General features: G+C 44.8%; 3 protein-coding genes, 2 long non-coding RNA genes and 1 other non-coding gene across 21 annotated transcripts in view; 2 read left to right on the top strand and 4 right to left on the bottom strand.

Annotated features, from left to right (window-relative positions):
• Positions 1-12,045: 12,045 nt before the first annotated feature.
• Positions 12,046-28,914, bottom strand: LOC103678877 (zinc finger protein 140). Of its 3 annotated transcripts, XM_040620088.1 has the most exons (5): positions 28,779-28,914; positions 28,482-28,537; positions 25,888-26,014; positions 25,442-25,540; positions 12,046-14,283 (listed from the first exon to the last, which is right to left on the bottom strand). In XM_040620088.1, the coding sequence occupies exons 2-5, from the start codon at positions 28,488-28,490 to the stop codon at positions 13,124-13,126; spliced, it is 1,395 nt and encodes a 464-aa protein (XP_040476022.1). In that variant the 5' UTR covers positions 28,491-28,537; positions 28,779-28,914; the 3' UTR covers positions 12,046-13,123. The 3 variants fall into 3 exon arrangements, with proteins under 3 accessions (XP_040476022.1, XP_008706523.1, XP_008706524.1); XM_008708301.2 differs by lacking the exons at positions 28,482-28,537; positions 28,779-28,914 and having other exon boundaries at positions 25,888-27,356; XM_008708302.2 differs by lacking the exons at positions 28,482-28,537; positions 28,779-28,914 and having other exon boundaries at positions 25,442-25,537; positions 25,888-27,356.
• On the top strand, positions 23,200-23,334 carry LOC121100070. Its single transcript, XR_005831801.1, has one exon. It is a non-coding gene; the product is annotated as a small nucleolar RNA SNORA70 (small nucleolar RNA).
• A 2,202-nt stretch (positions 28,915-31,116) lies between the features above and the next one.
• On the bottom strand, positions 31,117-34,257 carry LOC121100046. Of its 2 annotated transcripts, none has more exons than XR_005831784.1 (3): positions 34,072-34,257; positions 32,680-32,880; positions 31,117-32,565 (listed from the first exon to the last, which is right to left on the bottom strand). It is a non-coding gene; the product is annotated as an uncharacterized LOC121100046 (long non-coding RNA). The 2 variants fall into 2 exon arrangements; XR_005831783.1 differs by having other exon boundaries at positions 32,746-32,880.
• A 2,084-nt stretch (positions 34,258-36,341) lies between these two features.
• On the bottom strand, positions 36,342-59,106 carry LOC103678880 (zinc finger protein 84). Of its 8 annotated transcripts, XM_040620069.1 has the most exons (7): positions 58,420-59,106; positions 57,710-58,258; positions 55,878-56,004; positions 54,016-54,216; positions 47,572-47,698; positions 46,845-46,940; positions 36,342-42,062 (listed from the first exon to the last, which is right to left on the bottom strand). In XM_040620069.1, exons 4-7 carry the CDS (start codon positions 54,028-54,030, stop codon positions 40,078-40,080), a joined length of 2,223 nt encoding a protein of 740 aa, XP_040476003.1. In that variant the 5' UTR covers positions 54,031-54,216; positions 55,878-56,004; positions 57,710-58,258; positions 58,420-59,106; the 3' UTR covers positions 36,342-40,077. The 8 variants fall into 8 exon arrangements, with proteins under 8 accessions (XP_040476003.1, XP_008706530.1, XP_008706528.1 ...); XM_008708308.2 differs by having other exon boundaries at positions 57,880-59,106; XM_008708306.2 differs by lacking the exon at positions 55,878-56,004 and having other exon boundaries at positions 57,710-59,106.
• A 1,149-nt stretch (positions 59,107-60,255) lies between these two features.
• LOC103678879 lies at positions 60,256-62,211 on the top strand. Its single transcript, XR_572770.2, has 2 exons — positions 60,256-60,943; positions 61,415-62,211. It is a non-coding gene; the product is annotated as an uncharacterized LOC103678879 (long non-coding RNA).
• Positions 62,212-70,460: 8,249 nt separating this feature from the next.
• Positions 70,461-70,546, bottom strand: part of LOC121099745 (zinc finger protein 26) — a 22,194-nt gene continuing 22,108 nt past the window's right edge. For all 6 annotated transcript variants that reach the window (XM_040620078.1, XM_040620079.1, XM_040620080.1 and 3 more), the window contains one exon: positions 70,461-70,546. This exon is cut by the window's right edge. The gene's annotated coding sequence lies outside the window, so the exon portion shown is untranslated.

Here is a 70,546-nt window from a genome sequence, read left to right as displayed (position 1 = left end):
CGGCAAAGAAGAAGTCAAACTGTCTCTGTTCGCAGATGACATGATACTCTCTATGGAAAACCCAAAAGAATCCACCCCCAAACTACTAGAAGTTATAGAGCAATTCAGTAATGTGGCGGGATACAAAATCAATGCTCAGAAATAAGTTGCATTTCTTTTTTTTTTTTTAAGATTTTATTTATTTGACAGTGAGAGAGCCAGTGAGAGAGGGAACACAAGCAGGGGGAGTGTGAGAAGAAGAAGCAGTCTCCTAGCAGAGAAGCCTGATGTGGGGCTCTATCCCATAACGCCAGGATCACGCCCTGAGCTTAACGACTGAGCCACCCAGGTGCCCCTAATCAGTTGCATTTCTATACACGAACAATGAGACTGAAGAAAGAGAAATTAGGGAATCCATCCCATTTACAATAGCACCAAAAATCATATGTTATCTTGGAATTAACTTAACCAGAGACGTAAAGGATTTGTATTCTAGAAACTACAAATCACTCTTGAAAGACTTTGAAGAAGACACAAAAAGATGGAAAAATATTCCATGCTCATGGATCGGAAGAATTAACATAGTTAAAATGTCCATGCTACCCAGAGCAATCTACACTTTCAATGCCATCCCGATCAAAATACCCATGACATTTTTCAAAGAACTGGAAGAAACAGCTCTTAAATTTGTGTGGAACCAGAAAAGGCTGCGAATCGCCAAGGAAGTGCTGAAAAGGAAAAACAAAGCTGGGGGCATCACAATGCCGGATTTCGAGCTGTACTACAAAGCTGTGATCACAAAGTCAGCATGGTACTGGCACAAAAACAGACACATAGACCAATGGAACAGAATAGAGAACCCAGAAATGGACCCTTAGCTCTTTGAGCAAGTAATCTTTGATAAAGCAGGAAAAAACATCCAGTGGAAAAAGGACAGTCTCTTCAATAAATGGTGCTGAGAAAATTGGACAGCTACATGAAAAAGAATGAAACTTGACCATTCTCTCACACCATACACAAAGATAAACTCCAAATGGATGAAAGACCTTGATGTGAGACAGGAATCCATCAAAATCCTAGAGGAGAACATAGGCAGCAACCTCTACGACATCGGCCACAGCAACCTTTTTCATGACACATCTCCAAAGGCAAGAGAAACAAAAGAAAAAATGAACTTGTGGGACTTCATCAAGATAAAAAGCTTCTGCACAGCCAAGGAAACAGTCAAAAAAACTAAGAGGCAGCCCACGGAATGGGAGAAGATATTTGCAAATGACACTACAGATAAAAGACTGGTATCCAAGATCTACAAAGAACTTCTCAAACTCAATACACGAGAAACAAATAAACAAATCAAAAAATGGGCAGAAGATATGAACAGACACTTCTCCAATGAAGACATACAAATGGCTAACAGACACATGAAAAAATGTTCAAAATCATTAGCCATCAGGGAAATTCAAATCAAAACCACACTAAGATACCACCTTACGCAAAAATGGGCAAGGCAGGAAACAACAATTGTTGGAGAGGATGTGGAGAAAGGGGATCCCTCCTGCATTGTTGGTGGGAATGCAAGTTGGTACAGCCACTCTGGAAAACAGTGTGGAGGTCCCTTAAAAGGTTAAAAATTGAGCTACCCTATGACCCAGCCATTGCACTACTGGGTATTTACCCCAAAGATACAGACGTAGTGAAGAGAAGGGCACCCCAATGTTCATAGCAGCATTGTCCACAATAGCTAAATCATGGAAGGAACCGAGATGCCCTTCAACAGATGACTGGATTAAGAAGATGTGGTCCATATATACAATGGAATATTACTCAGCCATCAGAAAGAACGATTTCTCAACATTTGCTGCAACACGGACGGCACTGGAGGAGATAATGCTAAGTGAAATAAGTTAAGCAGAGAAAGACAATTATCATATGGTTTTTCTCATCTATGGAACATAAGAACTAGGAAGATCGGTAGGAGAAGAAAGGGATAAAGAAAGGGGGGGTAATCAGAAGGGGGAATGAACCATGAGAGACTATGGACTCTGAGAAACAAACTGAGGGCCTCAGAGGGGAGAGGGTGGGGGAATGGGATAGTCTGGTGATGGGTAGTAAGGAGGGCACGTATTGCATGGTGCACTGGGTGTTATACACAACTAATGAATCATGGTACTTTACATAAAAAACCTGGGATGTACTGTATGCTAACATAATATTAAAAATATTATTATAAAAAATAAAAATAAATAAATGAGAACCTAGAACATGTGTAAATCCTAATATAATGTATCCACAATGGAGAGATTAAATATGTGGTGTAGGATGAGAGACAGTCAAGAACAAGAAGTTCCTGAGAGGGGTTGGAGGTGTGTGGGGCACCATATGAAAGTATTAATGTTAGCTGTAAGAAGATACTTCCACAAGCAAAGGGAAGGAGGAGTGGGTGGGCTGGTTTTAATTACCTGTTTCTTTACTTATAGCTGAGTTAATTCAGCTGTCCTCAGAGTATCTGAACTATAAAGTGCTGTTTGTTTTTTTTAAGAGGTAGTTTCTGAAGGAAGGAAAACTTCCAGATTCATTTTGTGAAGCCAGCATTACCCTAATGCCAAAACCAGTTAAAGACTCCAAAAAAGAACTTCAGTCCAATATGATGAACATGGATGTAAAAATTCTCAATAAAATTCTAGCAAGCTGAAACTGACAGTACATTTAAAAAAAAAAAATCTCACCACAATCAAGATGGGACTATTCCTGGGTTGCAAGGGTGGCTCAATATTCCCAAATCAACAAATATGATAATGTGATTTCACGTTAATGAAGGGATATGAACCATATGATCATATCAATAGATGCAGAAAAAGCATTTGACAAAGTTCAGCATCATTCACGGTAAAAACAACCGTAAACAGAGGGAGCATAACCTCAACATAATAAAGGCCGTATATTAAACACCCATAGCTAATACCATTCTCATTCTCATTGGGGAAAACAGAGCTTTCCCCCTACGGTCAGGAACAAGAGAGGGATGTCCACTCTCACTGCTGTTATTCAACAAAGCACTGGAAGTCCTAGCCACAGCAGACAACAAAAAGAAATAAGCATCCAGGGGCGTCTGGCTGGCTCATTCAATACAGCATACAACTCTATCTCTCAGTCATGAGTTCAAGCCCCATGTTGAGCCTACTTAAAAAAATGAAAGATAAAAAGCATCAAAATCAGCAAATAAGAAGAAGAACCTCAGTATTTGCAGATGACATGATACTCTACATAGAAAACCTTGAAAGACCATCAAAAAATGCTAGAAGTGGTAAGAGAATTCAGTAAAGTCACAGGATACAAAATCAATGTACAGAAACCTGCATTTCTATACACCAATAATGAAGCAGCAGAAAGATTAAGGAACCAATCCCATTTGGAACTGCACCAAAAACAATAAAATACTAGGAATAAACCTAACTGAAGAGGTGAAGTGAATGCAGAGAAGTGAAGGGGATGTTTAGGGAATTTATTAAGGACATAAAGGAGCTGCTTTACTAGTCACAGGAATCTAAGAGGGCACCATGTAAACAATTCCCAGAAGCGCAGGATTTGGGATTCGTGACCGGGATGTGAGGAATACCAAAGCGTGTTGTGATAGTATTGTTAGAGAAAATAAGGTCAGAGCTGGGGGTGGGCTGAGTTTGGGCTGTGACCAATGAAAACAAAATTTAAAGGGAGGGTAAATGAAATCTGAGCAGGTTCTAAAACGATGGGGGGTACATAGGTCTAAAAGGGGAGTGCAATTAGGATTAGGATAAGAGCTGGTAGGGTGGTTCACACTGTTTCTACTTCTTGCGCGTCTCACATATAGCTTGGAAAGGAGAGCCTGCAGACGCGCTGTGGAACCAAGTGCTCCTTTTGCTCAGTAGCTGTTTGCCGTCCTCGAGGGTACAGCAGCAGCAGACAGCAGACAGAGAATGGTCCCCAAAGCACGTGGTCCCTGCGTGAGGGGTCCTTGGGGCTGCGCTCTGCTGGGGCCTGGGCTCTGTGCACGGATGTGGGCTCGCCGAAGTCTCGGCACAGTCGAGCCTCGGTGCGTCGCCGACTTGTCCGGCTTTTAGACCTGGTTTCTCCGACTTCAGGCATACTTCGTTCCAGTACGTGTTCCGTGCGGCTGCCACAGCACCCTTCTATTGTGTTTGATTATGCTTAGTGGTTTTTAATTACAAAACGGATACATGCATATGAGAAAACAAGGTGAACGACTTCCGTCCTAGATAAGAGAAGGGAACCCTTTGCTCCTTCTTATTCTACTGCCCCAGAAACTTAACACCGCAGAGAAATACGCGTTCTGTCACACTGTATTCTGATACATGCAAATATACTGTTTTCTTATAAAAATTGTCATACCTTTGCCTCTTTTTCAAACCTGTCCTTCTCTGTATGTAGTTCTTTACGTCACTCTGTGCCCGGCCCTGGGCTGGACACATGACGTCATCAAGACTTGGCTGCTGTAAGCCAGCCCGCGCCCCAGTGTATACAGTCCGGTTTCCTTCGTAGTAGCTGCTTAGCGTCTGGTTGTATGGATGTGATGGAATTAATCCGCATTCCCCTCCAAAACAATGCTGCCGTGAGCAATACCGTTTGTCTGTCTCACTTCCGTCTGTCCTTCGTACCGCTCCCAGGGCGATCCATCCAGCGCGCTAATCACCTGTATTACAGTTCACGTTTCAATCCTCCACGGGCTTTTTCATTCCTTTAAGCTAAAATCTTTTTAAGTGACCTCCAGGCTCAACTCCTACCTGTCTTTCTGGGCCACATTCCTTAGTACGCCATGTCTTTACTCCCGCTCTGGACCCTAACCCGGCCTGTCCACCTGTGGCTCTGAACGCTCGGGCTGCTTCCATCACGCTGGTCGCACTTCCACGCCTGTTCCGTTGTGTGTCTTACCGACTGAACTGCACGCTTTGGTAAGCTGAGAACTTAGCCTCAGGTGTTCGCTGTTTTACTCCTGGAGCTCGGCCCGTAGTAGGTACTCATTTAAACATTTAAAACTTTTCAGTAAATTTTATGCCTTTTCTTCTTAGTATTTTAGTGGAGGCCTAAGTTGAAACAAGGGCTGGGTTTTAAGTGATTGTAGAAGGCAAAAATGGCATGAATCAAAGTTTCGTTTTTCTAAGCACTGGAGTCACACTCAGCAACCTATCCCACCATGAGGAGCCTATTCAGAGAACTGCAGTTTATTTTATTTTTTTAAAGATTTTAGTTATTTGAGACAGCACACCCACGAGCACTAGCAGGGAGGAGGGGCAGAGGGGGAAGCAGGCTCCCCACTGAGCAGGGACCCCGACACGACTCAATCCCAGGACCCTGAGATCATGACCTGAGCCAAAATCAAAGAGCTGGATGCCCAACTGAGCCACCCATGCGCCCCGAGGGAGAGAATCTTAAGCACACTCCATGCCCAGTGTAGAGCCCGACAGGCTCAATCTCAGAGCCCTGAGATCGTGACCTGGGCCAAAATCAAGAGTCAGAGGCTTAACTGAGTCACACAAGCTACCCTCTATTGTTAATTTTTTGGAGGAACCTCCAGACTGTACCACAGTGGTTACACCAATTTACATTACCACCAGCAAAGCATGGATGTTCTCTTTGCTCCACACCCTTGCCAACACTAGTCATTTCTCGTCTTTCTTATACTAGCTGTTTTAACGGGTGTGAGGCAGTGTCTCATTGTGGTTTTGACTTGCATTTCCCTGACGATGAGTGGTGCTCAGCACCCTTCCCTCCGTCTGTTGGCCGTCTGTAGATCTTTGGAAAAACATCTACTCAGGTCCTCTGCCCATTATTAAGTCAGATTATTCAGCTATTTGGGTACTGAGATGAATAAGTTCTTTATGTATCTTGTATATTAACCCCTTATTGGACACATTGAATGCAATTCTCTTCTCTCATTCATCAGGTCCCCTTTTCATTTTGTTGGTGGTTCACTTTGCTGTTCAAAAGCTTATTAGCTTGATGCAATCCCGATAGTCTATTTTTGCTTTTGTTTCCCTTTCCTGAGGAGACAAATCTAAAAAAATGTTGTCTGTCCATGTTTCCTTTCAGGAGTTTTAAGATTTCAGGTATCACATTTAAGTCTTTTAGTTTATTTCTGTGTATGGTGTAAGAAAGCGGCCCATGTGGCTACTTCCCAGGTAGCTGTCCAGTTGTCCCAACACCATTTATTGAGACTGTCATTTTTCCATTGTATATTCCCTCCTTTGTCATAGGTTAACTGACCATATAGGGAAGGGTTATTTCTGACTCTCCATCTTGTCCCATTGATCTGTCTTCACTGATCTATATAACTAGTGATTTCTGAGCCATAATTTTTTTCTTTTACTTGTCTGTTCTCTAGCTAATGTAGTAAACAGAACTAAGTTTTCTATTTTTTTAACTAAACAATTCCATCAGGAAACTTAATAATTTTCAAAAGCATTATTTTACTATCTTCAAAGTCATACATAGATTTGCTTAGGCTGTTATTGGATATATCAATTCTATCCATTTTTTTAAAGTATCAGATTTTTTTTTTTTACATTTTTAAAACCACTTTTTCTATCTCCAGTTTTTTAAAGGCAAACTTTTTGAAAAGGACATTTTAAAAGTATTGCTAAAGGGCATGGGCTCTTTCTAGACTTCATCTAGGGGCACCTGGCTGGCTCAGTCAGTGGAAGATGTAACTCTTGATCTTGGAGTTGTGAGTTCAAGCCCCATGTTGGGTGTACAGATTACTTAAAAATAAAATCTTTAAAACAGAAATAGACAGGGATGCCTGGGTGGCTCAGTCGGTTAAGCATCTGCGTTCAGCTCAGGTCATTGTCCTGCGGTCCTGAAATCGAGCCCGCGTCAGGCTCCCTGTTCAGCAGGGAGTCTGTTTCTCCCTCTCCCTCTGCACCTCCCCCTGCTCATGCTCACTAGCTCACTCTCTCCCAAATAAATAAATAAAATCTTAAGAAATAGGGGCACCTGGGTAGCGCAGTCGTTAAAGCGTCTGCCTTCGGCTCAGGGCGTGATCCTGATGTTCCGGGATCGAGGCCCACATCAGGCTCCTCCGCTATGACCCTGCTTCTTCCTCTCCCACTCCCCCTGCTGTGTTCCCTCTCTCGCTGGCTGTCTCTCTGTCACATAAATAAATAAAATCTTTTAAAAAAAATCTTAAGAAATAGACCATCTAAATTGACTTCTAGGCTAAATTCAAAATATGAGAGGAAAAAATAAGATGCGAGGATAAGAATAAGGGGACCTATGTTAGATAAGGAAGTCAAGAAAGGTCTCCATGAGATGACATTTAAGCCAAAATCTGAAGGAAAGGAAGTGGTCCTCCATGAAGGGCGAAGAGTGGAGGAACAGACGAGCTTTCTAAATAGAACAGCAAAAGTCCGAGTCCTCATTTGGACATTGGCATACTTTTCCTCTCTCTGTCTCAGTATTTTTGCTGACTTGCCTTCCAGTTTACTCATCTTTTGTTCTGTGTTCAATTTGCTGTTAAGTCTGTCTATTAAATTCTTCATTTCAGAGACTGTGTCTTCAGTTCTGGAATAGCCAGCCATTTGACTGTTTTTTATAGATTCTAATTACTAGTTGAAATTGTCCAGTTTTCTTTTTCTTCCATCTTTTTGTGTATGTTAACATAGTAACCATATTGACATCAAAATCCTTGTCTAAGAACCGCAATATCTAGGCCTGCTTCTCCTGTCCGTCTTGTCTCTTAGTGATTACGGGCATGCCTCAGAGATACTGCAGGCTTGTTTGCAGACCACTGCAGTGAGGCACAAATGTCGCACCGCAGCAAGTCAAAGGAATTTTGTTTCCCAGGGCAGATAAATGCCGTGACTCTTGATCTTGGAGTCAAGATCTACCACAGTCTATTAAGTGTATGATACAGTTATTTCCCCAAAAATGGACATACCTTAATTACTTAATTACACAAAAAGGCAAGCTAACCGTCACAGGGGCTTTCACCCCATTACAGTCTTGTTGCTGGTGGAGGGCACTGCCTCACTGCTGACTGATCGGGGTGGTCTTTGCTGAAGGTTGGGGTGGCTGTGGCATTTTCTTAAGATAATGGGGTTTAATCCATTAAATTAATCTTCCTTTCATGAATGATTTCTCTACAGTGTATGATGCTGTTTGATAGCGTTTTACCGACAGGATTTCTTGCAGAACTAGAGTCAGTCCTCGCAAGTCCTCCCACTGCTTTGTTCTTTGTCGTTTCAACACTCTTCCCAGCGTCTTCACCAAGCGTAGATTCCATCTCAGGGAACCACTTCTTTGTTCATCCATGAGAAGCAACTCCTTCTGTTAAAGTTTTATCACTAGATTGCAGCAATTCAATATAATGAAAAAAATATTATATGAGAATTACCAAAATGTGACAGAGACATATGAGCAAATACTACTGGAAAAATGGCACAGATGGACTTCCTCAACACGGGGTTGCCACAAACCTTCAACTAAATGAAAAAGAAAGGCAGTATCTGCGAAGCACAGTAAAATGTAGTTTATCTCTACGATCCTGTTCTTCACGTGCCTAGTAACTATCTATATATAGGTATATATGGGGGGCAGGCTTTAAAAGAACCACGGCGGCTCCAGGTGCTGTTATCTTCTACCAGAGAGTTTCTCCTCTCCTCTGCTCGTTTAAGAAGCCAGTCACCTCAGTCCAGTAAGAGGAGATGGGTTAAAGCTCCGTTACATTTTTAACAAGCCTCAGTTTACACTTTTTAGCCTCTGTGTTTTGGGTAGGACTCTCCTGAAGCTTTTTTTTTTTAAAAAAGATTTTATTTATTTATTCAACAGAGAGAGAGACAGCCAGCGAGAGAGGGAACACAAGCAGGGGGAGTGGGAGAGGAAGAAGCAGGCTCATAGCAGAGGAGCCTGATGTGGGGCTCGATCCCAGAATGCCGGGATCACGCCCTAAGCCAAAGACAGACGCCCAACGACTGAGACACCCAGGCGCCCCATTAGGTCCTAATCTCCTTAACCTCCTACCCCATGCAGCTTCAAATTCCCATAGACAGCTCGGCGGGGACACTGGCCACCTTCCCTAGTGGGTTTTTCATTCGTAGGCACCAAAGTACTGCAGATACTCCATTCTTTTATTCTGCCTCCCCAGCCTCCTGCACAGCCCTCAATTCAGCAAACGTCCCAGGGGACGGAACCAGCTGTGCATTTGAAGATTCTGAAGTTGCTAACCTGCCATTTCAACTTCAACTGACCACAAAACCTCTTGTGATTTCTCTCTGGAATTTTAGTCCATCTAGTCATCGATGCTTCCACAGCTTGATGATGCCTTTAAAAGTAGGACTTTTGTATTGTATCTGGTTGCTGCCACAATTCTGCATCCTACTTGGAAGTAGACTTTGAAAACATCATAAGTAGCCGTTAAACCCAACCTCTTGCTAACAACACAACAGCTCACTTGAAGAGAGAACAGTAAACACTGTTGCAACCACATTAGACACGACTGCATGACAGCTGCAGGTAAGTGTGCCAGGACCGCTGAGAGCCGTTCAGCTGCACACTCAGACTGTACACAAGATCACTGCTCTGAAGGTCAACCCAGTGAAGGATGTTTTCACGCAGAAATAACATACGGAGTCATACTGCAGAAAAGACACCATGTGTTGTGTGTCCTTCTATCAAGGACAGACCTCTTCATTGGGAGTGTGATGCTTTTACGACGTGGATAATTGAATAAAAGACAGCAGAGTAATGAAAATATCAACTGTCTCACTTGAAATAACGGTGCATTCCTAAGCGTGTTTCACTAAATTTTACACATCTCAAATATGCAAACGTAATAAAATTGTGTCTGAGGTACAAACATCTATTTTTAAGATTTTATTGAGAGAGAGACAGAGACAGCAAGCGAGAGAGCAAGAGCAGGGGGAAGGGGCGGAAGGAGAAGCAACTCCCCACTGAGCAGGGAGCCCGACACAGGCCCCAATCCCAGGACCCCGGGATCACGACCCAAGCCCAAGGCAGACCCTTAACAGACCGAGTGACCCAAGTGCCCTGAGATACAAACTTCTTATACTACATACTTCAAAATGCTCAAGCAGGGTGCCTACCCCTTCCCATGTGTGGAGATGGTCACACCACACATCACCTGTTTCTTGTCTCAACAAGACACATAAGAACTGAAATATCATTTTCTACAAGTGATTTAAAGTGTAACATCATAACATGTTTTTCTCCTACTGTTTGCTTTTATATCTTAGTGTGTCTGGCTGTTGTTACAGAATTTCATCTTAAGGCAACTTTCAGGGCGGCCTGGGTAGCTCAGTCAGCTTCTCCCCCTCCCTCTGCCTCTCCCCCTGCTTATGCTCTCTCACTCTCTCGTTAAATAAATACATAAAATCTTAAAAACAAAAAAAAACTTTCTTTTTTACTTTTCTGCTACCTCTGGAAAACACCACAGCTTTTAAAAATCATTGTTCAATATGGAAAGATGTGAGATTTGTATGTGAAAATTCAATGAAAGAAAGCGACTCTGAACTTTGCCAGCACCTTCTTGATATGGCAAATATAACATATTGTAATGAAAATGCCCACAAGCTATCATTTTCTTTTTTCAGTGGCAAGTTTATATCTCTTTGTGTATAATCTAGAAGTTACCTGTATTTACTTTAATTAAAAATAATAGCACAAGCACCTAGGTGGCTCAGTCAGTTAAGCGGCCGAATCCTGATTTCCGCTCAGGTCATGGGATCAAACCCCGAGCCGAGCATCTGCTTGGGATTCTCCCTCCCTCTGCCCCTCCCCCTGCTCACCCGTGTGTGCATTCTCTCTCAAATAAATAAAAGCACAGTTCTTATTTTCTGAGGTCTCTTGACCACAAATTAATGAGAGTACCTTTAGGATGAGTTACATAGTTCAGAATAATGTTGCATGAAGGGAATTTTAAGGGAAGTTACTATTTTTGGGAAAATGCTTCAAGCAGTTTGGTAAGCCGGACTACTCCCTGCCTGGTGGCCCCACACTTACCTGCTCACAGGCCTCCTGCCTCCTGTCATCTTTGCTCCATCATTCCTTGACTCTTCTTGCTCCAGTAAGGGTCACATTTGATTTAGAAATACAGAGTCCTGCTTACAAAAGGGAGAAAATAGATACTTCAAAAGATTATGGTTCTTCCTAGATCCAGACCTAACTTCTTAATACAGAGGAAGAGAAGCTAGGGGCACCTGGGTGGCTCTGTCGGTTAAGCATCTGCCTTTGGCTCGGGTCATGATCTCAGGGTCCTAGGATCAGGCCCCACATTGGGCTCTCCACTCGGCAAGGACCTTGCTTCTCCCTCTCCTCTGCCCCTCCCCATGCTCATGCTCTCTCTCTCTCCCCCTCTCAAAATAAAAAAGAGCATGAGTGGTGGGAAGGGGCAGAGCCTTCAAGGAAGAATGCAAGCCACTTCCCACTTGTATCAATTTTAGTTCATCTCCTCAAGAACCTAGAGTAGGGATTCAGGCCCGCAATTTAAAGCCCACCCCCTTTCCCTAAAAGAGAAAGCAAAAATACCTAAATTCAGGTTCTGAATCTGGAGGAATGGTAACCTCGGATGAGGTTCCCATAGTTCCGAATCATTCTATTCCCGTATAAATTCTTCTGGTCAGGGTCCAATCAACCCCATTTCTCCTGAGTCAAGTCTATGGCCACATCCTGGAATGTTACAAACCTCTGAAATGATAAATACATTTTTGTCCAACAACGACCCCCCACATGGGGCTAGGAAAAGGAATAATGCCTGCCACACCGTAGGAAAGGAAGGATTTGTACAAAGGAGCTGTTCTGGTAGAGACTGAGGCTTTTGAGACAATCACTGGGCAACGGCTATGTGTTACAGCACAGTTAAGCAGGAAAGAAAATTGCCAGCCTCTCACTTGGGGGAAGAAGACTTACCCATACATGAAACATCCTTAAATGAGGCACTTATTCAAGTACTAAACTGCATATTACCTATCCTAAATGCAAGCTCAGTCCTAAGAGGCAGACAGATGCTTCCAAGATAAGATACACCTTTGAGAGGGACATTAAAAAATGGGCAGGGTGTACGTGGAGAGTAAAAACATCATCTGGTTTATTTTGACAAATATGTGCTTACAAAAGGAATGTTCCCACTGTACGTGGATCGAAAGAGGAGAACCACCTTGGCATTTTCCTGCGACATAACTCATCTACGTCTACTTCAGGCTAAGAGAGGTCTAGTCCTATTCAAGGGTAGACAGGAGTTAACATAACCTTAAATCTAAACTCTCACAGTTAAAGCCATAAAATACTAAAAATGTTTCTGTAACCATGTATGTTTCTACAAATGCACAGTAGTCTTCACTGCTGATGTCAATACTGTGGTATTTGCATCTTCAGAATGACACATGCTGTGGAAAAAACTCTGCAAGTACCAGATTAATTAACTAAAAACAAAGTATTTATTCATAGCTTTCTTTTCTGAGTTTGCTTTAAAACAAAAATAATCCCCTCCAAAAAAACTCCCACAAATTCCCTCCAGTAGGACTTCTCAGAACTAAGATTTTGCCACACTCCTTACAATAGTTTTATCCCCAGTATAATTCTGCAGTTCTGAAAAGCAGCAGAAATTCACCCTCTATTCAGTTCCTTGATAGGGTTGCCTTTTCTCTTTTGAAGAGTATTTTCAAACTTAATATTGCATGGTACACAAAGACATTGCCAAATCACTGCATTTGCATGACTTTGCTTCATTATGAATTTGCTGACGTCCAGGAGAAAGTGCAGCCTTGCCCACACACTGTCCCGTTTGAGCTGACAGATGCAGAATTAGGGCCAATTTCTAAATAAAAGCTTTCTCACATTTATTGGCCATGTGTCCTTCCCTGGTAGGAATTTACAAACATCGAGTGAGGGAATTCTACCAGATGAAGTCTTCTCAGTACTGATTTCATCTTCCGATGTTACAAAAAGAATGAGCAGCTACTAATGGCTTTCCGACATATTCCTGGGTTATTATTTTCCAGGAGGTTAAATCAAGTATGACCCACCTTGTTCACATTCAACATATTCACTTAAGGCTTCTTTCCAGGACAGGAGTCCTCTGAAGTCAAAGTAAGGCGTTACCTGTTTTTTGTTTTGTTTTTTTTTAATCCGTACACTGTTAGGTTTTCTCTGTAGTGCGAATTCCTCTGTGCTCCGTAAGGAATGAGTGATAACTAAATGAATTTTCATATTCATAGGGGCTCTCTAGGGTGTGTGTTCTCTGATGTTTGGCAAGGTTTGAGCTCCAGCTGAAGGACTTATTGCACACCTTACATACATAGGGTTTCTCCCCGGTGTGAGTTATCTGATGTAGAATGAGGGAAAAGCTCCGACTAAAGGTTTTATCACATTCAGTACATGCATAGGGCTTTTCTCCAGCATGAATTTTCATATGTTGCATAAGGGATGCATGCCACGTGAAAACCTTCCCACACTCGTCACACTCGTAGAGCTTTTCTCCAGCATGAATTCTCTGGTGTTTAATAAGGAATGAGTGGCAACGGAAGGCTTTCCTACACTCGTGACATTCGTAGGGGGTTTTGGTGGTGTGGACGCTCTGGTGCCGAGTAAGGTGTGAAGAACGGCGAAAGGCCTTCCCACACTCCATGCATTCGTAAGGTTTCTCTCCGGTATGTGTAATCTGGTGGCGAATAAGCTCTGAGCCACTGCTAAAGGCTTTCCCACACTTCCTACATACATACTGTTTCTTTCCTATGTGAATCCTCTGATGTCGCGTGAGGTTTGAGGCACGGCTAAAGGCCTTTCCACATTCCGTACATTCATAGGGTTTCTCCCCAGTATGTGTTCTCTGGTGTTCAATGAGGAATGAGAGGTAACTGAATGTTTTGTTACAGTCTTTACACTCATGGGGTTTCTTTCCAGTATGTATCATCTGATGTTTCACAAGGTTTGAGATCTGACTAAAGGTCTTGCCACATTCCTTACATACGTAGGGTTTCTCTCCAGTATGAGTTCTCTGGTGTAACACAAGGGAAAAGCGCCGACTGAAAGTTTTTCCACATTCATGACATCCGTAGGGCCTCTCCACGGTATTGACACTCATGTGCTGAGACAGGGCTCCCTGATGAGAGACAGTCACTTGCCTGATGCATCCCTGATGTCCTTGCATCTGAGTATCTTCCTCGCATTTCCACCCTCCTTCAAAACGGGAATATTCAGGGTCTTGGTTTAGAATTCGTTCCACTACCAAATACTGGGATGAGCCATCTTCATATATGACATTTTTTGGAGAAAACTCTTTGATCTCACCATCTGACTCTGAAAATAAAAAAACAAAGCAAAATTTTTTCCTGTATTGAGTAAAGTAAAGCCACTCCTCACTTTTTCAATGAGAGACTAAACAGCACCACCACCACCTCCACACTACGTGGCTTCCATAGTTCTCATACAGACTGAAATCTGAGTGGTCTGCCCAGAAATGCTGAAGACCTCAGAAGAGAGGTGTAGGTAGAAAGGAAAGACTAAATAGAAGTAACTCAAGGTGAGGGAAGAAGCAGGACAAGGGGCACCTGCGTGGCTCAGTCAGTTAGATGTCTCCCTTCAGCTCAGGTCAGGATCCCAGGGTCCCTGGATCGAGCCCCGCATCAGGCTCCTTGCTCGGGGGCGGGGGGGGCTGCTTCTTCCTCTGACCCTGCCCCCTGCTTGTGCTCACTCACTCTTGCTCTCTGACAAATAAATAAAATCTTAAAAACAAAAAACAGGTCAGGAAGATAAATACTTGGTTGGAAAGGATGCGTTTTCATCTTTCTCAGCTCTACTTAAACTTTATCTGAGGCCAAAAGGACTTGAAAAAAACAATTTCATAATGCTGCTAATAAACCACAAATGTCCCTCGAGTCCCACAAAGACACCAGACCGTGTTCACTTAATGCCTCTGGAACATCCAACAGTGACTTAAATAAATACGTAAAAGGTATCTGTGGAAAGGACTACGCTCCTCACTCTAACTCTACTTTCCAAAGTGATAACTGAAGCTCAGCTTTGGTGTAACACTGTCTTTCCATCAGATGCTTTTTTTTTCCTAAGGTGTATTTATTAGACAGAGAGAGAGAACACAGCGGGAGGGGCAGAGGGAGAGAATCTGAAGCAAACTCACAGCTGAGTGTGGAGCCCGACACAGGGCTTGATCTCATGACCCTGAGATCATGACCTGAGCCAAAACCAAGAGTTGTATGCTTAACCAACTAAGCCACCCAGGCACCCTATCAGATGCTTTCAATAGTCAAACATCGGCCCTGATTTTCTCCAGGCTACATTTTAGAAAGGTACTTTATCATTTTGGGTGGAACAAAACAGTATGATAATATGAAGACTTTTTATATTCACTCATATCCTAATACTTAGGAATATGTGGGGATAAAAAGCCAGGATATATGCAATTTATTCTCCAGTCTTTCAAGAAAAAAATCATATACCAAATGATAAAATGAATGGGGCAAAATATTAGCAATAGGTGAAGTGAGTAAAGAGCTTATAGGTATTCCTGTACTATTCTTGAAAGTTTTCTGGAAGTTTAAAATTATTTCCAAATAACACTAAAAAATTCATTTTTCTCTAAAACACACTTTGACTTTATTTTGTATGGGGGGGAATGGTATCTTTTATTATCACTAACCTTAAGCTTCTAAGGAAAAGTATATAAAACTTTTTTTAAAAGATTTTATTTACTTATTTGAGAGAGAGCTTGTGTGCATGGGCACAGGGAGGGGCAGAGGCAGAGGGAGAAGCAGGCTCCCCACTGTGCATAGAGCCCAACATGGGGCTTGATCCCAGGACCCCCAGGATCACAACCTGAGCCAAAGGCAGATGCTTAACCAACTGAGCCACCCAGATGCCCCAGGCCTATTTCTTTAATAGGTATCTGAACAAAAGAGTCAAGATCTATATATATATGGTAGGCACATTAAAATGAAAGATTAGGGTAGGTGAGGCAGTAAAACAAAGGTTAAGAAAATGGTCTCAGGAGCGCCTGGGTGGCTCAGTCATTAAGCGTCTGCCTTTGGCTCAGGGCATGATCCCAGGGTCCTGGGATCAAGTCCCACATCAGGCTCCTACGCTGGGAGCCTGCTTCTTCCTCTCCCACTCTCCCTGCTTGTGTTCCCTCTCTTGCTGGCTGTCTCTCTCTCTGTCAAATAAATAAAATCTTCAAAAAAAAAAAAAAAAAGAAAAGAAAAAAAGAAAATGGTCTCAATAAAGGAAAATCTTAAATTACTCTCCTGGCTCTTCTATAAACCAATTCTATATCTACTGAGCAGCTCAGTAAGAGCCCTAGGGATATAAACGGAGTTATTCTCTTCACGAGGACACAGAAGAAAACAATGATATAAGAAACATAATAAGCTCCTTATATTTAGGGTAAAAACTGTATGAAAGATCAGATATGAGATCTAAAAATCCACTGCAACTGGTAAGGAAAAGCTTCATCTAGAAAGGCTTCACTGCAGAAATTAGCTGGGAACGGAAACACAGCAGGATATTTCAGGTGAACAACAATATTTAATGCATCAGAAAAAGCAGCTGGGGCTGACCGCATTGATTTAGTACCTACCTGCCATACGGTTTCAGACCAACGCGAGTACAGGAACAACCAAGAAAACCAGGTTCAAAATATGAACAGAATGCTAATTATATATTAGCATTTGTTCCCTCGAAGTCACCTCTCCTCCTTCTATCATCTATATGCCCATACTCTTTTAGGTAAATGTCAAATGTCTGATATAACTTAGCACTTACACTGATGAAAAGCCTAGAGAAATACAAGGATTCATTCTTTTTTTTTCTTTTAAAGATTTATCTGTTTCAGAGAGAGCACGTGCGAGTGGAGGGAGGTGCAGAGAGAGAAGAAGAGAGAATCTCAAGCAGACTTCACTCTGAGCACGGAGCCCGACGCGGGGCTCAATTTCACACCCTGAGATCACAACCTGAGCCAAAACCAAGAGTCGGACACTTAACCAACCAAGCTACCTAAGCACCCACAAGGATCTATTCTTAAAGGGTTCCTATGATAAATGAGCAACTAATATACTCAAAGCAAAACTTCTAAATGCACTCACTGTTACTTAAGATCACTGAGATAGTACTTAGCATAGTATAGTGCTGAGAGGAAAAAAACCCACCAACCTAGAATTGTGTACCCTGCAAAACTATTCTCCAAAGGTGAAGGAGAAATAAAGATTTTCTGAGACAAAAACTAAGGAAACATGTTACCAGTAGACGTGCCTTGCAAGATCCAACATCCATTCATGAAAAAACTCAACAAACTAGCAATACGGTGGAATTTCCTCAAGTTGTAAAGAACATCAAAAAAACCCATAGCTAACACCATATTATTGGTGAAAAATTTGAAGCTTTCCTGCTAAAACCAGGAACACTGCAAGGATGTCCCTTCTCAGCACTGTTTTTTGTTTTTTTGGGTTTTTTTAAGATCTATTTATTTCAGTGAGTGAGAGAGAGAGAGAAGTGCAGGGTGGAGGGGCAGAGGGAGAGAGAGAAATTCAAGCAGACTCCTGCACTGGGCACAGAGCCTGACATGGGGCTCAATCCACAAACCTGAGATCAGACTTGAGCTGAAACCAAGAGTCAGATGCTAAACCGACTGTGCCACCCAAGCGCCACTCAGCGCTACTTTTCAATGCTGTAATGGAATTCCTAGCTAATGCAATAAGACAAGAAAAGTAAGTAAAAGGTATACAGATTGGCAAGGAAGAAATAAAACTTTTTATTGGCAGATGACACTATTATCTATGCAGAGAATCTGAAAAATTTTACCAAAAAACTGGAATAAGTGCTTGTAACAAAATTGCAGGATATAAGCTTAATGTATAAACGTCAGTCTTTCCCATATACAAGCAATGAACAAATGGAAGTTGAAACTGAGACATTACATTAGCATACAAAAAATGAAAAACTTGGGTATAAATCTAACAAAACATGTACCTGATTTAAAAAAGGAAAACTACAAAACCCTGATGAAAGATATGAAGTAAGAACTAAATGGAGAGATAGAAATTCCATGTTCATAGGAGGATTCAATATTGTCAAGATGTCAATTCTTCCCAACTTGATCTATAGACATAATGAAATCCCAGAAAGTAATTTTATAAATCCCAACAAACTGAATCTAAAGTTTACATCAAGAAGCAAAAGACCTAGAATACCTAACGGGATATTGAAGGAAAAGAACGAAGTGAGAGGACTGACACAACCTGACCTCAAGACTTACTATAAACTTACAGTAATGAAGACAGTGTGGTACTGGTGAAAGATGAGGCAAGTAGATCAATGGAACAGAGTAGGGAGCTCAGAAATAGAGCTGCAGAATTATACGCAACTGATCTTTGACAAAGGAACAAAGACCTCTTTTCAACAAATGGTCCTAGAACAACTATGCATCCACATGCGTAAAAATGAATTTAGACACAGATCTTACACTCTTGACTAAAATTAACTCAAAATGGATCATAGACCTAAACGTAAAACACAAAACTATAAAACTCCTAGAAGACAACATAGGAGGAACCTGGATGACCTTAGGTATGGCAATGACTTTTTAGATACAATAACCAAAGTCATGATCTAGGAAAGTAATTGATAAATTGAACTTCATTAAACAAAATAAAACAAAAAAACACCTCTGCTCTGCAAAAGCCAACATCAAGAGAAGAAGACAGGCGAGAGACAGGGAGAAAATATGTGCAAAAGACATATCTGATAAGACCTGACATCCAAAATATACAAAGAACTCTTAAAACTCAACAATAAGAAAATGAACAATACGATTTAAAAATGGGCAAAAGACCCGAACAGACATGTCATCAAAGAAGATATACAGATGGCAAGAATATGGAAAGATATTCAACACCACGTGTCATGAGAGAATTCTAAATTAAAATGAGATACCGCTACACACTTATTAGAATGGCCAAAATCCAGTCCACTAACAACATCAAGTGCTGGCAAGGATGCGGAGCAACAGGAACTATTATCATTCATTGCTGGTTGGAACGTATAATGGCAGAACCACTTTGGAAAATAGTTTAGCGGTTTCTTTTATTTATTTACTTGAGAGGGAATGAGAAAGAACAAATGGGCGGGAGGGGCAGAAGGAGAAGCAGAGTCCCAGCGGAGCAGGGAGCCCAATGCAGGACTCAATCCCAGGACCCTGGGATCATGACCTGAGTGGAAGGCAGACGCTTCACCGACTGAGCCACCCAGGTACACAGTTTGGAAGTTTCCTAACTAACATTCTCTTACCACACGATTCAACAATTGCACTCTTTGGTATTCACCCAAATTAATTCACAACTTATGTTCACACAAAAGCCTGCATATGGATGTTTATAGCAGCTTTCTTTATAACTGCCAAAACTTGGAAGCAACCAAGATACCCTTCAGTAGGAAAATGCAAAAGTAATGTAGTTCATGCAGACAATACAATATTATTTAGCACTAAAAAGAAACAAGCTGTTGGGCACCTGGGTGGCTCAGTCAGTGAAGCGTCTGCCTTCCACTCAGGTCATGATCCCAGGGTCCTGGGATCAAGTCCCGTGTTGGGCTCCATGCTCAGTGGAGAGCCTGCTTCTCCCTCTCCCTCTGCTGCTCCCCCCACTTGTGCTCTATCTCTCTGATAAATAAAATCTTTTAAAAAAAAAAAGTTTCTATTAAAAAAAAAAAAGAAATAAGCTGTTGACCCATTGAAAGGTATAAAGGAACCTTAAATGCACAGTATTAAGTGAAAGAAGCCAATCTGAAAAGGCCAACTACTATATGATTCCAACTATAAGACGTCCTGGAAAAGGCAAAACCAGGGTGACAATAAAAAGAATAAAAAGATCAGTGGTTGCCAGAGGTAAGAGAGGAGAGACAGATGAACAGGCAAAGCATGAAGGATTTTTAGGACAGTACAACTATTCTGTATGATAGGACAATGTTGGCTACCTGTCACTCATTTACATGTGCCAAAACCACAGAATGTACGTAGAACACAAAGAGCAAAACCTACTGCAAACTGTAGACTTTGGGTGACGATGTGTCCATCTAGCTTCATCAACTGTGACAAATATACTATTATGATACGGGATTGTGGTGTGGGATGTCCACAGTGCAGAGGCTGTGGTGGGGCTTGGGGTTTATAGGGACTCTGTACTTGCCACTCCAATTTTGCTGTGAACCTAAAACTGCTTTTTAAAAGTTTATTAATTTTTTAAAAAATCATTACTGTATTTGCAGGGAAGAATCAATCTAGAAAGGTTTAGGGTATTTTTATTGCTACAATAAAGACTGAAAGATATAAATACACAAATTCACTAGCATTCCTACAGAAAAGCCATATATCTATAAGAAAGTAGGGAAAGTTGCTTAAGAATAAATTCAACAGTGTGGGCTGCCTGGCTGGCTCAGTCGGTGGAGTGTGCAACTCATGATCTCAGGGTTGTAAGTCTGAGACCCACGTTGGGTGTACAGATTACTTATAAAAAAATAAAATCTTTAGGGGCACCTGGGTGGCTCAGTCAGTTAAGTGACCAGCTCTTGATTTCAGCTGTCATGCTCTCTAGGTCCTGGGATCAAACCCCACATCAGGCTCTGTGCTCAGTGGGGAGTCTGCTTGAGGATTTCTCGCCCTCTCCCTCTCCCCCTCCCCCTTTATGTGCATGCGCTCTCTAAAATACATCTAAAAAAAGAAAAAGAAAAGAAAAACATCTCCAAATGACTAAAATTTGAAAAGCACAGTGATCTTTGTTAAGCTCCAGAGTATGCTACTCAGTTGCCTAATGAGCTGATATGGTCAAGTATCCCACAAAGATCCAAAACTCAGTAAGTCGCAAGCTGATATAATCTTCCCCTCCCCTTCAAAGCTGCTCATCTTGGGGCGCCTCAGTGGCTCAGTCGGTGAAGCGTCTGCCTTCGATTCAGGTCATGATCTCAGGATCCTGGGATCAAGCCCCGCATCAGGCTCCCTTCTCCCTCGGCCCCTCCCCCAGCTCCTGCTTGCTCTCTCTCTCTCAAATAAATAAAATCTTAAAAGAAAAGAAAAATCTGTGTTTCCTACAGCACAGGAATAATACCGATTTTCCTCATTTTCTGTCTCCTTGTTGCCTGGGTGCACAGGCAGACACAGCTGCAGGTAATACAGAGCGGAGGGGAAACTAAAGGTCTGGAAGAGGGGCCCTGAGAGCCAAGAAGAGTAGGAGAGAGAGCTCAAGAAATCCTGAGCTCATCCCTGAGTTGTGCACGCCTGGATCTGACCCCATATACCATACCAGAAACCAAAAACAGAAACAAAGGGGAGCCCCATGCCCAGGTTCGGAAAGGCCAGTAGGAAGTGCATATGCAGGACAAATACAGCAGACCTACAGCAGCTTTGAAAACAGGACTGTCCTAGAAGCACATACACAGAAGAGAGGTTAGAACTGATGGCCTCAAGCTAGCCATAGTGACAACCTGCCTACATAGAATTATCACCTCAGCAGGACTTAAACAAGACCCAAAGTCTTAAAACATCAAAATAAATAGGTTAAAATCCAAGTTACAGGACATACAGAGAAACAAAAACATTCCATCATCCTGCGGAACAGGACAGCTATAGACAATCCAGTTATAAAACCCACTTATGAAGCATTTATGTATGGACAGTGCTTTTTAAAAAAATACTAGCAAAACTGTTATTTTGGTATGAAAAATGCTAGAAAATGTAGAAAATGCCCCTATACTTTACACATGATGAAGTACTGTTCAGTGAAATGTTGAGATGTCTGCAATTTACTTTTAAATTATTCAGAAAAAAAAAGGGTGGGGTGGGGTGAGGTCAATACAGTAAAATGTTATCAAGTCCATAACTAAGGCTGTACAGATGTATGCAAGGATAGAAAAAGAGACAATCAATAAAAAGAACAGAGAACTCATAAATACACACAAACACTAACATTTAATTATGAGAAACTTATGACAAAACAAGGACAGGGCGGACGTGTCAGTACGTAGTGTCAAGATAACCGGATCTCCTCCAGAGAAATAAAAATTGACCAGTAACTCACACAACACACAAAAATCAATTCAAAGTGGACAACGGGTCTAAATGTGAATGGCAAAACGACTAGGCTTTTTTAAGAGAAAATACAGGAAAATGCCTTCATAATGACCTCACGGTAGGGAACAATGTCTTAAGCTGGTCAACTACACAGGGAAAGATTTGCAAGTCTGACCACACTAAAATGAATTTGCATTCATCGAAGAGGTTATTAAGGGGAAAAGTATGCCACATGAGAGAAAATATTTGCAGTGAAAATAACTAGCAAAGAATTTGTATCTGAAATATATTAACATCTACAAATCAATAAGAAAAAGACAGAGAATCCAATACATAAAGGAGTAAAACCTTCAAGAGGCACTTCACAAGCAAGGGTATCTAAATGTCCGATGACACATGGAAAGGTGCTCAACCTCATCCGTAATCAGGGAAATGCAGTTTGAAACCACAACAAGCTCCCAGTGCACACTCTTCTGACAGGTCGATACTATGGTGCCTCACTGTATTGGGCATTAGTAAGCATGGTGAGCAAGGAGGACCCACTTACGGTGTTTGTGAGAATGTAAGTCAGGAAAAGCACTCTGGAAGACACTTTGGCATTATCTGATGATAAGAAAGAGGTATACTGTCCTCTGACCCAGCAATTCCGGTCCTCAATATAGCACAGGAAATCTGTGCCAGTGTTTGCCAGGGTGCAGGGACAGCAGTAGCACTGCTTGCAACAGCCCTAAACTGCAAGCAACCCAAGAAACCCTCAATGATCGAACAGATAAACTGGGGAGTACTGACTTGTACGATGAAACAAACTACTAGAGTAATAGCAAAATGCATAACCCTTAAAAGTAATTTTGAGAAGCAAATCACAATAAATACATTATGAACCCGTCTATATAAAGTTCACAAACACACACACCTACAGTGATTAGAAACACACTGTTGACAAAGTTTGTCAAGTAACCAACAGGGTGAGTTACTCCCATTAGAGAGAAGACTGCCTTTGGGTGGGGAAGGGGGGGGTCACACACAGAGCTCGCAGGGACCAGGCAGTGTTCTGCTTACTGACCTGAGTGGTGGTCGATCATTTGTTAAGCTGCACGTTCATATTTTATGCATTATTTCTGTGTGATGTCTTCTACAAAGGTACTGGACTGCAGCCAACGAAGCAAGCTGTGCTCTCTCCCCATGGGGGGTCTGGTGTGCAACAGTGGCCAGCAGTGGCCTCCTCAGTAGTGTGTGCGGCCTGTTGCTTACATGGGTTGCCTTACAGGACCTTGGCCACAGCCCTTTCCAGTGGACATTCATGTCTGACCTCATGCCATCCCCAGTACAGGGTCCAAGGTTCCCTTGGAAAATCTCAGGCCACAGTGGCCAGGGACCACATAGGCCAAATCATGTCCACCCATACCAAGGTGCAGAACAAGGAACATGGACAAGTCCAAGTTCCCTGGGGCTGCCAGAAGATCCACATCTCCAAGACGTGGGGCTTTACTCACTTTAATGCACAGGAATTTGAAGCCACGATGGCTGAAAAGCAGTTCATCTCAAATGACCCCCCCCATCTCTGTGGGGTCAAATACATCCGTAACCATGGCTCCCTGGACAAATGCAGGCCCTGTGCTCATGAGAACCTTGGCACTGCCCCCTCCTCATTCACCGATGAATCCTACTTCCTGTTAAAAAGGGGGGGGGGGTACTCGAGTGAACACACAAATACTGGAAGAGCTGTATTAAAGTTGTGGAGGGGCGCTTGGCTGGTTCAGTCGGTAGAGCATGTGACTTTTTTTTTTTTTTTTTAAGATTTTATTTCTTTATTTGGGAGAGAGAGGGAGGAAGGGACAAAGGGAGAGCAGAGGGAGAAGCAGATTCCCGAGCAAAGAGCCCGACATGGGATGAGATCCCAGGAACCCGAGATCGTGACCTGAGCCGAAGGCTTAACGGACTGAGACACCCTGACACCCCAGCATGTGACTCTTGATCTCAGGGTTGGAAGTACAAGCCCCACGTTGGGCACAGACATTACTTTAAAAATAAGTAAGTGAATGAAAGAATGAAGTAGTGGAATTAGAGACAATTTTTCTGTTTGTCCTTTACCGCACATCCCTTGTAAATTGTTCTATCAGTTTTATTATTTTTACAAGATTTAGAAGAGGACACTCTTCTTCAGCTCCTACCTAAATGAAGAAATCCCCCTGCACCTGCTCCAGCTCGTGACCTCAGCCCACATCAGTTCTTTCCACGCCCTCCTGAAAGTCTCTGGAGCATGCAGGCTTCACCACCAGGCTCCTCGCAGCTGAAGCTGTTTTCATGGCACCTGTTCTTGGTCCCTCATCAGTCCTTCCCGGCTGCTGCTTCTCTGCACATGTAAGCACTCCTCCTGTCATCTCAGTGAAATATGCCACCAGCAGAGGCTTCAGAATCAACTGAAGAACTTGGGGAACTTTTCATAAATACAGCATTTAAGGTCCATGGATCTTCCATGTCAGAATCTTCCAGGGTGGGGCATGGCCACTGATTTTTAAAGAGCTTCAGCAGCAGTTCTGTTGTCAACCCAAGGTGACGTCTCACTGTCGTGGCTTCAATTTTTGCTTAATATTAAAATTCCCACACCTACATCTCTAACCAGAACTTTTTCCTATCATATATTCCAACAGCTTGCTGCGAATCTTCACTTGGAAACACCATTCTCTACCCGCACCAAGCTTATCTTAAACGAATTCATCACTTTTTCTCCAAAACTGATCCTTCTCCTGTTTTTATGTTTCTATTACTACTATACCTAGGTAAATTATCTAGGCCTAAAACACCAACGAGAAATTCCTTTTTCCTTATTACTGAACTGCAAGTTGGAGGACATGTAATGAAGTGATTTCCAGACCTATTTTATCTTACTAGGCTCTAACTTCGTTGGTAGTTATTACACTTTTTTATACTGGCTACTCTTTGTAGCACCTAAGAGAAAGTCTCTCAAATAAATACTAAGAGAATGTGTGAATGAATGAATAAACCCCATCAATTGACCAAAAAGTAACAAATTAGTCTTCCCAAGATGGTTAAATGAACAACAGTTTACAGAAAAAATATATACCTTTTAATTTAGGCAACAGAAACATAGGTCAATTTCAAGAAAGAAAGGGAGGAAAAGTCAAAAAGAAATGAAACTCACAGCCCAGAGAGAGCTAATAATAGAAAGAACACATCTCTCTGTGAAAAAATGGGGAAACAACAAGAAGAGAATTGAAGACAGACTGGTGAGTGGACGGAAGCCCTTACGGAGCGATAGGCAAGACTTCATAGTCCGCATACCTCTGCGATCTTTAAGGGAAAACTTTACAACCAACAAGTAAAAAAGTATTGCTTTCTCATTGATTAGTGGGGTTGTTATTAACTTACCTGAAAACAGATCTCTTCTCACCTCTGCTTTCTCCAGCCAGGGCTCTCTCCCCTGCTCCAATAAGGAAACCACATATGGCTTAGAAATGTTAAGACCTGCTTGCATAAAATGAAATAAACACACTATTAGTCCTTGAGTCCCTAGAAGAGAGGCCATTAAAAGAAATGCCAAATGTAAATATGAGAGATGTCTAAGGATTAGGTGGTTATGATCCGTCTTGAAAAGTAAAAAACGGGTGCCTGGCTGGCTCAGTCTGTAGAGGATGCACTCAGGTTGTAAGTTCGAGCCCCACATTGGGTGTTTAGATTACTTTAACATAAAAATCATTAAGGAAAAAGAAAACTGACATACTTCCCTTGGGAATATTTCAGTCAGAAAACCAAGATTCACCAAGCCATCCCGAAGTTCAAATTCTGACAAAGAGGAGGAGGAGGAATACGCTTACCCAGTGAGACCAGGTGGCCATAGTTCTCCAACATTACGTGTCTGTACAAATCCCGCTGAGCAGGCTGGAGCCATTCCCATTCCTCCTGGGAGAAGTCAATGGCCACATCTCTGAATGACACTGACCCCTGAAATGACACACAGATGCCTGCACAACCAACACCCATGCTCCCGAAGGCCCTGATCAAGGAGGGAAGTGAGTCCCACTGTGGAGAGCACAGACAGCGTAGATAAGTAGTAGAAATGGGAGTTCTCAGAACTCGAGTAATTAGTAAGAGTGTTAGAGCCTAGCTGTTTCGTTTTATTGTACAATTGGAGAAAAGGAGAAAAAAATAAATGCAATTGGTCCTGAAATTATTAACAATTTTGTGAAAGATAAAGGGTTATACATGTGAACATGGATTTCTGGCTGTTTGTTGTTAAAGTTCTTAGACTCTTACAGCACTTAATGAATAGTGAAGACAATCCCTTTGTATTTAATAGACAATGTATATGTTCTTTAATGGCAGCCCTATTTTAATGATTTGGCAAGATTTCTTCCTGGTAACTGATGAGGAAGCAGAAGGCAAGCTCGGACAACGCACAAGCTGACACAGCACAACCCCCCTGACACACCCCGAATCCCAGGTGGGTTACATGTGACATTCCTCAGGCACTCCTGGCTGCTCTAAAGCTAACGGAAGGAAAAACAAATGGTTTATTTATAGAGATTCAAGTCCTGCAAAACAAGAGTCTCCCTCAGTTTACAAATGTCTTAGTGATTTACAAGAAAAAAGCATTCTTATCAATAACCTAACTTCTGCAAGGAAACTCCCAACTGTCTTACTGTTAATGCCTTGCTAGAGGAAAAAACAACCTTACCTTGACAATGGCAACACCCCAATATCTTCCAGGTCCTCTTCAGCATATGAAAGTTCTTTTGAAAACCTCTCTTTTTCCTTACCTCCCCCAACTCCCATGTATATAATCAGTCACCCCCCACAGCTCCAATGCAGCAGCTCTCTCTGCCCACGGGTCCAGTCCCCAGGTTTTAGTAAAATAACCTTTTTGCACCAAAGATGTCTCAAGAATTCTTTCTTAGCTGTCACCTCCGGACCCCACCTACATTCAAAAACTGCATCAGTAACAACTGGCCAGAGCAGACAGCAGCAGCACCCCTGAAAAGGGGCATGCACTCAACTGCATCACAGTTGTCCCCATTCCAGAGGAAACAGCTATGAAACCAAGCGGTTATTTAAGCAATGTCAGAACAAGTGGGATAAGGGAAGCAGTCAAGTGTCAAGGACGACCCCAGGAAGAAACTTAGTATCTCCCAGGATGGAACCTGTTCTCCTTGGAGGTAGGGGTAACAATAAGGCCCTGCTTTGCAGCCTGGTTTTGCCCAACTTACATAATCCACATAACCATTAAGCACGAACAGAAATTTTAAAAGGTGCCAGGCTAGTCTGAGCCCCAGATGTATGGCAGTTATATTTTACAGTTAAAAACATCGTTTTAGGGGCGCCTGGGTGGCTCAGTAATTAAGCATCTGCCTTCCGCTCACGGCGTGATCCCAGCGTTCTGGGATCAAGCCCCGCATCAGGCCCCTCTGATGGGAGCCTGCTTCTTCCTCTCCCACTCCCCCTGCTTGTGTTCCCTCTCTCGCTGGCTGTCTCTCTCTGTCAAATAAATAAATAAAATCTTTAAAACTTAAAAAAACAAAAACAAAAAAACATCGTTTTAGGGGCACCTGGGTGGCTCAGGCCTTTGAGCAGCTAGCTGACTCTTGATTTAAGGTCACAATCTTGGAGTCCTGGGAGGGAGCCCCGGATTCTGCACTCAGCGGGGACTCTGCTTCAGGATTCTCTCTCCCTCTGCGGCTCCTCCCTCTCTCTCTCACCCCCACACACAGAGTAAAAGTTAAAAGATTATCAGCTAATAAAGCTATTTCCTACACAGTGGACTCTGTAGCACAGACGGAAACTGCGCTCCCCAGCACAACCTGGGGAGCATCCGGATTTGGAGACAAATATGACACGACACGAAGTAGAAAAGTGGAACGAAAAGCAGACTCAATCAGAATGGCTGGCGAGCTCATCCCCCACGTCTGTGAAGCGCAAGTGCCAGAGATTCTGTTTTGCTCCTGCTGCACCCCCAAGACTTAGGATGGGTCACGCATCACTTGAAAGTGGTGCAAGAGCGCCTGGAGCCGCACGCCCAGAGTTTCTGGTTCAGGAGGTCTGGGCTGAGCTCATGAACAGACATTCAGCCAGTTCTCCGGTGATGCCGATGCTGCTGCTGCAGAAATCACACGCCTAATAAAAATAGGGGGATAAAGGGGCAGCGGGCGCGAGGGCAGAGTCAAGCAGTCCTCGCTCTAACACTGCGAAAAGGAGAAAACACCGGCACCGCTGGCTGCCCCTTCTTCCCCTAAAACTCGCGAGCGCGGTCAGACACGCGCCCCCGTCCAGAGGTTGTCGCGCACCGCCTCACGCCCCAGTCCGCGCGAGCGGCGGAAGGGGAGCCCGGGGCGGGAGGATCCGGAGAAAGTAAGCCTAGGGCAGCACGGCCTGCACAACGCAGCTGCATCCAGAAGGCGGGCAGAGTGCGGCTTACCTGAGGCATGGCTCACGGCCGGCGCTGCGGACGTCGGACCGGCGCTCACGGCAGAGCTGGCGGAGAGAACGAAGCCGTAAGAGCGCGGGCGGCGGGCCGTCCTCGCCACCCAGGGTCCCCCGCCTGCGCTCCGGGGAGCCTGGACCGGACCCGCACCCCCGCCAACCCCTCCCCCTTTAACGGGGTCACAGGACGGCGCGCTTCCTCTGCGCCTCTGGCGGGGTGGCCCAGGCGGTCTCGAGCTCCAGACGGAGCCTTTGGCCCGGCCACACGGGCAGGGAGGGCCGCTTCACACACCTCCGACCCCACGCTAGCCAGACTTTCGGCTCTGCGTTCGGGGACCCCGCCGCCAGCCTCGCGGAAACTCCGCCTGCCAGAGCTTCTGGGACCGGACCCCTGAACAGGCCGCGGGCCTCCGACGACTACACTTCCCAGGACGCACCGCGGCCGCCGGCGAGGGAGGGAGCATACCCTCCTACAGTGACTACCGGAGCGTCGCGCGCCTGCGCACACGGCACCAGAGCGGGCGGGCCTCAGACGACTACACTTCCCAAGATCCACCGCGGCCACAGGCGAGGGCAGGAGCTTACCCTCCTACTGTGACTGCTAGAGAGTCGCGCGCCTGCGCACACGGCACCAGCGCGGGCGGGCCTCAGACGACTACACTTCCCAGGACCCACCGCGGCCTCTGAGCGAGGGAAGGAGCGCTCTCCACGCACACTGTGACTCCCACAGCGCCCGGCAGGGGAGGCAATGGCGCCCCGAGACAAATACCATTGGCCTCAACTACGACTCCCAGAATGCCCCATGCCCACAGCCCGAGACCTAGAGCCTAACCGGAAGCGACTGCGGCCCCAGCACTTCCGTGAAAGACCCCCGCCTGGACCGCTGCTGTAAACGAAATGCCCGCGTGCAGGACTGCAATGCCGAGAGACCCGCGCGTCCGGGACGGCAAGGGCTCCCTCGGGCCGAGCCCAGACGCTGCCGCCCCAGGGGTGCGGGGCTCCGTGTTCCCGCGGGTTCTGAGCCGCCCTGGCGCCCTCCGGAAACAGGAGCTGGAACGGCTGCACTGCCAGGATGACCCGAGAGCCCCTCTGGTCCCTGCGCCGTGGGGTACTGCCGCGGCCGTAGGGGAGGTGTGAGTGCAGGCCAGACAGCGTCCTGCCCTTAAAGAGCTCGGAGCCCCGGGGCTGGGGGAACGTGCGGGTTAGGTGAGAGTCGGCACGGGGGGAGGGAACAGTTGCTGCGAAAAGACTTAGAGGCAGGAAAGGCAGTCCGCTATAAAAAATGGAAGAGGAGTAAAGGAAGGCAAATTGGCTGGTGGTCGCAGAGGGAGGGGATGGGGGGATGGACAAAATGGGTGAAGGGGGAGAGTGGGAGACACGGCCTTCCGGTTCCGGAAGGGCCGAGTCATGGGAATTACAGGTAGGATGTAGGGAATGTAGTGGTTTTTTAATAGCATTGTATGGTGACGGATGGTAGCTACACCTGATAGAGTTGTCGAGTTACTGTACACTTGAAACTCTTCGTCTATATTGTAAATATTCTTATAACTATACATGATACTTTTGTTTCTTATATTGCTTCTTATCCCTTTTGGAATTTAGGGTTTTTGGTGTGTCGTAAGGGTGCACTGCTGTTTGTCCAGAATGTTTGGCTGTGGGTCCTAAGATACATTGAGTAAAACATCCTGCTTTTAACTTCAAAGTCGGGTTTCTTCAGTGGCCCAGAGATTACACAGGGACAAACAAGAATACCTGTGTTGAAAGGGGCTCCCATATTCTTTTTTTTTTTTTAAGATTTTTTAAATTTATTTATTCGACAGAGATAGAGACAGCCAGCGGAGAGGGAACACAAGCAGGGGGAGTGGGAGAGGAAGAAGCAGGCTCATAGCGGAGGAGCCTGATGTGGGGCTCGATCCCAGAACGCCAGGATCACGCTCTGAGCCGAAGGCAGACGCTTAACCGCTGTGCCACCCAGGCGCCCCAAGGGGCTCCCATATTCTGGCACACAAAGCTATCTTCTGAACATATTTTTAAGAACAAAAATATATAAATGTAATGCCCTTCTGGACTCTCCTTTTGTTGACTCTAATTTTTTCCTCTTTGACCCTCAATCTGCAGCTTCAGCAACAGGGATTAGAAGCAGATACAAAACAAACATTCCTTAAACTGATTATAAAATCTACAAATTTTTATGAACATATGTTTTCATTTCCCATGAGTATATACTTAGGAGGAGAATTTTCGAATCCTGTGGTCAGTACATGTTTAACTTTTTTATTTAACCGTTAAATTATTTTTTTATTGAAGCATAGTTGACACAAAATGTTAACGTTTCAGGTGTACAGCATAGTGATTGACAAGTCTGTACATTATGCTACGGTCATCGTAAGTGTAGCTGCCGTCTGTCATCATACAACTCTACATATAACTTTAAGATTTTTTAAAAATTTTATTTGACAGAGATCGAGAGAAAGAGAGAGAACACGTGCACAAGCAAGGGGAGCAGCACAGGGAGAGGGAGAAGCAGGCTCTCCGCTAAGTAGGGAGCCCGATGCGGGGCTCAATCCCGGGACCCTGGGATCATGACCTGAGCCGAAGGCAGACATTTAACCGACTGAGCCACCCAGGTGCCCCTACATATAACTGTTAAGAAACTGCCAAACTCTCTTCCCACCAGCAATGTCTAAGAGTTCTGGTTCCCCTGCACCCCTGCCAACATTTTGTACTAGCAGTCTTTTATGTTTGGCCATTCTGATGAGTGTAGTACAATATCTCAGCTCTGTTCTTCACAGCAAAAATTAACAATCCAGATGTCCATCAGCAGGTGAATGGGTAGACAAACTGTGGCATACCCATACAATGGAATGCTCAGCAATTAAAACAAAACTGCTGCCCACAATAACATGCACAAATCCCAAGAACATGACTCCAAGTGAAAGAAGTTGGGTACAAAGGGCTACTCGTTGTACAATTCCATTCATATGAAATTCCAGAACAGAAAAAGATAATCCGCAGCGTTAGAAGAGAGACCAAGGGTCGGGGTCAGTGGCAGGAGTGAAATTTGACTGTGAAGAGGTTCAGGGAACATTCTAAAGTGATGGAAATCGTCTACAACTTGGTGGAGGTGGTAGTTACATAGGCAGAGCCACTTAGCAGAACTCATGGGGCTTCAACTCTACGTTAAAAATAGGTACGTTTTATTGTCTGCAACTTTTATCAATAAAATTTATTTCTAAAATGTGGTTCTGAAGAAAGAATGAAAATGGATAGACAAAAACGTGTTAAAGGAATACGCAACCCTACATATGTATACATCGCGTGCCTGATGCCACAGAAGGCGGCAGCTGGTCGGAGAGGCTGGCCTGGAGTCCGGGCCTGGTGGACAGGTCTGCAGCTGCTGTATAAGAAGTGGCAAGTACCTGCGACGCCCTGATGACACACGCCGGCCAGAAGGTGTCAGGTAAAGCTCACAAGCACCTAGAGGCCTGACATCAATGCCATTTTTAGAAGTTCCGTAAACTGAGGAAAGCCAGGACATCCCTTAAGGTAAAGGGCAAGTCATTAAATTGCACCGTCCCACCACACTACGGTGTAGTGCTTGGTGGGCCGCTTTGAAGTTGGGAGGCAGCACGGAACACACTTGGGTAGTTGTGAAGCTTACGGTTTCGAGTGGCACGTAGAGCAAGAGAGCTCTGCGGGGGCACAGGATGGGTGGGAGGCGTCCCGCAGCTGAACTCACGTGCTGCAGAAGGTCTACTGGGTGAGGAGCACCCAAGGCAGAGAAGGATGCTGTCTGGAGTCCAACAGAGTTGCAAAGACCTCTAGGGTTCTGTAGCAAAACCCCGATTTCTGTGACAGAACACTCTTCTTGAAAAGCAGTCTTGCGTACCACACGGCCCTCACAGAGCCTGCACATTTCACCACCATGTGATTCCGTAACTGGTGCTAACTGTGTTACCAGGTTCGTTGATGGCTGCTGAATTCATTGTATTGTAGAACGATTCATTTGGTATCAGGCTCTGGAAAGTGCATAAAGCCCAGCAGAAGAGGCAATAATTCACAGATGCATCAACTGTCATCTGGAAAGGACCACGGATCACGTTAGCCCCTCATTGTGTGGAGACCCTGAAAGACAGTTCCAGGGGAAGCCTTCCCAGTGGTCAAAGCTGTGAGCAGTGCACTGAGGAACTTACTTAACACAGATGGAGGTATGGCTGGAAACATGGATACGCACGGGTATCTCGGCAGAGGTAACTCACGTGGCTGGTGTTTAGGGTCCTGACAGGAACAGAGCGAACGTCAGGGACGAGGAAGGCTGAGGAAAAGGCAACATGGTTGGACTGCACTTCGGTAGTGGACGTGAAGCAGCTTGATTTTTTATCTCACATTAATGCCTAGAAGAGTCAAGAGAAGCAGACGGGCAACGTGGCTCATCTTGTGCATCCTGGCTGGCCTCAGGTCAGGGGCCATTTTAAGGCAAAGACAGTATAATAACAGGATCGTGGTCATGGCTAAGACCGCGAGAGTTAATGTCATTTGATTACCCAGAAGCAGTCAGCCTGACAGGTGGTAAAATGGCCTGTTGATCCTCAGTTTCACAGTATATACTTGTGACCCAATTATTGGGTCTATCCTTAAGGATATCCAGCTTCTACATTTTTGATTATAGAGATAAGATTTTCGGGGCGCCTGGGTGGCACAGTCGTTAAGCGTCTGCCTTCGGCTCAGGGCGTGATCCCGGCGTTATGGGATCGAGCCCCACATCAGGCTCCTCTGCTGGGAGCCTGCTTCTTCCTCTCCCACTCCCCCTGCTTGTGTTCCCTCTCTTGCTGGATGTCTCTGTCAACTTAATAAATAAAATCTTAAAAAAAAAAAAAAGATTTTCATAAGTTGTCCGTCTATTTTGGCCCTTTAGACCCCAGGATCAACCACTTCCAAAGTTGCCTGCAAGGACAGCAATTCTGATCACCATCCTGACCTTGAGCCTATCACAGTAACCCTGTCATCTTGTCTCTCTCAATTCTGCTACTAGGCCTGTTCCATCATAGAACCCTGGAGTCTCCTCTGATATCAGGAGCCTCACTTTGGGGCACCTTGGCCCCAAGCACAGCAATAAGCATTTTTACAGGATGCTGGTGCTCCTCTTACCCTCTAATTTCTCAGCGCCCCTCTTGGAGGTCAAGACTGGGGGAACTGGTGAGTGGATTACTCATGACAAACTTAATTCCATATATTATGCCAAGAAGTTTCTGACCTCCTGTCTTTCACTGGCCTCTGTCAAGTCCAAGATTTCAGATAATAAACTAAACAGAAACAAAGATACTGATGGATCAACAAAATCAAACTCTTGTTCATCGTAAAAGCTAACAAATAGGCAAGTTTTTGCCAAAAAGGAATGAGAATAAAAGAGAATTCACAAATAAATGTAAATGAAAAATTCAGCGTTAACTACAGAGGAGATCCAAAGTTAATATAATTTGATGTCAGTAAACATAAATTGCTAGAGAAACAATCTACCAAAACTTCCCAAATAATATATATAAACAATGTGAGTCACACGCTATCTCCTGCAGTGAGCTGCTAACCTTCTCAGGACTGTCACCTCTCCCTGGAACGCACGTGGGGTATCAGGGTCTCCGACGTGCTAGCCACCTCTCCATCGTCCTGCTGGGTGGGCACAATTACACTGTTACGGACGAGGTCCAGATAGTCTGGACCCCTTCAGACCGTCACAGCAGCCCCGGGGCAAACTGAACGTGTAATGTTGTCAGCTCCACGTTAATACAGACGTCTGATCTCTTCCTGAGTGGGATAAAAAGAACGTATTTGTCAAATCAAAGTCTGCATCCTATGTACCTGAGAGCATATAAATCTGCTTTAGAAAACAGTGCCAGGTCTGCAAGCAGGACTGTTACCTGGTTGAACTTGTCTGTAGTCTGTAGTCCGTGTGGCCTGCAGGTTTGCCTTCTAAAAAGCCTGAACTACTGAAGTAGATAGTGGTGTGATGGGAACTCTGCCAACGTATCCCGTAGGTCTTGTAGAATAGCACTGATCTCTGCCCCCCCCATACTCCTCCCCCAAGTGCAGTATTGTTTTTTATTTACTGTCCTATTCTGGGGAGTAAGTTTCAGAGACCTGCATCTTGCCTTCCCCACTATGGTGACCCTTAGCCAAAGACCAGGGACCCAGTGCAGGGGTCACTCCGATTGCCAAGAATGCCAGTCTGTCCAGTAGCACAGAATCTCTCTCACAGGGTTTAATGTCCAGAACAAGAGAACCAGGGCTGAGCCGCCAGAACAGCACCACTCCCTGAGGAGACTAACTGGCACTTGGTGTCAAGTTGACGGTTTTGGCCTGAAAACCACTATCCAAAGGCTGACAAAATAGGGGCGCTCGGGTGGCTCAGTCGGTGAAGCGTCTGCCTTCCGCTCAGGTCATGATCCCAGGGTCCTGGGATCGGGTCCCGCGTCGGGCTCCCTGCTCGGCGGGGAGCCTGCTTCTCCCTCTGCCGCTCCCCCTGCTTGTACGCTCTCTCTTTCCCTCAAATAAATACATTTTTAAAAATCTTTTTAAAAGCGGGGGGGTGCTTACAAAATGATTGAACAGACTGGGACCCTCATACACTGTATCAGACCAGAAGGAACCACTGCAGCAAAGGGGGGCAAGAATATGCGCAGAAGAAAAGGGTCACCTTCCATAGAGCGCGGAATGGCCTTGTGAGGGCACAGCTAACGCCCAGCTCAGAAGCAATATTCTGTAGGGACAGGGTGCCATCCTTCCAAATGCAGCTTATAAGCTAGATAAGACCTGACCTTTGGCCGTGCTGTCCCCAAAGCAGAAGACACCGGTCTGCGTACCACCACCACCATTACCAAGGATTACCTCCAGGGGACTCTGTGCTTCCCATACCCACAACTACGGGCTCTGCAGGGTTACGTGTCTTTCTGCCCAAAGGGAACACACTTTTCACCAGGGACAGAGCACATTTTCTACCTAAATGCAAGCTACAGGTACAGCGAAGGCATTGTGTTGTGTCCAGGAGCAGTGGGTCAGAAGAGGAGTCACTCTTTCTGCAGGGATCCCGATGCATCCTAAGGAGGAGGCAGGGCTATTTACACAGCAGGGTGAGGAGGAATGAATGGACTCAGGTGAGCCACCTAGGTGCTGCTTGCATTTACCATCAACTCAGGTCAGGGGAGGGCATGGTAACCATGGCTCAGACCCCTCGGGAAGGTGAGCCATGGATGCCAGCAGAGGCCCCAGAATGGCTCCCAGGTGAGAGGGAAAAGCACCAGTAGGGCCCAGGTGGTCCTAGCAACCTGTTTCCTCAGTCTCTCCTCAGACCCAATGCTGGGGAAATGGGGCTCAGCAGTGGAAGGGATGGACTGTGGTGACAGAGATGGGCCACCCAACCCTCTCCAAGAAAGAACTTGCCCCCAGTGGCAGGGAGTGGCCAGCAGGCTGCCTCCAACTGCCAGCCTTTGTGGAGTTGGCCTCAGCTAAAAAGAACTGCCTGACATGGGATGATCCCCTCCCAGGGTAGCAGGCCTCCAATGACAGCGCACCCCAAGGCTGCAGTGACCTGACCACCTGGACCCCAGACGAGACACTCCTGAGTAGCACTTTCTTCAGAGCTCCTGACCAGTGTGGCCAGGGTCTCAACCACCTCTGTGCAGCCTGGCTTCTTTCCTCTGACCCCCCCTTTGCCGTTTATCCTTCCTTCACTTCACACATGCTGAGCCTCAATCCAAACTTCATCTCAGGCTCGACTTCCAGAGAATCCAAGTCATGACACACCTGACCACCTGTGTGAGGAATATTTGGGTTGCAAGTAACAAACACAACTTGAACCAGCCGAAGCTAACATGAGAATTTATTACAAGGATATTTGGGATATCTCACAGAAGAATGCAACAACCGAGGCATGGAAAGGGCAGAAGGAAAGGTGAAACTGGACATCAAGACCAGAAGAAGCAGATCCCGGAACACGAGTTTCCACGGCTTCATCCTTGTCTCTCTCTGCAGACGATGTTTCCCCACATGGTCAGGGGAAGCCACCGAGAGCACCCACGCTTATACATTACAGCTTCAGTTGCTAAAACTATACAAAGAAGGTGTCCCAGCTTTCCAGAAGCTTTCTAATGGAAAAGACATGTGATGGTTACATTATTACAGTGACAGACACGTGCACAGGTTCATAAAGTGCGGACAGGCATTAACACGGAACACGGGCATTTCAGTGACCGAAGACTGGCGAAAAGCATGAAACTAGAAACCTCGAGGAACTGCAAGTAGTTCAAGGAGGCCAAAAAAGTATTGTGTAGGAGGACAGATATTCAGAAATGACGGATAGGCTGGATTTGTAGAGAAGTCCTCATCTACCGTGAGGACAGTACACTTCCAAGTCCACAATTAACCACGTGGTATTTCAGCAGAGGAGTGCATAAGCAGAATTGCATCTTAAAGTAATGACTAAGTGTGGAAAATGCACAAGGGTCATGGTGGGGGAGCTCGTCCACACTCAGGCCAGACCAGCTTGTCGGTACGGTATTTGCAGACTCAGGAGTTCGGCGAGATCAACCCCCTGAGCGTCTCCTGCTGGAGTAAGCGACCGATGAGGGAGGCCTCAAGTGTAGATTCCAAATGCCCGCCGATCTACATTCTGCTATTTGATACAGGCATTGCTGGACAAATTGGATATTCTTTGGGTTTCTTTCACCTCAGGCTCTACAAGGGTTGATCTTGAAATCAAAATATCCAGAACACATGGATCCACACAGAGATAACACTGTCTGATTACCAAAGCCCACAAAGAAAGCTGACTGGAAGGCACTCCTGGGACAGGTGCCAAAATTCAGACTTTACTTAGTAAAAGGAACACAACAGGAATTGTCCTCTGCAGCGCTGTCTCCAGGCCAGTAGGGGAACCTGGGTGGAGACAGGAGAGAGGGGATGCTCCTTCCACCTGGTCTCCTTACACATTCAAACATAACCTGTTGTGCTCCAGGAAGCTGCACGTAAATCCCTCTTAATTTTAAAGCTGGTTTTCTTCTTGATGTGGGATTTGTGGTAGGAACCAATGAGTGGAAATGTGGGGTCACATTTTTTCTACGGTTTACCAAGGTAATTTAAAAGATGGACACTAAAAATATCTAATTTCAGAATCAAAGCCCTCTTGAGACTTCAGAAATAGAGTCCCTAGTGAGTTCTACACAACAGAGCTGGGCCTCCACACAAGATATTCTGATAAACGAGACCTCTGCTCCCAGCATTAGCCCTCCTGATGACTGATACCCGGCACCTAGGGGAAAAAAACCTGTTCTTGGATATTAGACTAATGGGCTAGTGCCAAAGGTCTATTACTTAGTGAGGAAAGTACTGGGTTTAACTGCTTAATAGTAAATGGAATAATCTAGAATTGCAGTGAGCAAGATTAGGTCACTGTTAGATAACAGACTCCAAGCTCAACCCAACAACTAATGAATCCATCTCTGGGACTAGGAAAGAGAATCATGATAGAAGAGAATTTAAAAATGGGAAAATCTACAAAGTAAGATATCACCCTGTCACTATTCTCTTACAAGTGAAGTTGATAAAAATCACATTCAGATATTAGGGAGAAAAGTAGGAAGTCCATACATTCGAGTATGAATAAAAATTTGGAAACTTAGATACCTTTAACCTGGTGCAGAGGTTTAGAAAATTTTAAGTCCCAATTTCTCAACAGTGACGTTAAACTTGGTAACTAAAGGGAAAAAATACTGCTAGAATCAAAGGCGCAATACACCATACTGACAAAGCAACTTGTATATGAGAGAAGTCTTGACTTTATCAAGTCTGGTAACAAGGTCAGGGTTGGACTCTTCTGAATGTCACCACCATACACAGAATACCATTGACTTTGTCAAGCAACATTGTAAAGACCACTGCAAAGTTCTACCTAGGCTAAGGGTTAGTTCATGCACTGCCAGAGCGAACCCTATCTATCATGAAAGGTTCACAGTGGGAGTCTCCACGTAGAGGATGCAACTGGTGACGAAAGGTGAAACACAGATATTTCAAATGATGCAACAATGAAAACCCTATTTCCTAACACCTATCCAGTAGTCACAGAAATTCGCAGGAAAGCAAAACGGGCTTCCTTGGATACACCAAAAATATATTTCTCACCACAAAAATCTATTTTTTACATTTTCTGAACAGTGACTCTTAAATTAGCTTCTCCATCTAGGTTATTTTTGTTTTACAAAGTATTTTAAGAAACACCAAAAACATAATAGCACACAGCATCGTGATATTTCATCAGAGGGAAGTAACACACACGCTGTCCTTGAAGTACATCTACTTGAGGCACAAAGGCACCAAGCTGAATGGGACAGAACTTCACACAGCATGACCGCCACTTAGCTTGAGTGCTGAGTGACAGAGTTCACACTCCTTTCTTTTGCTCACTCGTGAGTCACTATTGCTGGGTTGTGGTTCCTGCCTGTGAATACTTATTAACCAGATTTAGTATAAATTGTTTCTGACTTTCAGGCTGCAGACGACTTTACACAATTTTGGCTTTTGTACTGGAGAGAGAGGTCAGCAACAACAGACCCCTTTGATATGCCAACAGCCGTAAGGAAGAAGGAAGTGGTACTACCATTTCATCTGCATATTGAGCAGTAAGATGCGCTATATCAGTTACCATTTTTACTGTATCACTGAGGCAGAAAAACCAGCAGCACGTGGCGTGTCCTCACATCAGAGGCACTACCAGGTGTGGTATGTGCATTTCATGCTGCAATTCCATTAGCACACGTGATTCCAAAACACGAGGCCCATGTGTGACTTAGGAGAATCGGCCATAAATACCACTGAGAAATGTCGTATTTAGATGTTTCAATGACTCAATTTATTCACATATTTTTAAAACTTCATTCTTCAGAGTGAACATACCATTAGAATTGGGCATTTTTGATAACCCCGTCTATAAAAAAATGTATGGCTTCCCTTTATAGCCTTATTTCTACGGGCACATGTTTCCAAGGTCTTTAAATTGTTAGTTTTACCCACAATATGAATTCCCCCAAAATACAATATGGTTGGATTACCTGCTGAAGAATGTCCCATATTTAGCATTTTCACTGAGCTTCATTCCTGAGAGTATTTTCTCAATGCACAACGAGCTGTGACTTCTTGATGAAAATATGACATTACTTGCTGCAGTCAAGGGGTTTTTCTTCACTTACTGGACTAGAGTTCACCCCAGTGGGGATATTTCCAGCAGTGAATGAGGTGGGACCTCTACAAGGCTCTCTGATGTTCACAGTATTTATTCCTCGTTGCTTTTCATTTCCCACTGTATGTCTGACAGGGTTTTGAAATCCCCTGCATCTCACAGGCTGTTTCTACTCTCGGGGTTCTTACATGAACAGGTTAACCTGCTGAAAGCTCTCCCTACATAACCTCAGAGTTCCTACCCTAAAAGATTACCCAGACAGACATACAATGTGATGCGAATATTTATCTGAAAGATTTACCCTAACTGTGTTTTCTGAAGTACGAAGAGGTGAGCTCTCTGTCAAAGACGAGTAGTAACTCCATTCCTAGGATTTCTTCACTGTGTGAGTTCTCTGGTGATTAATGAGCTGTGACTTTTGGGAGAAGGCCTTCCCACATTCATGGCATTGGTAGGGCTTCTCTCCTGTGTGAATTCTCTGGTGATTAACAAGCTGTGACTTCTGAGAGAAGGCTTTCCTACATTCACTGCAGCCGTAGGGCTTCTCCCCAGTGTGTGTCCTCTGATGTGGTATGAGGTGTGATTTCCGAGAAAAGGCTTTGCCACATGCACTGCACTCAAAGGGTTTCTCGCCTGTGTGTGTTCTCTGATGATTAATAAGGCTTGACTTCTCCCTGAAGGCTTTCCCACACTCACTGCATTCATATGGTTTTTCTCCTGTATGAGTTCTTTGATGTCTAATTAGCTCCGATTTCTCAAAGAAAGCTTTCCTACAAAGACTGCATACATAGGGTTTCTCTCCTGTGTGGATTCTCTGGTGAGTATTCAGCTGTGACTTCTGGGAGAAGGCTTTTTCACAATCCCTGCACCCGTATGGTTTTTCTCCTGTATGAGTTCTCTGATGAGTTGCAAGACTTGACTTCTCACCGAAGGCCTTCCCACATTCAGTGCATTCGTAGGGTTTCTCTCCTGTGTGAGTCCTCTGATGGGATATGAGATGTGACTTCTGACAAAAAGCCTTCCCACACTCACTGCACACATAGGGCTTTTCTCCTGTATGAATTCTCTGATGATTAGTAAGGCTTAATTTTTCACTGAAAGCCTTCCCACATTCACTGCATTCATAGGGTTTTTCTCCTGTGTGAGTTCTCTGGTGTCTAACAAGCTGAGATTTCCTGCTGAAGGCTTTCCCACATTTACTGCACACGAAGGGTTTCTCTCCTGTGTGTGTCATCTGATGGGATATGAGATGTGACTTCTGGGAGAAGGCTTTCCCACACTGAACACACACATGAGGCTTCTCTCCTGTGTGAGTTCTCTGGTGGTTAATGAGACTCGACCGCTCTCTGAAGGCTTTCTGACATTCGTTGCATTCGTAGGGCTTCTCTCCAGTATGAATTGTCTGATGTCTAATGAGCTCTGATTTCTCAAAGAAGGCTTTTCTACAATCACTACATCCATAGGGTTTTGTTCCTGTGTGTGTCCTGTGATGTGTAACAAGCTGTGACTTCCTACTGAAAGCTTTCCCACAGTCTCTGCATTCAAAAGGTTTCTCTCCTGTATGGATTCTCTGATGATTAATAAGATTTGACTTCTCACTAAAGGCCCTCCCACATTCATTGCACCCATAGGGTTTTTCACCTGTGTGTGTCCTCCAATGTGAGATGAGATGTGACTTCCGGGAGAAGGCTTTCCCACATTCCCCACATTCATATGGTTTTTCTCCTGTGTGTGTTCTCTGATGGGATGTGAGCTGTGACTTCTGGGAGAAGGCTTTCCCACACTGGCCACAATTGTAAGGTTTCTCTCCTGTATGAGTTCTGTGATGCGTAACAAACTGGGACTTCTGGGGAAAGGTTTTGCCACACTTACCACAGCCATAGGCAATCTCTCTTATATGTCTGCTCTGATGTTTAATGAGACTGGATTTCTTACTGAAGCGTTTCCTACATTCACTGCACTCAAAAAGTTTCTCTCCTAAACGAGTTCTGTGATATATGATAATCTGAGACTTCTTAGAGCTAATTTTATCATATTTATCATATTCATAGTATTTTAACCAAGTATCAGTTTCCTCGGGCTTGGTATGGAGAAACAATTTATCAAATACACTTAAGCCATCTGGTTCCGTTTTTCCATAATCTGAGTTTGGAATAAGTAAATCTAAGTGCTGTTTTAAAAGTAATCCATCTACATCATCTTCACTGTTTGATTTCCTTACAGGAACAAAGTTCATGCTCAGATTGAATTTTTTTCCAAATGCATCACATTCGTGATCTTGTTTCATATTTCTAAACTTCTCCTGGTTATCCTGGTGCCATGTCATGTGACCATTTACTTGCAAGACTTGTTCTATAAAGAAAGAAAACCCTGTGAATGTTTCCATGGTTGTGTTTTTCTTTTTTAAGATTTATTTATCTATTTCAGAGAGAGAATACACAAAAGTAGGGGGAGGGGCAGAGGGAGAGTATCTCAAGCAGACTCCCCACTGAGCGTGGAGCCCAAACATGGGCTCAATCTCATGACCCTGAGATCATGACCTGAGCTGAAACCAAGAGTCAGATGCTCAACCGACTGAGCCCCCCAGGAGCCTCTTCTATGGTTGTGTTTACGGAATAAAAAACCAGCAATGCTATTTGAGGGGATGAATGCTTTGGAAGGTTGTCTCTCAGTCCCAAGTATAAGATCTATCCTCTTGGTATTGGGGGAAAACAAAGAAAAGAAAATGCTATAAATAGGAATAAGATACAAGCAGTGTATTAAGTCACCTCTGGTTGTTGTCAAATCTAAGTTTATAAAATGGAGAGAAAATGTAAAAAATTCATCAAGAGCAAGGAGGAACAACGAAAGGAGGGTGGAATGAGGAGCGGATATCCTCCAACCCACCTGACTCCACGAGGCACTGGGGACGGGGGACGGTCAGCCCCTGACTTGTGAAACTTACATTCTAACGGAGAAGAAGATAGAAAATTAACAGGTTTGATAGAGGAACTACTGAAGCCATTACAAGCTTGAAGAGTGAGAAATTGTAAACTTTTCCCCATTTTTAAATTTTTTGGAAGTTTGAAACTTTCCAAGCACATTTTCAACATTATTACCAAGAAATCCTCTTCATGGAATGCATCATCTTTCATTTAACCTGTTCAGGCACAAAACCTTAAGATCTATGTGTTCTTTCACTGAAAATACCCTAAGATAGGGGATGAGGGGAAAAGAGGTCTGGCAGTTAAAATCAGAGTCTAGTATAGAAATACTAGCTTTAAGATGGAGGTTGAGTCTGAATAAAGGGGTAACAGGAATTGTGAGAGCAGAAGATGAAGTATTTGTAAATTAACCGTTAAATTTTACATTGTAAGACTAAGTACACATTCGGAAATGTTTACTTTTTTCCCCACTAGAAAAATGGGACTGCTGTATGTTTGGTCATTTGTGGTATATCCCAGATACTCCAACTCTCTCCACCACTCTTCCCTGCTCTACTTTAATCTATCTTATTAGCTCAGTGAAATATCTTTCCACTTGGTTTCCCTGCTTCCCATTACATTTTCCACAATATAGTCAGGTCAAACTTTTAAAAATGTAAATCAGAGGGCACTTGGGTGGCTCAGTTGGCTAAGTGTCCGACTCGTGGATTTGGCTCAGGTCATGACCTCAGGGTCGTGGGACTGACCCCTACGTGGGGATCCATGCTCAGCAGGGGGTCTGCTTGTCTCCCTCTCCGACTCCCTCTGCCCTTCCCCCACTCGCGCACACTCTCTCTCAAATAAATATTTTTTTAATGTAAATCAGATAACTATTTTTATTTAAAATTACTTGAATCAATCTGTGTTCCTATTGCTTACAAGTTGATGTGTGACCTAGGTCCTGCACACAGCACAGCCTCTATCTCCCTGGCACACAGACCCCCAGACACAAAGGTTTCCCTGCTGTTTTCCTGAAGTCACCAAGACCCTTCCTGACCTGAAACATTCATATTTGTCATTCCTTTAGAGAACACTTTCCTCCAATTCACATAGCTCACTCATTTTGGTCTTCATGTCTAGAACTGGCTTCTCCACGTGACCATGTTGTGGAGTGAATGTTTGTGCGTCCCTCCTACCCACCCCCCGCCCCCAAACCTCTATGTGGAAGACCTAACCCTCAGTGTGGCTGTTTTTGGAAATGGGATCTCAAAGGAATTAAGGTTAAATGAGATCATAAGGGTGGGGCCCTGATCCAAAAAGGTTAGTATCCTTATCAGAAACACCAGAGCAGGCCTCACCGCCCTCCCCCCACTCCCTGCACAAATGAAGAAAGGCCACGTGAGGGCAAGGTTAGTATCCTTATCAGAAACACCAGAGCAGGCCTCACCGCCCTCCCCCCACTCCCTGCACAAATGAAGAAAGGCCACGTGAGGGCAAGGCTACAAGGCAGCTGTTACAAGCCAGCAGGACTGTGTCCATCAGAACCCCATCACGTAGCACCTTGACCTTGGCCTTCCAGCCTCCAGAGCTGTGGGAATAGCTTTCTGTTGTTTACCCGTCTGTGGTATTGTTAGGGCAGCCGAGGCAGAGCAACAAACTCTCTGCCCTATTATCATCTGTCTACTTTATTTTATAATAGACCTTGCAGAGTCTGGGCTTTCCCTTGGTTACTGGCCAACTTGAATACTTTTATCCTCCCATGAGAAAGCCAGCACTGTGTAAACAGGGAACTGATCTCTAATGCTATTATAACCACACCACCCAGCACAATACCTGAAGAATAAGAGACATGACTATCTCTTCAACTTCCTGTGACACACGACTACGTACAAGGTAGCCCTTGGCTGCCATTCGGGAGCCTGGTTTCTGGAGTGTTCCCACCACTCCCCAGCTGGTAACAGGCCCCCTGTGCCTGGACTGTGTAAACAAGGTACGCTAGGCTGAGCACCGGCTCTCCTGGGAGTCTGCAATGCTGCCGTGTGCCATGCAGAGGCCCCCGGGTGCTGGGTCTTCAGTGAGCTTCCCTGGGCAGAAACACTACACGCATTACTGCGTCTTCGTTGCTGGGGTGACCCTCACGGAGAGAGCAGCACAGGAAACCTGTGCCCGGATTCCTTCAGACTCTGCTTGTGCCCCTTCCCCGGTGAGGAAGCTGTCAATATGTCGCTGTAATAACTCAGCCATCTGGACGATATCCTAAGTCCTCCCAGCGACTCTCCGAACGTGGTAGTGGTCTTGAGGACCCTGACACACAACCCTTGTTTAGTTAACTTTGACTACTAACTGCACTGCATTGCAGTGAAGCATAGATGTTCAATATTTAAATGCTGAATTAAAAAAAAATAATAAATGTAAATGTCTTAATTTCTTAACGAAGTTCTACACTTCTGTAAGGTGTTTTCCAGGTTTTTTATTTTTAATCATCTTTAGTCATCCTTCAACTGGAGACTATCAATGAATGAAGGGCACCTAAAAATCACAAGAGGTTTCTCAAACTACAAACTCCAGTTCTAGAATACTCCATTTTAAAGCTACATATACACCACTGTACTGAATCAATTTTACCGGCAGTGGATCCATAACACTTACTGTTGGGAAAAAACTGCCCAGGGATTCTAATGCACACCTGGCTAAAAACACCTGAATTAAAACAAGGGGCTTATTGCATAAATATTGTCTGACCCGTAGTGGATATAAACTACAAGCCCTGTGTGCACACAGCTCAGTGACCTAAAGAACATTACATACACTGTGATCAGGCCTGAGATGGAACTTCCAAAAAAAGTGAGAAAAATTTAGCTGGAACAGTCGAGGAACATTCCATGAGTATGAATGCAGCAAAAACAGAGCTTATGCAGAAAGGATTAAGATAAAGCTTAGCACGATCGAACATTCAAACGCAGAGAAGAATAAATATTACATCTGAAAACACTGAGAAATGTTTAAATGGAGCTGACCATGAACTGGGGGAAAAGGGTAAACAGCTGACAGCCTCCAGAGACTCAGACCGTGGCGATCCCGGAGGAAGAGGCCACAGACTGTAGCAGATCCAGACCCTCTTGCTGCCTCAGCTACATTCAGAGGGACTGGCGCCTTGGGCAGTGGGGCCTACCCCAGGAACCCACATCTCTCTGCCCAAAACAATCCTTAGGCCACCTGGCATGCTTGATTTGTATGCAGGGATTCTGGACATTCTGGAGAATTAACACCCCCCACGGCAATGCTCAAGCCCTGAGAGATGGGAGTGAGCAGGCGACCAGCTTCCTGACCCACAGGGGCTCGCAGGAGCCGCTATGGGTCAGCACCCCTTCCATCACACACACTGCCATTCCCTCTCCACACCATCTCACTGCTCTTTCTCCCACCACAGTGTGGGGACCACATCCCCTGTAAATTCTTGGCACTCAGATACGTATCTCAGGGTCTGCTTTAGAGGGAACCTGGAGTCAACGTCACATAGCAGGGATAGTAGGGATGTAGAACAGATCAGAGACGGCTGGCTGCTTTAGGAACTGAAATACACGGTACCATTTGAGAACACTTTTAAAAGGTTAGACTCTAGCCCCATCGAGCAATTTGGAAAATTCAGAAATGACACATCATGGGCCTAGTTTTAAGTGTGACTTGAGTTAAGTTAAAAAGATAGTTTCCAAAGGGCAAGAAACTTAATAAGAATGCAAACAGAGAACATTCAATGTACCCCATGGTGTCTAATCTGCAGGAAAAGTACAGCAGAAGCCAATCTTAAACAAGGAGGAAAAGGAGCGCTGTTTGGAAGGAGTAAGAGAGAACTTCCTTTTCTGCTCCACAGGGCACTTCTCTGGGCATCAGACACCCAAACAAGGGCAAAGGAAACCTCCCGAAGGTACAAGAAGAGGTGAACAGAGGACAGAAGGAGACTAAACATGTCAGAACACCTAACAAGAAGTCGAAGTCCCAGACTTGACAAACAGGGAATAATTCGTGGCCTGGACAAGACGGACATATTTAGCAAAGAAGCCACATCTAAATGTGACTTATTTGAGTAGCTCATGTCAGCTGTTCTGAATCACCTCTGAAGGGTTACAGATCTTGAAGAGAGCTCTCCAGAGCACATTTCACAGAAGTCAACCCACTGACCAGCAGAGACTGAATTTCTGCCCTCCCACACCTGGCTGCTTCTCGCCCTCACCTGGACATTCTGAACTTGCAACTTCTCCATCTCCAATCCATGGCTCCTCTCCTTGCTCCAACTTGAAGATGACATCAGGTTTCATAACTTCATACCCTGTTCAGGGGAAAACACAAAAGCCGTGGCCCTGACTGCTTGGGCTTTAGGGCCTCTGAAGAATGAGCAAGGCCGGACATCAGGCGGACACAGTGAAGATACCCATTGGTGTATCAACAGCGTAAGTAATTCTCAAAGGCAACGGTCTCTCTGGGGCTACTGGGGTCTCAGAATCTTTGACTTCTATTGTCCAGATCCAAAACCATTACACACTTCAGAAGCTCTGGAGCCACTCTGCCTGGGTTCAAATCCAGGCCCTTTCATTTACTAGCTCTCAGTCCTTGGGAAAGTTACTTAGAAGGAGAATAATCGTACCTGCCGCACAAAACTGCTCTGTCAGTCAGTCCACACGTGAACAGTACGTGAAATACAGTAAGTTCCTTGCGTTAGGTGCCGACCACTAACGGTACGAACACTACGATCCTGACAAGCTCCAGAGCCGCACAACAAAAATAAGTCTTCATTATTGCAAGGTGAGGTGCAGACGTCCTCCCTAGTGTCATAGTGCAAGGGACTTTTAGTCTCTTAAGTTCAGGTCCAAAACCATGAGAGATGTCAGAAGCCTCAGAGCTCTCAGCAACTCAAACAGTAGGGTGCTGGGCCTGACGAGGCCCTCGGGGAGCTGCCTTACCCAGCGACACGAGGCTGCTGTAGTTCTCCAACATGACATCCTTGTACAAGTCCTTCTGGCCGGGGTCCAGGAGCTGCCATTCTTTCTGGGTGAAGTCCACAGATAAATCTTCAAACGAGAGCGCCTCCTGTAAGAGCACGGTCCCGGTGAGTCCAAAGCAAGGATCGCTATGGGACGTGGGAAAGGGGGACTGGAGTTTGAGCACACCACTCTCATCACAGCAAGCTACGAAGAATGACGACTGCGTCTCCTTCGCATTACGTCTCTGGGATAAAATGCCATCCCTCCATTCACACGATACCTGACAACTGGAATTCGCAATCTTAAATCTTCCAAACAAAGTATGTACCGAACCTCAACTCTGGCACCAGAGAAGTGGTACCAAAAGAAAAGATAGTAAAACAACACTCTAAAAAGCTGCACAGCCTTGCAGAGGGCTGGAAACATACACACCTATTCATAAAACAAGCTACTGTAACAGCAGGGGCAGAAATGAAGGGAGGGTACAATGTGGGTCAAAGCAAGAGCAGTTTGAGGGCCAGCTCAGGCTCTCTGCAAGAGGTAAAGCTTGAGATGAGTTTTAGGAAATTAGCAGTGCTTTCCACAAAAATGGGGATGCAAAGGCATTCTGGGAGCCAACAGCTCCAATGAGACCCCAAAACTGCTAGAGTTTAGGAGGTGCAAACAGTTTAGTTAGACAAGATCACAGGGCGTAAGGTAGTGATTAGATTAAAGGCCGCATGGGAGGCAGGGCCAACTGCAGTTAAACGACCCAGACACTTTCTCTTTCTTTTTTTATTAAAGATTTATTTGAGAGAGAGAGAGAGAGAGCCTGCAGGGTGGGGGGGGCGGAGGGAGAAAGAATCTCAAGCCAACTCCCCATTGAGCACGGAGCCTGACACGGGGCTCAATCTCACGACCCAGAGGTCAGGACCTGAACCAGGCGCCCGTAAGCTAGACACTTTCTTATTGCCAACAGCTAGCCATGATTTCATGGAATGGGAGTGATATATCCAAATCTAGGTCTCAGAAAGGTTTCTGGATTTTAGGTCATGATGGATTTCTGTCCCAAAGCCTCCTGAGAGGACCGGGAAACATGCACTCTAAAAAATCCACAATACCATCAGAAAATACAAAACCTACCTAAACAGCACATCATACACTTGAGAAGAGCCAGCAAACCTGACAACAGTTGATAAAAGTACCCGTTTTGAACAACTGAGAGAAAAAAACACTTTTATTAAAAATGCGCTTCAGACATTCAGGGCTCAGGACACTGCCAGACAACACCAAACGCATGTCCTAGGAGTCCCAGGAAGAGAAAAGCAGGATTGTGGTGGACAAAGGAAATGACAGCTACATGCTTCCCAAATGTGGCAAAAGGCATAAGCGGGCAGATTCAGGAAACTCAGCGAACCCCCCACTGGATAAACACAAAGAAAGTCACAACCGAACACGTCATAGTCCCACTGCTACAAACTACAGACAAAGGAAGAAGTCACGTCACTTCGAGGGGACAGCAATTCAAGTGACTGCAAATTTCTTATTCAAAAGCATAGATGCCAGAATAAAGTAGAACATTTTAAAAGTGCTGAAAGGAAAGGATTTTGTAGCCAATTTAAATACTGATTAGAAATAACTGTGAAATAAGGACATTTACTCTTATGAAAAAAAAACTAAGAGCCTTCAGGGCAGGAGACCTGCTGTGAAAGGGTTAACGGGTGCAGCACCAGCGGGCAACTCAGGGGGGCAGGGGTTAAGAATCTGTGCAAATATGACACTCAGTCTTCTTCTCTTACGTCCTCTGAAATATGTTTGGTGGCTGAATGCAAAAGCCGTGCACCTCCCGCCGGAGTCCCCAGTGTGCACAGTGGTAATAGGACAGGGGTCAGGGGCCTAGATGGTGGTGCGGTTTCCACACCCTTTTCCAAGTAGCAACACCAAGACTGAACACTGTTGCGCTTCAAACGACACCACTGAAAAATGAAATGGTAAGCCACAGACAGGAAAAATTATTTGCAAATCCTATTTCTGATTAAAAAAAAAACTTGACCCAGAACTTAAAGAAAAACCTCTTATAAAAGAATGAACAAACAAACAGATAAAAAGCAGGCAGCAAGGTCCTGGCAGCCTCAGACAGCGGAGCAGGTGATGCTGGATCTCAGGGTCAAGCGTTCAGGCCCCATGCTGGGCGTGGAGTCTACTTAAAAAAATTTTTTTAGGGGCGCCTGGGTGTCCAGGATAGTTGGGCATCAGCCTTTGGCTCAGGTCATGATCTCAGGGACCTGGGATCGAGCCCCACGGCACAATCCTGGCTGGTTCAGCAGGGGGAGTCTGCTTCTTCCTCTCCCTTTGCTGCTCCCCCTGCTTGTGTGCTCTGTCTCTCTCTCAAATAAATAAATATTTTTTAAAAAACGTATAAAAGTTTTTTTAAAATAAAAACTGGTATTTTATTTACTTTTTTTAAAGAATTTATTTATCTATTTGACAGAGATAGAGACAGCCAGCGAGAGAGGGAACACAAGCAGGGGGAGTGGCAGAGGAAGAAGCAGGCTCCTAGCAGAGGAGCCCGACGCAGGGCTTGATCCCAGGACCCTGGGATCACGCCCTGAGCCGAAGGCAGATGCTTAACGACTGAGCCACCCAGGCGCCCCTGGTAGAGTATTTTAATACATTCTACCAAAGAAGACATAGGAATGGCTAATAATCAGCAATGAAACAGTGAGCAACGTCACTAGTTACTAAGGAACAGCAAGTTAAGGCCACAATGAGAAACCGCCTGACATTCGCCAGCACGATGATAATCAACCAGACGATAACAAGTGTTGGAAAAGATGTGGAGAAACTGGAACTGAACAATGGTAGAAATATAATGTGGTTCTGACACTACGGGACTATGGCAGTTTCCTTAAAAAGTTAAATATAGGGGCGCCTGGGTGGCACAGCAGTTAAGCGTCTGCCTTTGGCTCAGGGCGTGATCCCGGCATTCTGGGATCGAGCCCCACATCAGGCTCCTCCACTGGGAGCCTGCTTCTTCCTCTCCCACTCCCCCTGCTTGTGTTCCCTCTCTCGCTGGCTGTCTCTATCTCTGTCGAATAAATAAATAAAATCTTAAAAAAAAAAAAGTTAAATATAATTTTACCATACAAAGCAGCAAGGATACTCTCAGGCATGTTCCCAAGAGAAAGGAAAACCGAGGTTCATATGAAACATGTACACAACTGCCCCACGAACAGGACTGACGACCACTGTGACATATGAATAATCCAGACGCCTACCAAGTGGTGAACAGGTACACAGACAGGGAACACCCACAGAATGGAACACGGGGCAACAGTGAAAAGAATGAATTTCTGACATGCGCCAACACATGGATGGACTTCAAAACCCTGCACTGATGAGAGAAGCCAGACACAGAAGCGCACACATGATCTATGCCCACGGACATGAAGTCAGAGTAGGCAAACCCATGGCTGCCTCCGCTGCGGGTGCAAACAGGGACTGACGGCAAGACCGCCAGGTCCTCCTGGGTGAAGCGGACCTTCTGCAGCTGGAACGACAATAACACAACATAAAATTACCAGAAAATCCCCGACTCACACACTTAACCTGGGTGGACCCTACTCAGCTCACAGTTGAGAAGAGCTGTTAAAGGGATAACGTGAAAGTGGTCAAGCTATGCCACATATTTGACAACTTAGGTAAAAGAGATATTCAAGCAATGCCCTGGAAAATGACACAAGACGAAATAAAAATCTGAATTAATTCCGTAAATGTTAAAGACACTGACCCCCACAATTTAAAACCTTCCTTCAAAGAAAACTCCAAGTCTAGGTGGCTTCAGAGGTGAATTCTTCCAATCATTTAAGGAATAGATAAAATCACGTCACAGAAACCCCTCCCGAGCGCAAGCTTCTCGACACTGTGTAAGGCAAGCCGACCAAGCCAGACAAAAACACAGTAAATGAGCACCACAGGCAAGTAACTAACAGAACCAAGATCCCTAACAAAAAATCAGCAAACTGAACCAAGCCGTGTGTAAAAACAGCATAATGTGACCTGCAGTGCAAGATGGGTTAGCACTCAGAAATCAATAAATCATATGAACAGAACAAGGGAGACAAACCATTATTTCAACAGATGTGGAAAAGGCACATGATGATACTGTGTTTATTGTAAAACACCGTCAACAAACTAGGACCAGAACTTGTAACCACAATCTACACACGACTATAGCTAACAAGATGCTTGATGAAACTCTGAATACTTGCTCTCTGGGGACCAGAAGGACACTGTCCAAAAGAATTTTTCGTGATGACTTCCATGTTCTTTGCCTGCACCATCCAACAAGGCAGCCATGAGCCACAAACATCTAGTGAGCACTTCAAAGGTGACTAGGAAAGGATTTTATTTTTAATCTAAATTCAATTAGTTACCATATACTGTATTATTAGTTTCAGGAGTAGAATTTAGTGATTCATCAGTTGCATGTAACACCCAGCACTCATTACATCAAGTGCCCTCCTTAATGCCCATCACCCAATTACCCCATCCCCCTACCCACCTCCCCTCTAGCAACCCTCAGTTTCTTCCCTAGAGTTAAGAGTCTCTTATGGGGGGGGGGGTGCGCCTGGGTGGCTCAGGTGGTAAAGTGTGTGCCTTCCGCTCAGGTCATGATCCCAGGGTCCGGGGATCGAGTCCCACATCGGGATCCCTGATCAGCAGGAAGCCTGCTTCTCCCTCTCCCTCTGCCTGCCACTCCCCCTGCTTGTGCTCTCTCTGTCAAATAAATAAAATCTTTAAAAAAAAATTTTAAATAAAATAAATTTTAAAAACTTTAGAGTCTCTTATGGTTTGCCTCCCTGTTTTTACCTTATTTCTCCTTTCCTTCCCCTATGTTCCTCTGTTTTGTTTCTTAAATTCCATGAGTGCAATCATATAATTGTCTTTCTCCGACTTATTTCACTTAGCGTGATACCCTCTAGTTCCAGCCACGTTGTTGCAAATGGCAAGATTTCATTTTTGATGGCTGAGTAATATTCCGTGCCCGCGTGTGTGTGTGTGTGTGTGTGTGTGTGTGTGTGTGTGTGTGTGCTTGTGTGTGCGTGGTGTGTGTGTGCTTGTGTGTGCGTGGTGTGTGTGTGTACACAACACACCACACCTTTATCCACTCATCAGTCTATGGACACTTGGGCTATTTCCATAGTGTGGCGTTGTGGACATTGCTGCTGTAAACATTGGGGCACAGGTGCCCCCTTGAATCTCTATGTTTGTACCCTGTGGGAAAAGACCTCACAGTGTAATCGCTGGCCTGCAGGGCAGCTCCATTCTTAACTGTTTGAGGACCCCCCATACTGCTCTCCAGGGTGGCTGCACCAGTTTGCATTCCCACCAAGAGTGTAAGAGGGTCCCCTTCTAATTTTACTTTGGTTTAACTAACTAATTAAACAGCACAGATACCTAACGGCAACCCACTGAATAATAATTTGTCTGGTCTTTGTCTCAGGTTCCCGGGACAGAGCTTTTAAAGCCTTGTTATTTGAGGGCACCTGAGCAGCTCAGTTAGTTAAGCCTCTGACTCTTGATTTCGGCTCAGGTCACGATCTCATGATAGTGAGATTGAGCCTGTTGGGCTCATGGATGTGGAAATGCTTAAGATTCCCTCCTCTCCCTCTGCCCTTCCACTCTCCCAAACCCTGCTTTCACTCTCTCTAACAAAAAAAACCCCAAAAACAAACAAACAAAAAAACCAAAAATCAAATCTTAAGACCTTCTCAAGGTCCTATCGTTAATAAAGTTGGCCCTTGAAAGGAGTGCCTGGGGGGCTCAGTTGGTTAAGCTTCTGCCTTCGGCTCAGGTCATGATCCCAGGGTCCTGAGATGGAGTCCCGCATCGGGCTCCCTGCTCAGTGGGAAGCCTGCTTCTCCCTCTTCCTCTGCTGCTCCCCCTGCTTGTGCTCTCTCTCAAATAAATAAATAAAATCTTAAAAAAAAAAAAAGTTGGCCCTTGAACATCATAGGTATGAACTGTGCAGGTCCACTTATATGCAGATTTTTTCAGTAAATATGGTTATAGTACTATAAATGTATTTTCTCTTCCTTATGATTTTAATAACATTTTCTTTTCTCTAGCTTTATCATAAAACACAGTATATAATACACATACAAAATACGTGTTAATCACCCATTCCCGGTAAGGCTTCCGGTCAACAGTAGGCTGTGAGTAGTTAAGTTTTGGGGGAGTCAAAAGTTACACATGGATTTTCCCCAGTGCAGCGAGCAGCGCCCCTGACCCACCATTGTTCTAACTGCTCCAGTTTTGTCCCAACCCGGGTCTTCTACGCTGAGGCTATTTTCCCGACTTCTTAACTACTTCTACATTTTTCACTCGAAGACGTACACACCTCTTCTAATGCCCTGGAATATAAAGTAGCAATCACCTCACCTGTAACATGGTCATTTTCTGTTGCAAGATGAGTAGCACCTCTGAGCTCTGCTCCACCCCGAGCCTCTTCTGCTTCTGCCCCAAAGCTCCGCCAGGAGGCCGTGGCTGGGTCTCTCACACCGCGAGCAGGTTCCTGGCTCCAGGAGCTCCTTCCTTACAACCCATGAGCAGGCTTATCGGTGGGTAACCAGGATCTGCGGACTTAGGAACAAATGCACTTTGATGGTATCTCTGCCCCTCTTGCTAGGAGCCAGGCATTCCCAATCATCTGTGTGTCTCTGCAACTGAAATAGGGCTACCTAGGGGCAGGAACAGGAGATAGTGCAACAGAAGAGCAGAAGTCTGTGAGCCGGCAAACAGATCAAGAGCAGAAATAAAGTACTTCTGACATCCATTCACTGCTCACTCGGGACACCGCAGGATAAATCACTTTCACAGGTACAATGAAGCTCAGCTCTACTTGAGGCAGACAGAATTCTGGAGAGCTTAAGTGATCTATATGAAAACAGACTGGAGTTTCAGTCAGCTCTTCCCTTCACTGGCTACAGGGCTTTGGGCAGAACAGACAGGCTTCATCCTTAAGACCCACAGCCCCTATCAAAGTCCTCCATGACCCCTCAACTTACGGGGCCAGCTCTAAAACTTCGGATAGAAGCAATTAAAGTCTCCCAGTAAGATTACAGATGGGTGACTTTTACCTTGTTTCCTGCTGACATCTGGATTTAATGCTATGTTGCTCGACACACGGGGGTTATGTATTTCTGGAAGATTATGCCTTAATCATTGTGTAACAGCACTCCTTATGCCGAATCATGCTCCTTTCTTGGCTTTTAAGCTTCATTTTTTTACTTGCTAAAATTGTGAGGATAAAGTGGACCTCTGGGTCTACTTCACGAAGAGATTCTGAGGAATCAATGAAATAATAAGAGGGATGTGAATGCTTTCTCTGTGTTAGGGAAAACACTAAGCGCTTTATAATCTGACACTCACAGACAACCCAAGGAGGCATTTGTCAGAATCTCCACATTACCAAAAGCAAGCAGAGATCTTTAAAGTGACTCGTGTGCATGACTGCACGGCCGTCAGGTAGCAGAACTGGAATACTCTTTCTTTCTTGCTGTGTTCAAGGCACTTATGCTAAAATCCTGTCACGTGTGTGTATTTACGCAGACACAAACCATACGTCCTCGAATTAGCTCTTATCTTAGCACACATTCAGTCACCATATCTCCACGGAAACACAAATGAACGGCCTGCTGCCCTCAAATCATACTAAAACACAGCACTTAAAAAAAGCTCTTCCCTTTCAAGTCTTTCTGCGATTCAAACTTCAGCACCAGCTCAGAAACACAGACGGAGGTTTCTCCCAGTCACACAAGAAATGATGCGTTTAGATGGTGAAAATACATGCATTTTAGGACAGGCGCTGGCACATGAGCACTGCACAAGTATCACCTCTAATTACTCCTACGGCAGTGAAACATGATGGCAAAGTGCAGAAATGTATACAAGCTAAGCAAGAAACAAGTATTACCTCTTCCACCACACCACAGACAACCCCTCTTAAGAGATGGGGAAACTGTGTGGATATTTTAACAATATAAGTAGTATAGGGTCACATTTAAAATCGGTTTTTGCTCCCCCCTCCCCGCCCCATGCAAAGACCATCCTTCCAGGTCAATAAACATAGCTCTATAATATCCACAGTCTTCTCATATAAAATAATGAAAAGGTAGAAAGTAAAATCTACTCTAAAAGAAAAAACCACAGAAATTATGTAGGGATATACTTGGACAAGAAAACATATAAGACCCATATGAAAGAAACAAACCACCGACAGGGACTATGAAGAGGCTTCATACATGTACAGTCTGGTCTTGCTCTGGGATATGAAGACTTCACAGTGAAGCAATTTAGCCCCAAATGCTTTGTATCTTTACTCGACTCCAGTCATAATCTCAAAAAGTTTTTCTTAATTCTAAAGTTCATCTGGAAGAAAAAAGGTTCAGGAATAGCTTGGACACTTTTAGAAATACAAAATAATTGGGGCGCCTGGGTGGCTCAGTTGGTTAAGCAACTGACTCTGGATTTTGGCCCAGACTGTGGTCTCGAGGTTGTGAGATCGAGCCCCAAGTCAGACACTGCTCTGCACTCTGCGGGGGTCTGCTCGAAGATTTTCTCCCTTTTCCCCTCCCCCAACACACACGCACACTCTCTCTCTCAAATAAATAAATCTTTAAAAAAAAATCACAAAATAATGATTATGAACAGGTCCATGTAATATTAACATGTATTATAAAATCAAATAATTAAAAACATTTGACGTCTCCGTAAAAGACATGTAGATGAATGAAGCGTTAACAGTTCAAATATGTAAGAATTGAATAGGCAATAAATGTGGCATTTCTTTCTTTTTTTTTTAAAGATTTTATTTATTTATTTGACAAAGAGAGACAGAGCACAAGCAGGGGGAGGGGCAGAGGGAGAGGGAGAAGCAGACTCCCCGCTGAGCAGGAAGCCCGATGCAGAAGTCGATTCCAGGACCCTGGGATCATGACCCGAGCTGAAAGCAGACACTTAACCAACTGAGCCACCCAGGCACCCCAAAAATGGCATTTCAAAGCCATGAGTAAAACTGGATTGTTTAATGAACAGAAGTGATAACATTTTGTATCTCACACATTACAACAAACTACTTCCATATGGATTTTAATTTAAACCACAACAATGCCTTAAGAAAACACAGGTGATGCACCCCAACGTTTACAGCAGCAACGTGCACAACAGCCAAACTGTGGAAAGAGCCCAGACGTCCATCGACAGATGAACGGATAAAGATGTGGTAGAGATACAACAGAATATTACTCAGCCATCAAAAAGAAACTTGCCCTTTACAACGATGTGGATGGAACTAGAGGGTATGATGCTGAGCGAAGTAAGTCAACCAGAGAAAGACAATTCTCATACAATCTCACCGATGTGTGGAATCTGAGAAACGAGGCAGAGGGTCATAGGGGAAGAGAGGAAAAAAGGAAGCAAGATGAAACCAGGGAGAGAGACAAACCATAAGAGACTCTTCGTCTCGGGAAACACACTGAGGGCTGCTGGGGGGAGGGAATGGGGTGGCTGGGGGATGGACATTGGGGAGGGTATGTATTGTGGTGAGTGCTGTGTGTTGTGTAAGACTGATCAATCACAGACCTGTAGCCCTGAAACAAATAATACAGTATATGTTAATTAAAAAAAAAAAAAAAGAACCCAAAGGTGATTACTTGTGTAATTTGGGGGAAAATTTCCCTACACATAATACAAAGGCAAAAACCATAATTTAAAAGTCAATAAATTTAAGCATTAAAAAATTTAAAAATCTCTGCATGGTTTAAAAAAAGTCAATTATAACTGCATAACCGCACCCCCAACACACACACCACGAGCCAGGAAAATATACCTACAACATTTGCTTTGCATTATGCTTTCACTTCACTGCACATAGTAAAAATTCTGGCACTGTGACAAATAAAACTCTGTTTATCATGCAAACCATTTCCTTAGGCAGACAACCAAATTCACAGTGTGATTTTAAAATTTCCTTTGTAATTGTTGTCAAAGACTACTTGGTGAAGTTCACTTGGGCTTCAATGAGTACTTATCAAGAGTAGAAAACTCCCGTCAGGTCAAAATGATGTGGACTTACATGGGGCCTGCGAGGGCTCAGTCAGGAAAGCATCCAATTCTTGCTTCCGGCTCAGGTCATGATCTTGGGGTCCTGGGGTCAAGCTCAGTGGGGAGTCCGCTTGAGACTCTCCTTCTCCTTCTGTCCCTCCCCAACTCCCTCCCAAAGAAAAAAAAACGATGAAGACTTACTACAGAAGATACACCAAGTTGAGAATTTCAGGTGAACAAGTGCGGCAAGCCATCAGCGTGGGTAGTGTTATTCTGATGACATTTCTTATTCAGAAAAATGCAGACTCAGCCTTGCTCTAATTTAAACAAATGTGTTTTTGAAAGTTGAAAGTTTGAGAAGTTTTCTCCTGAACTCTCTATCTGGCTCCCGTGCGTCCTCTCAGCAGATGGAAGCCTGAGCCCTCCTCTGCACAGCTGGCCCCTTGGGCGCGACTGCTGCTCTGCGTACCTTGGCAGCTTGCCGCACAACACCCAGCGCTCCGCCACAGCGCTCACATGTGTCTTCAGAACGAAGGGGCAACCGTCATCACCGCTGCGCGCTTCCACTTAGCATCAAGTTCTGAAGGAATTTCAGGGGAAAGGTAGAGGAAAATAAAAAATAACATTTATTTACTGACTGTGACAGACGTTTCAAACATCATATTGGGTGGTTTCTGTTTTGTTTTTTTTAATGCATCCAGCACCCACTACGGAAAGTGATGAGGCACAGAGGTTCAGCACCTTGCCCAACGTCGATGACACACTCAGCAAGCGGCAGCTCCGCGCCACTGGTCCCATTCAGTGTCCCCGAAGCCCTGCAGTCACAGCCCCTCAACAAGAGTGGGGGTGGGGGAAGGGAGGGCAAGGCCTCCAGTTTGTTTACATTTTAGTACGTGCCACCCCGTCCCTGTCCAGAAAGAACACCACCAGGGCAAACTAAGGATAAAAACAAAAGGAAGAAGGGCGTCTGGGTGGCTCAGCCCACTAAGTGCCTGACTCTCCATCTCGGGTGAGGTCTGGATCTCAGGGTCGTGAATTCAAACCCCGGCACTGGGCTCCATGCTGGGTGTGGAGCCTACTTAAAAACAAAAATGAACAAACAAATGGAGGATTAGTTCTCAGGGGCCCAATGAAAAAACTCCCGGTGCGGAACGAAACAGTCCACCTTGAGGAAAGGCCTTCTGTAATAGATCGTCATGGCTTTAAGCCGCATATTCCCAATTCTGCTTTTTTAAGGAAATGTAAATAAGATGTACTAAAACTATACCTACATTAACATACAAGAAATGTACCAAAATATTAACCGTGATTATCGCCTGGTGATGGGAGCATGAAAGATTTTCATTTGAGTCTGTTTATCAAGCTGATCCAAACTGGCTACAGTGAGCACATTTTAAATTTATAAAAGAAAACAGTATAAACATTTCTTAAAATGTTAAAGTCCTGGGGCACCGGGGTGGCTCAGGTCCTGATCCCAGAGTCCCACGACGGGCTCCCTGATTGGGGGGCTGCTTCTCCAGCTCCTCCCCGCTCCTGCTCTCTCTTGCTATCTCTGTCTCTCAAATAAATATTTTAAGTCCTTAACCCAAGAACACAGTCCAGTCCACCACCACACGGTTGAAACAAAGCAAACGAGTAATTAAAATAAAAGTACGTGTTAATGACGGCAAAACCCATCAGAACTAGGTGGGGAAAAGATCATTTCTTCGCACCCCCCCCCATTTTCAGGCGATAAACATGAGACCCAGAAATCGCGAGTGGAGGGTCCAAAGTCGCGGAGGGGGCCACAGTCGGAGAGAGCGCCTCGGGCGCAGCAGCCAGTGGCTGTCAAAAACTATCTGGGGTTTGTTTCTGGCTTTGGGGTTTGTTTTTAGTAGCGAAGCCCCTTAAGAACGACTCTACTGACACGGGCGGGGCGGGGCGGAGCGGGTGAAGCCGGACCGCAGGGGGCCGGGAGGCCGGCAAGAAGTCGCCCTGACAGCGGGACCCCAGACCCTCCCTGCGCAGCCGGGGTTCCAGCCCCGCGGGGCGCGCGTCGGGCCGCGGCCCCGGACGGCCAGGGTCGCCCGGCGGGGGTCGTGCTCTGAGGCCACGTCCGCCGGCGGGAGCCCGGGCCGAGCCCAGGAGCGTCCCGGACCCGCGCAGACCCCGCGCCACGCCGCGCTGCCCGCGAACCGCCGCCCGCCCACGCTCCGGCGCCCACAGGCCTCCAAGCCTGCCGCCCAGACACGACCCCAGGTCCTTCCCGAGAGACCCCGAGACCCCCGCACGCCTCCCAACCGCGGCCGGAGGAAATCCGCCCCCGAACCCGCACCGACTCCAGCACCGACCCCAGGCCTCCGTCGTCTGACGCGCAGGCCCGGGAGCCACGTGACCCGCCCCAGCGCCCCCAGACTCGCCGCCGCCCCGCCCCCGCCCGCATGCGCCCCCGGCCCGCACGCCTGCCCGGCCCGCGGGCCTCGGTGCGGTGCCTGTGGGTCCGCGAGATCCCGAGGGGGCTGCGGCGGAGCCGGGGAGGGGGGGGCGCGCGCACGGGCATGCGGGCGCGCGCGCGGAGACGCCCACACTCGCCTCTCGCTCCGCGGCGAAGGACAAAGAAAGGGGGCGCAGCCCGAACGCGTCAGGGGCCGAGCGAGTGCGAGTACGCGTGCGCGAGAGAAAGACGCCTTTGTTTTTGCTTTTTTCTTTTCTTTTTTTTTTTTGGTCGGCTTCTCTCCAGGAAAACGCCTTTGAACTACATTTCCCAGAAGGCTCCGCGGCACGTAGGCGCCCTGCGTCTGAGAAGCGCCGGTCGCCTGGAGCCGGGAGGGCGACTGCCCGCCTGGGAGCGAGGGGCCTGAGCGCGCGTGCGCGAAAAACGGAGAGGATTAGGATTTCAAAAGACTAGGAATAGAAATCCACGCATACCTTAAAAAAAGGAAAAAGACAAAAAAGACAACTGGCTTAATCCAGTTGAGGCGGGGCGCCTGGGTGGCTCGGTTGGTTAAGCATCTGCTTTCTGCTCAGGTCCTGATCCAAGGTCCTGGGTTCGAGTTCCACGTGGGACTCCCAGCTCAGCGGGAAGCCTGCTTCTGCCTCTCCCCCTGCTCGTGCTCTCTCTCGATCACTCTATCTCTCTCAAATAAATAAAGAAAATATAGACATCAACTGTAAAGCTAGAATCCTGCTTAATGTTGGAACATCAGGAGGACTTAGTGGCAAGATAGGGATACCCTACGATCGGGATTTCTAAATCGAAGAGATATCTGAAATGCAGAACATACAGGTAACGTGTTTCGGTGTTCACCGCTGAAATCTGTATTTCCACAGGATTGGGATTTTATTTCATAGATTGTCAGTTATCCTTTGCCTATTTTTCTGTCAGGTTCTTTTTCTACTAGACTCATGGAGTTGTTATATATTATTTACTAATCCTCAGTATGCAACATGTTTTAATTTTTTTGTTTCTTCCTTGTCTTTGAACTCTGCTTATAAAAATGTTGGTCCCTTAGATTTTAGTTTTGACATAAAAAGTATCTAGGTTTCCTTTATGGTTTCCTTATGTGACTTGTAAAGAAAATCTTTCTCTTGAAAGAGAAAAAAAAATCTTTCTCCATTTTGTTATCGTAAAGTATTTCCTTGTATTACCATTTACTAGTTTCAGCATTTTGCTTTGACATTTAAGTTTTAATCTTTCTGGAGTTGTGTGTATGCATATAGTGTGAAGTAATGATCTCATTTCATTTTGTTTCCGTAGGGAAGCGAATTTCCTAGGTCACAAGGTTACACATTAGAAGCCTGAAGGCACAGCATCCTGATTTCGTGGTTTTCAACATCTTAGCCTTGCGGCTGCTTACACCCCAGGGCTGGCAGACCAAGAGCCGCAGTGGAAACATGCTCTCCTCTTCAACTGCCCCAGGATGACCCCTAGGTTTATTATAATACATGTGTAAGGGTGGCTTCAGCTTCCCCCCACCGCGCCCACCCTTCAGGGAAAGATGGCCTTGACAGTTCCAGCAAGAACCTGGTAGAACCAAAAACTCCCCCTCCCAGGGGAGGAGGGCAACCTCATTCAGAGACCGCCCTGGCTATGACCCACCACCTATACAAAAAAAGAAAAAAAAGAAAAGAGCCCCCTGACCCCAGGGCAGTGGCCACCTCTGGGCAGGCCCGCTCTCTTTCACGGGAGTGCACTGTGGCTTCATGCCTGCTACATTCCTTCTGGCCATGCTAATTGGAGCGTGGATCCTCACGCTAACCTTTCATGGGGAATCCAAGAACTAACACCTCCATTCACACAATGCAGACTCCCCCACTTCCTGAGGTGCTGGGGTTAGGACTGCAACATATGAATTTGGAGAAGGGGACACAATTCAGCCCATAACACCAAGTATCAAATGGAATAGCATATTCTTTCTTCAATACTTATGCATTCATTTCTCTTATATCCTAAGTCCCTATGTGTCCAAGGTACCCTTTCTGGAATACTTTCTATCACCGAATGAATACCACACTGTTTCAATATTCTAGCTTAATAAAAACCTCTTGTATCTAGAAGGGAAAGCTCTTCTTATTGTCCTTGTTCATGATGGTCTTGGACAGTTGGAGACCTGCAAACTTTCACGGAAATATTAGGACCCGTCCCATTTCAAGAAAGAAAATGCTTTTATTGTTTTGACTGGAATTTTACTAAATTTATATTTTGTAAGAATTAGTATTTTTATTACATTGACTACTCCATCAATATATCTTTGAATTTTTCAGTTCTTTTACAAAATTTTTTAAGACTTTTATTTCTTTTAACGTTTTTTGAAAGACTTTATTTATTTATTTATTCGAGAAAGAGAGAGAGAGCACAAGCAGGGGGAGGGTCAGAGGGAGAAGGAGACTCCCCGCTGAGCAGGGAGCCCAGCGCAGAGCTCGATCCCAGGACCCCAAGATCATCACCTGAGCAGAAAGCAGATGCTTAACCAGCTCAGCCACCCAGGCGCCCCTAAGATTTTATTTTGAAGTAATCTCTACAGCCAGCATGGGGCTCGAATTTACAACCCTGAGATCAAGAGTCCCATGCTCTACCACCTGAGCCAGCCAGGTGCCCCATGAATTTTTCAGTTTTTTAATGAACTTTAATAGCATTTTATTATTTTATTCATAAATCCTGTTTACGTAAGGTTTTTTTGTTTTTTATTTTTTCAGAAGGGGAGAGAGGGGAGGGGCAGAGGGAGAGGGAGAAAGAATTCTAAGGAGGCTGCATGCCCAGCACAGAGCCCAACACAGGGCTTGATCTCAAGACCCTCAGATCATGACCTGAGCTGAAATCAAGAGTCCAACGCTTAACCAACTGAGCCACCTAGGCGCCCCTGTGTTAGGGTCCCTGCTCAGTGAGGAGCCTACTTCTCCCTCTCCCTTTGCCTCTCCTCCCTTCTCCAAAGTGCATGCGCACGCTCTCTCAAATAAATAAATAAAATCTTTTTTAAAAATTCAACATTGTATCAGATGTATTCCTAAGAAGCTTATCATTCCTATTGATATTATGAACATGAGTTTTTTCGCCAAGTGTATTTTCTTACTGGCCATTAAATGTGCTATGGACTGAATATTTGTGTCCTTCCAAAATTCTTTTGTTGAAATCCTAACCCCAGCGTGGCTACATTTGGAGATGGGCATCTAAGGAAATTAAGGTTAGATAAGGTTATTTCCATCATATACACCTCAAATACAACAGTGGGGCAGACACAGGAAAACTGCTACAGACACTCCTGCTCAACACTGGGGACAGCAGGAGTCCCCACACAGCAGTCACTAGATCCCACTGAGTACATGTCACCAGGCACCAGTTGGTCCTGTTCTCTTGGAGTTCTTCCTAGCTCTTGGCTGCACACTTTGGATCTCGGCTCTGCCATCTGCGTCGTCCTTCCTTATTCATAGGAACTGACCCATGTTTGCAAGTGAGTATCCTTCTCGGCCTCCTTCCTGCCTCCGGAAAGTTGAGAGTCCAGAGATCTCTTTTTAGTTTGTATAGGGTTTGTCCTTTTCAGCCCAAGTTAATATTGCTGTTTAAAACTTTGTGGTGTGTGTATATTTATATTGTTTTTCAGTTTACAATGAGCTTTTTTGTTTCATTTTTTGCTGTGAACACTACACTTAACCATACCATTATTTATTGCCCTGTATTTTTCTTTCTACTCACTTTGCAATTTTTTTTCTTTCTTTCTTCTTCTTTTTTTTAACTAAACACTCATAACACTCATGGTAATTCTTTTCTTAGCATGTCTCCAACTTCAAGTGATGGAAAATATTCTTGGGAATTGAGGTTATAATGAAATTTTCTTCAAAATGATTCTCCCCCAAGGGCACTTGGGTGGCTCAGTCAGTTAAGTGTCTGCCTTCAGGTCAGACCCTGATCTCAGGGTCCTGGGATCAAGTCCCGCCCCAGGGAGTCTGCGTCTCCCTCTCCCTCTGCCCCTCCCTCCCCACTTGTGCTCTGACTCTTTCTCAAATAAATAAATAAAATCTTCAAAATGATTCTCCCCCAGATCTGCAACTGGGTTCTTAGAACTTACTAGCTGATGCCACCCCTGACTCATCTCATGGAGGTCTGTTAACTTACTTCAATTCTTTTTTTCTTTTTTTAAAGATTTTGTTTATTTATTTATTCAATATTTAGAGAACATGTGAGTGGGTGGGAAGGGCAGAGGGAGAGGAGAAGGAGAATCCTCGAGCAGACTCCCCTCGGAGCCAGGAGCCAGATGCAATGCAGGGCAGGACCTGAGATCACAACCTGAGACAAAATCGAGAGTCAGGAGCTTAATTGACTGAGCCACCCTGGTGCCCTGACTACCTTCTTGTTCTTAAAGAGGGGAGATCCCCAATTTTTCTTTTGAGAGTATTTTGGTGGAAAAGGTTTTGGTAATTATACATGGGTGTTGTTGCGGGGGGTACATGGGAAATGGGGGGGAAACTTTATGGGCTTTTTATGTATCAATTAGGCGGAAGCCACATCCCCCCAAATCTCTCTAAGACTTGCTCTGCTGGTGGGGCGCCTGGGTGGCTCAGTCCTTAAGCGTCTGCCTTCGGCTCAGGGCGTGATCCTGGCGTTCCGGAATCGAACCCCACGTCAGGCTCCTGCGCTAGGAGCCTGCTTCTTCCTCTCCCACTCCCCCTGCTTGTGTTCCCTCTCCGCTGGCTGTCTCTGTCAAATAAATAAATAAAATCTTTAAAAAAAAAAAAAAAAGACTTGCTCTGCTGGGCAGGGAGCCTTCTGTGAGACCACACCCTGAAGACTCAGAAGCCCTGTTGTTGGAGAGACACGGTCCACAGAGGCAGTCCCCTGAGGTCTTCGGAAAGCACTTTTTTTTTGTCTGAAGGGGTTAATGAGGTACCCTCTTAGATCCCTCCGAAATCTTACCTAAGGATATTGTAGTCCCTGAAGGCATTTTTTTTTTTCTTTTGAAGATTTTATTTACTTACTTGAGAGAGAGAAGCAGACTCCCCGAAGAGCAGGGAGCCCGATGCAGGACTCGATCCCAGGACCTGAGATCATGACCTGAGCCGAAGGCAGACGCTTCACCGTGGGAGCCACCTAGGCACCCTGAAAACTGAGAAATTTTATCTGACCTTTCATATTTAGTGGTACGTGGTTATCCTTAGTATTCTCCTATAATTTTTAAAAATCTGAATTGTCTGTGTTTATGTCCTCTTTTCACCTCACGTTAGTTACAAATACTTTCTCGTGAATGTTCATGAATCTGTCAGCCATCCTGAGAAACAGGAAATGACAGATAATTTGCAGCCTCTATCTGCTGCTCCCCCACACAAGCAGACGGCATCCTGAATATTCTGGTTATCATCCTCTTGCTTCTTCTGTTTCATCATTTTATCACAGATACATGCCTGACTAAATAATACGTACTTCCATTTCACCTTCCCTCGGCCTTTAACAGTGATGCTCTGTATCCGGGGCTTGAGCTACAGTTTCTTCCGTTGTAGTTTATGACATAGGACATAACATTCCATCGACTCCGTATAATAGTTTATTCACTCCCCCTTTTACATCCTTATTAGATTTGTTTTAATTGAAACTTCTATTGAGATCATTGTAAATTCACCTGTAAAACATAACAGAAAGAGATCCTTATACTTTGCCCAGTTCACCCCAATGTTAACGTCTTGCCAAACCACGGTACGTCACAGCCAGAATACTGACCTTCGTAGCCCAAAATACTTCTTCAGCTTTCTCCAGTTTCACTTACACTCACGTTCGTGTATGAAGTTCTATTCAGTTTTATCACCCGTGTAGGTTCATGGATTAACAACCACAGTCAAGATACCAAACAGTTCCCACAGCACAAGATTTGTTTTTTACATTTTGTATTTTGGTACTTTTGAAAATGGATTCATTTTATTAAATCCCATTTTGCAAAGATTTTCTGGTATGTAGAAATAGAATTGATTTGGACATATTGACCTGACATCTGAGGACCTTGCTAAATTCATTTCATTTAACTATTTAGAAATGATTTGATACTGATGAAAAGTTGGAAAAGAATCATAGAATTGCAGAATTTACAGAATAAGGAAGATTCCTAAATACACTTTACCTGTATTCCCCAGATGTTAACATTTTACCATGTCTGCTTTCTCTATAGAAGAACATACTTCTCAGGGCGCCAGGTGGCTCAGTCTCGGGGCACCTGGCTCGCAGACGTTTGAGTGTCTGCCTTCAGCTTGGGTCACGATCTCAGGGTCCTGGAATTGGGTCCCACCTCGGGCTCCCTGCTCAGCGGGAAGTCTGCTTCTCCCTCACACTTTCCCACTGTGCTCTCTCTCTCTCTCAAGTAAATAAATAAAATTTTTTTTCAAAAAAGGGGGCTGTACCTGGATGGCTCGGTCGGTTGGGCGTTTGCCTTCAACTCAGGTCATGACCCCAGGGTTGTGGGATCGAGCCCGTATCGGGCTCCCTGCTGAGCGGGACCCTGCTTCTGCCTCTCCTCCCTACTTGTGCTCTCTCACTATCTCTGTCATTATCTGTCTCTTTCTCTCTCAAATAAAATCTTAAAAAAAAAAAAAAAAAAGAACATACTTCTCTTGAAAGGTAGAAGCATGAGTTGCAGACATAATTCCTCTGGTCCTGAACACTGCAGAGAGTGTCTCCAGGAAGGTCATTCCATTCTCTAACCACAGTAAGTCATCAAATTGAGGAAATGAACCTAAATGCACTATGATCAAACACACAGAACTTATTCAAGTGCCGTCAATAGTCCTAATAAAGCCCAAGAAACAAAACTTGGATTCAATACCCAATTTCATGGATCTTTAGTTACCTTTAGATTAAAAAAATTTTTTTTTTTAATTTTAGGTTTACCTAAATTACCTAAATTTAGGTTTACCTACTCCACACACGGGGCTCGAGTCACGACTCCAAGTTCAAAGAGCTGCGTGTTCTGACCGAGCCGGCCAGGCGCCCCTTTAGTTACCTTCAAACTGGACTAGTCTTTCATGACCTCAACAGTTTTGAAAGCCCTGCCATTTTCATGCTGAATGACTCTCAGTCTGTTACATGTTTCCTCATAATTTAGATTCAGTTTACGCATGTTTGGCAGGAATACTACAGAAGTGACGTGTCTTCTCAGAGATCCGTATCAAGAATTCCATATTTATTTGTGCCAATAATAGCAAAATTAATTTTGATTGCTTAATTAAAGTGGTAAATGCCAGATTTCTCTTTTGTAATGTTATTATTTTTTCCAATTATAATTAATAAGTGTCTCGTGAGCAGATGTTTTAAGACTAAATATTCCCTCATAAAACTTTCCCCCACCTAATTTTAAACTCATGGATGATTCTTGCCTAAGACAAATGTTACTGTGCTGGCTACCAAGTGGTGATTTTTCTAATTATGTCATTTCTTATGTATTAAGTGATATTTTACTTTAAAGAAGAGTTTTCCCTCCTCTCATACTTGTTTATACATTTCCGTGTTTATATCAGTATGGGTCCACGGACTTTTATTCTTTTGGTTATAACCTGCTATCATTATTTATCTGGATGCTCTACCTGTTCCAGATTTGGCCAGTGTTAAGCTGGTTGCAGTGTCCTTTTGACAAGACCCCATCATTAATTTTTGAGGTTTGTTCTATGACCTGGCGCTCAGTCTACACGGTATCATATTCCCTGTGCACTTGAGAGCTGTGTACGCTCTGCTGTGGCTGGGTGCAGCGCTCCCTCTGTGTCAGGTAAGGGTTATAGTGGCGTTCGCGCTATTTCTTCGTTCATTGTTATGGGTTGAATTGTATTCCCGCAGAAGAGGTATGTTGGAATCCCAAACCACACACCTTAGAACGTGACCTTATTTAGAGATAGAGTCTACAGAGATAATCGTGTTGTTTTTGTTTTTTAAGATTTTATTTATTTAGGGGAGCCTGGATGGCTCAGTTGGTTAAGAGTCTGCCTTCGGCATAGGTCATAATTCCCAAATCCTGGGACCAAGCCCCACATGGGGCTCCCTGCTCAGCGGGGAGCCTGCTTCTCTCTACCCCTCCCCGCTGCTTTGGTCCCTGACAAATAAAATCTTTAAAAAGAAGTTCTTTTTTCTTAAAGATTTTACTTATCTGACAGAGAGAGCACAAGTAGGGGGAGCAGCAGGCAGGGGAGAAGGAGAAGCAGGCTTCCTGCCAAGCAGGGAGCCCAATGCAGGGCTCGATCCCAGGACTCTGGGATCAAGACCTGTCCCAGAGCCATCCAGGTGCCCCAAGAAAAAGTAGTTCTTAGAAAAAAAAAAAAAAAAAGAAAATTGGAGGAAAACATTATTTTTCTAATAAAGTGACAGAGAACTTGGCTAAACTGTGTTCTAATCTTTTGTATAAATAATTTATAAATAATGAACTGGAATGTTCAGCTGAATAGATTTTTTTTTTTTAAAGATTTTATTCATTTATTTGACAGAGATAGAGACAGCCAGCGAGAGAGGGAACACAAGCAGGGGGAGTGGGAGAGGAAGAAACAGGCTCATAGCGGAGGAGCCTGACGTGGGGCTCGATCCCGTAACGCCGGGATCACGCCCTGAGCCGAAGGCAGACGCTTAACCGCTATGCCACCCAGGCGCCCCAGCTGAATAGATTTCTAACCAGAGTGTTGAAGACATGGCCTGACTCCTTCCTACTAATTTGAGAGGACAAATATTAACTGAAAAATGAATTGTTAAGCATAAAGGAACTAGATTTTGAAAATTTGGAAGATTCTCAGCTTATCCATATTGCAAAAAATGAGAAAGCATGCTCTGGAGAGAAGGAGGGTGTGCCTTGTGAATCCCTGAACCATCTCAGCAGAAATGCTACCAACTTGGACTGAAGGGAACAGAGACGGGTTGAAATGAAGAAAGTCGTTGGCCGACAGCTCTCTGGAGGGGCACATGGGTCATTCTTAAAGACAAAGGAAGAGTGACCCCGAGGGCAGAGCCACCTCCTTGGTCTCAGAGGATAAAGCCACCTTTTCAATTCCAGAGGTTTGTCCACCATCCAGGGATGAGGGGCAGGGCCACCACCCCAGTGGGCTGAGAGGACAGAGCATTTGGTCAAAATCTAATGGAATTTGCCCTGTTAGGTTTTAACTTGTTTGGGGCTCACAACCCTTTTTCCTGATTTCTCCCTTTTAGGGTAGGATGGTCTACTTTGTGCCTGTCTGATCATTGTATCTCGGAAGCAGGTAACCTGTCTGGCATCACACGTTCCCAAATGGAGAATACTGCCCCGGGAGGAAGCATACCCCATCTCACCCACATCTGATTTAGATGGTATTTGGAGATCTGGAGTCGATACTTGGGTGAATTAAGCCTTCTGGGGGTGTTGGGCTGGGGAGAATGTATTTTGCACATGAAAAGGACACGGACAGGCGGTGGGGAGCAAGAGGGCAAACTTACATGTTGAATCATGTCCGTTCAAAAAAGATGTACTGGATTCTTAGTCCCCAGTACATCAAGATGTGAAGTTAATTAGCAATAGTGTCTTTACAGAGATAATCAGGTGAAAATTAGGTAATTATGGTGAGACCTAAGCCAATGAATGGGATCCTTCTAAGAGATTTGGGCAGAGCTGGTAGCAATGGGCCCTGGGGTGCTGGCAGAACAGGCTTCCTCCTGCAAGGCACGGAGGGGAAGGGGCTCTACATCGGGACTTGGCAGGTTTTGTGCACAACAGCATCGGCCCCACCTCTGCCACTGTAGTTAGTGCAAAAGCCACCAAACAATACACAATTAATGTCTGGCTATGTTTCAATAAAACTTGATTGATGGATGCTGAGATATGAATTTCAAATAATTTCCTCAATTGATGAAGTAGTTTTGATCATTTTGCAACCATTTAAAAACGGAAAGCCTTCTTGGCTTCCGTCCATACAAACATAGGCAGCAAGCTGTATCTGGCCTGCGAGCCGTAGCCTGCCAACATCTAAGCCGCGTATTTCTGAGCACAGAGCATCCAGCAGTTTCTCAGAAGACTGACGCTGAGTCGCCACACTTCTGTTGTGTGTCCATACGTGAGCTGTCAAGAGACTACCTTTTCTAGGGACACCTGGCAGGCGGGCTCAGTCTGTGAAGCATCTGCCTTCGGCTCAGTTCATGATCCCAGGGTCCTGGGATCAAGTCCCGCATCGGGCTCCCGCTCAGTGACGAGCCTGTTTCTCCCTCTATCTTTACCCCTCCCCCTTCTCATGCTCTCTCTTGCAAATAAATGAATCTTTAAAAAAACTATTGAAGAGACTACTTTTTCTAGACCGATACACGTTTCTATAAGGGATTAGCAACCACGTGAAGTGGACGGTTTAATTCAGCAAAGTCACAGTTAATGCTCTTCCTCGAGAAGACCTTTCAGGGCGTCACGTCTGTCACTGCTGT

This window comes from Ursus maritimus, unplaced genomic scaffold (genome assembly GCF_017311325.1).
Source record: "Ursus maritimus isolate PB19 unplaced genomic scaffold, ASM1731132v1 scaffold_33, whole genome shotgun sequence".
Taxonomy (NCBI): domain Eukaryota; kingdom Metazoa; phylum Chordata; class Mammalia; order Carnivora; family Ursidae; genus Ursus; species Ursus maritimus.
Note: the sequence above shows the minus strand (reverse complement) of the source record. Positions and strands in the feature narration are given on the sequence as shown.

What these genes read in the sequence shown, in the direction of transcription:
- LOC103678877 (XM_008708301.2), bottom strand. Translation starts at nt 26,053, where the DNA reads ATGGGTGTTGGTTGTGCAGGCATCTGTGTGTCATTTCAGGGGTCAGTG. An exon ending in TGGCCACCTGGTCTCACTGG is followed by an intron (nt 25,541 to 25,887) that starts GTAAGCGTATTC and finishes ATTTTATGCAAG; the next exon opens with CAGGTCTTAACATTTCTAAG. An exon ending in GAGAAGAGATCTGTTTTCAG is followed by an intron (nt 14,284 to 25,441) that starts GTAAGTTAATAA and finishes TTTTATTTTCAG; the next exon opens with AGTCAGATGGTGAGATCAAA.
- LOC103678880 (XM_008708306.2), bottom strand. An exon ending in CAGCAGCCTCGTGTCGCTGG is followed by an intron (nt 46,941 to 47,571) that starts GTAAGGCAGCTC and finishes TCCCCTGAACAG; the next exon opens with GGTATGAAGTTATGAAACCT. An exon ending in TGCAAGTTCAGAATGTCCAG is followed by an intron (nt 42,063 to 46,844) that starts GTGAGGGCGAGA and finishes CTTTCTTTATAG; the next exon opens with AACAAGTCTTGCAAGTAAAT.